This window comes from Anas platyrhynchos, chromosome 1 (genome assembly GCF_047663525.1).
Source record: "Anas platyrhynchos isolate ZD024472 breed Pekin duck chromosome 1, IASCAAS_PekinDuck_T2T, whole genome shotgun sequence".
NCBI lineage: Eukaryota > Metazoa > Chordata > Aves > Anseriformes > Anatidae > Anas > Anas platyrhynchos.
Window position 1 is genome coordinate 205,118,334 of NC_092587.1, and position 69,690 is coordinate 205,188,023.

Sequence of the window (69,690 nt, forward strand, 5' to 3'; positions counted from 1 at the left end):
ATGTCTGAGTCCAAATCTGTGTGCAAGCATGTGTGCATGCATCTTTGTGTGCATGCGTGTCTCTGTATGCATGTCTGTGTTGCATATGTGTGTATCTGTGCCAGTGTGTATGTGACCATGTGTGGATGCATGTGCATATGCTCCTGTTTTCCTGTGTGAGTGCATGAGTGTGCACCTGTGCCTGTCTGTGTGCATATATTATTATGTCTGTGCGTATGCATGTGTGCATGTATATGTGTGCGTATGTGTGCATGCATATGTACATGTATGTACAAGTGTGTGCCCACATGTGTGTGTATGTGCACATGTGGGTGTGTGCCTGACTGTGCTTGTCAGTGCATATGTGTGACTGTATGTGTGTGCAAATGTGTTCATGTTTGCATCCCTGTGTATGTGGGTGCATGTGATTGTGCACTTGAATAAATGTCTTGCATGTGTATGTGTGCACATGTATCCAAATAAACGTGTGCATGCATGTGTGTATGTAGGTTTGTTTGATTGTGTGCACATTTGTATCCATGTGTTTGCACAAGTAGATGTGCAAACTTGATCTGTGTACATGTGCATATGCATATGTGTGTGCAGGTGTATGCTTCCATATGCAAGTTTGTGTGCATGTTTGTGCACATATGTGAATTCATATGGGTGCATAGGTATATGCACATGTGTAGGGGTGCACAGGTGTAAGTGTGCATGTGTGTGTGTGCAGACATGAGTGCTGCTGTATATGCATATAGACAGACGTGCAGTTGTATGTGCATGGGTATATGTGTGCATATGTTTGTAAACACATGTATGCTCATGTGTGCATGCATCTGTGTACATGCATGTGCTTGCACATGTGCACGTGTGTACATATGCATTCATTTGCATCCATCTTGCACGTGCATGTCTGCATGTGAATATATATGCAAGATTTTGCATATTCCTATCTGTGCCTATGTGTGTGTGACTGCACATATGTGCAAATATGAGCGTGTGTGTGCATGAACACAAGAGAGTGCGGGTGTGTGCATGTATGTTTGTGCAATAAGCCTGTGTGTGTGGATGTCTTCCACATATGTGTGTCTTTCAGGTATGTGTGCAAGTGCGTGTGCCTGCATGTGTGTGTATATGCATGTGGGTATGCATGCATGCACGTGCACATATGGTTGTGCAAATGTGCACACAGGTGTGAGAGGCATACGTGTGCACATTGCATTTGTTTGCATTTTTGTGGGTGCACATGTTTGTGTGTGTATGGGTGCAGGTGTGTGTGTGTGCGTGTATGTGAGTGTGCATGTGCAAATAATACGCATGCACGTCTGTCTGGTCACACGTCTTGTTCACGCGTGTGCCTCTTTGTTGCCTATATGTGTGCATGCATGTGCACAGGAATGAGTGTTCACATGTATGTGCACGTGAGCATAGCCATGTGCAGGTATCTGTGCATGTGAGAGCGTGCATATGTGTGTAGGGATGTGCATGCACGCATGTGTGCATGTGTGTATGTGTTCATGTGTGTGAAAGTGTGTGAATGTGTGCATGTATGTTATGTGTGCACGTGTGTGCATGTGTGTGCACATGCTTGTGTGTGAAAATGTGTGCATGTGCGTTAATGCCTGTGCACGTGTGTTCATGTGTGTACATGTCTTTGTGTGTGCACATGTGTGCAAGGGTGCAGGTGTGTTCATGTGCATGAATGTGTTGCATGTCTTGCTTGTGTGATCTTGTGTGCGTGTGTGCACGTTTGTTTATGTGTGCCCGTGTTTGTGCATGCGTTGCATGTGTGTGCACGTGTTCATGCATGTGCACGTGTGTTCACGCGTGCACACGCGTGTTCCCGTGCACGCACACGTGCATTTCCATGCACACACACCCGCCCATCTCCATGCACACCCTTACACCCCTCTCCCCCCACGCTCTCCATTTCTCCCCCCCCTCCTTGCACACCCGGCCGTGCACGCGCCCCCTCAAGGTGCACGCGCGCAGGTACACCCCTCCCCCTCCCAAAACCCCTCCCCCTCCCCAAACAGACCCCTCCCTCCCCCCCTTTCTCCCCCCCCTCCCCGCGGGCGGGGCGCGTTGCGCTGCGCTGCGCTGCGCGGTGCCTGCGCTGCGCTGCGCCTCCCCGGGCGCGTCCCCCCTTTTCCTCGTCCCCTCTCCCGGTCCCTTGTCCCCGTCCCCTCCTGCGGCCACCATGGCGTGGCCCTGCATCACCCGCGCCTGCTGCATCGCCCGTTTCTGGAACCAGCTGGACAAGGCGGACATCGCCGTGCCCTTGGTCTTCACCAAATATTCGGAGGCCACCGAGCAGCAGCAGCATCCTCAGCATCCCCAGCACCCCCAGCAGCAGCAGCAGCAGCCCCAGCCCGTGGTCCCCGCTCCCCCTCAGCGTCCCTCGGTCCCCATCGCCACCCAGCCCGGTGCTGATGCTGCTGCTGCTGCGGGAGGAGGAGGAGGTGGGGAAGCGGCTCCCGGCTCGGCACGGCCCGGCCCGGCCCCGCACGCTTCTCCCCCCGCCGATTCGGTGATGCGGCACGACTACAAACCCTGGAAGGTGCAGCGGCCGGAGCCCAGCTGCAAGCCCAAGAGCGAGTATCAGCCTTCGGATGCGCCCTTCGAGAAGGAGACGCAGTACCAGAAGGATTTCCGCGCTTGGCCCATCCCCAAAAGAGGGGATCACCCCTGGATCCCCAAAGCCGGACCCTCGCCGGTCCTCGGTCCGGAGCGAGCATCCCCGGAGAAACCGGCTCTGGAGAAGAGGAGGAAGAAGGAGGAAGACCCCGAAGCCGAGGAAGAGCATCCCAAAGCCGGGGCCGGGAGGGAGAAGGGCCGGCAGAAGGGCGAGGAGCCCGGGGGGCAGCAGGCGGAGGCGGGCAGGGGCAGGGCGGCTGCCGATGCCCTCAACAGGCAGATCAAGGAGGAGGTGGTGGCGGCGGGGGTCAGCTCGTCCTACAGGTGAGACCCCCCCCTTGCCATCCCTGTCCACCCGGTGGGATGGGGGGATGATGCCACGAAGCTTTGCGGGGCCGGATTTTGGGGGTGCCGATGGGGTACGGGTGGGTGCTGTGCAGGGTGGGGGAATGTGCGGGGTCTTTGGGGGGGCTTTACGGCTCCAGGTGGGGTTGCAACCCCAAATTGCCCACCCTGAAATTCTTAATTCCCGAAATTCCCACTCCTGATATTCCCATCACGAGTTTCCCACTCCTGAAATTCCCACCCCAAAATTCCCACCCCAAAAATTCCCACCCACAAAATTCCCACCTCCAAACTCGCCCCCTGCCACCAGCTCAGCTATCACAGGGATCTTTGGGCCGTATCACCCCAGCACCCAAATCTCTGCCGGTCCTTTCCCGTGCCCAGAAACCCACTGTGACCCCACCAGCACCGATCCCACTCCCGACGGGGCCGGCGGCATCCCCGAGACAAAGCATCCCGGGGACGCGGCGGGATGCGGGTGACGCGCGTCCTTGGGTGGGGCAGCCTTTGGATGCTGCCATATTTAACGCGCCGTGGGGTGGCACAGCCCCTTATCCCCCCTTTAATCCCCTCCCTGGGTCCAGGTGCCCCGATTTCACCCTAGGAAGGGACCCCCTTTTGGGATCCGCGGCGCCAAACCCCTCTCCGCTTGCGTTTCTGGATGCGTCGGGAATGCAAAACAAAAAGTGGCGGGGCGGCTGCTGCCCTGCCACGGATCTTTGCAACGGCGTTTTGTGTTTTCCAGAGCTTTCTTTGGCAGAGCCCACCACCACCGAGAGTGGGGTGGCGATGGCAGAGAACGGGGCTGGGGGGGCTGGCTGGGAGCGAAGCCTCACCGCGGTCCTCTCGCTTCTCCCCGCGCCTACGTGCGTGCCATGGTGGGGATGGTGTTAGGAGAAAGCTCGCTTTTCTTCCCTGGGGAGGGTTAGGGAGCAGGCTGTGCATCAAACAGGTAGTAAATCCATGCGGATTTCAAACTCCCTGGCCAGGAAATGGCTCAAACACTGAGATTTGGTTTATTTTGGGGGCTGTAATTTGGGGCCAGGCCTGGCTCTCTCTGGGGATGCCAGGGATGCTGTGGGCGCAGGTACATCCAGCTGCTGGCGGTCCTCTGAGACACCAGGGATTTTGGGGTTCTCTGTTTTTGCTAAGGCTAAACCCTTTTGTAGGGAAAAGGGTTTTCCAAGCGCGACACGCAGTCCTTTAACCCTGTGATGTTCGACTCGGGGCGTTTTTGTCTGCTCGTCTTACAGGGTGTAGGTTTTTCAGTGCTGGAAGCTGTCCAGGAGCTGGAGAGCGGCTGTACCACTCTCTTCCACTGGTGCAAAGGGTAATTAGGGTTATTTCCCCTAAATCTTTGGATGCATCCTTCCCCTCCATGCAGCCACTGTCGCAGCAGGGCAGACTGGGCTGCATATCCTCCCCTAAAAAAAAAGGCTCAGGGCAGTGCAGGTGTTGGACCCAAGGGGAACCTGAAGGCTTCAGCCTTCCCTTTGTTGCTCCTCAGCTTTCAGGACACCCCCAGGGCTTCTCCATCCCCCCGGCTTCCCCTTTTTTTTCCTTTCTTGCAGCTCATTGCAGGAGGAGTTGTTTGCTCTGCCACTCAGCCCTGGGCCGTAAGCGCCTCTTCATCAATGCATTAGCGATGTTGTGGCTAATTGGTCTCATTTTCTGCTCAATTTAGGCATCTTTTAAGTGTTGCTTATTGTCTGGGTTCTCCTTAAAAGCCAAATTCCCCAAATCCTTGTTACTATTGAGAGCCTTGCTGCTCCCAGGAGCCCCTACGGGGTGAGCCTTGAACCTCTCCAAGGATGGAGACTCCCCAAACCTATTTGGGCAACCTTTTGGGCCACCCGGCAGCCAAAACCATCCCCTAATGACCAGGGAGCAGCAAGGATGGCTAACACGGGGCTTGTCCTCTGTGCCCTTTGCCGTGCTCGTGCGATCACCAGCATGGGGAGCAGGGGAAGATTTCCTTACAGCCCTTTGCCACCGCTGCAGATCAGTGTAATGGGATGCTGGGAAGCAGCTCAGGGTGGTGAAGCCAAGGAGTGTTTTTCTGATGGTTTTAAAACCACATCAAAAACACAAATTCCCCATGTTTGTTAGTGTGTGAGCCCAGGAGATTTCAGCAAGGCTGGAGCTGCTGTGGTAGGGCTGCACGCATCTGCAGGAGCCTCCGCGTGCCCCGGGGATCCTACAGAACAGCAAGGGAAATGCTGGGAGGATGGGCTCAGTCCTAAAGATTTCCATGTGTGGAGTGACTCTTAGGGCAACGAATGGGATGGAGCCCTTGGGATCAAGGTTTGGAGGTGGTCGAGTTGTGCACGATGGCATCTGCTGGCCAGTTGGTGCCTTACGGCTGCTCCTCTTCTGCAGTGCCCCTGTTTGGTGTCCTGTTTTGTTCCTGAGGAGCTGGAAGCCACCGCTGTGGCCAGGTGTGCTTTGGTGTAATGCGGGTTCCAGCACCAAGGTGCTTCTTGCCCCCAGTTTCCGTCCCCAAAACATTGGCCACCCAAGCAATGCTACGGGGACAGTTTGTGTCTCCCTTCACCATCCTCTTCTCTGCTCCTTGTGGTGGCCTGTGGACCTTGAGGGACCACGTAAGGACCAGGACATCCTTCAGCAGCTGGGACAACTAGGGTTAGGTGTCTGATAGGATTTTTAGGTGGAAAGATGGGAGCCAGGTCCTGGCCTGAGGACAACTCCTGGAAAGGGCTCCATCCTTGTTGCTGGATCAAGCCCTTTCTTGTTCAGCTGTCTGGTGTCTAGGAGGGTCTGGTGGCATCATCACGGGGTTTCACCTGCATTGGGTATAAAGTGGCCCTGGTGACTGCAATGCTTGAGCTTGGGAGTGGGCTTTGTCCTCTGAGCTCTTCTGGGTGGAGCAAAGCAGGAATGGAGGTGTTGGAGATGGAGACGATGGGGATGGAGACGATGGGGACGAAGATGATGGATATGGAGACAATGGGAATGAAGACAATGGGGATGGAAATGATGGGGATGGAGACGATGGGGATGGAGGTGATGGGGATTAAAATGATGGATATGGAGACGATTGGGATGGAGACGATGGGGATGGAGGTGATGGGGAAAAAGATGGTGGGAATGAAGATGATTGGGATGGAAACGATGGGGATGGAGATGATGGGGATTAAGATGATGGATATGGAGATGATTGGGATGGAGATGATGGGGATGGACGTGATGGGGATGAAGACAATGGGAATGAAGATGATTGGGATGGAAACGATGGGGATGGAGACAATGGGGATGGAGACGATGGGGATGAAGATGATGGAGATGAACGAACTCCCAGGCTGGAGCTGGCCCTGGGGGTCTGGGAGCAGGGCCAGGAGGTGACCAGATGTGCAGACAGTGGTGTTTGCTGGGGGGAGTGCAACTCTTTGAGGTGTGTTTGGCAAAAAAAAAAAAAGCACAAAGGAATGAAGGTTTCCCATTTTTGTTTGCAAAAAGATGGAAAAATGTTAAAGTTAGATGTATTCTGTTTTGTTTTGTTTTCCTCTGTCTTGCTTTCTTCTCTTAACTTCTTATTTTCATGAAAAAAAAAAAAATAAAAAGATATAATAGGTAAAGGGAAAATATCACCCCTTTTGCAGAACTGAGAAATATTGCTCCCTTTGTGTTGAAACGAGTAATAAGGCAATGAATTTTCCCCAGAGAAGTGATATTGAGAAACCTCGTTTTCAAGTTCTTCACCAGAAAGATCTCTTTTTTTTTTGACCAAAGCAAGTATTATTTTTTTTTCTCTCCAATTTCTTTTTCCCATCAGAGGAAATAAAACAAGAGAGGCTTCAACGGCCAAATTGGAACTGCCTCTGGTATTAATGAATTGCCTGTTGCTAATGTGCTGCCATTCATCTCAAGCCCTGGAGGTGCTAAGGATGTGGAGCAAAGGGGAGATTGCAGAAGCTGTGGAGATGAATGACTCAGTGCTGGGCACCTGCTGGGTCTTTTTTTGAGAAAGAGGAGATAATTTGGGGAGGGATGGCCATATGGGAGGGCTGTATGGGGATGGGGAATCCATTAAGGTAGTAGAAATGTGGAAGGACCTCCCAAGACCATGTTGTCCAAATCCCAGTCCTGAGGAAAGAGGTGATGTACCTAGACCACGCCAGGCTGATTTTTATCCTATCTTTTCTTGAAAATCTCCCTTGGAGAACATGCCCTACCTTGGTGAGATGCTCAGCAATGCTGCTCACACAAGTTTGGTTGGAAATTCGCCTTTGTCTTCTGAGATCTCTGATCAGATCCATGGGCTATGTCTACATTAATAAATTAAACAGTGCCAAGACACATTCCTGGACACAGGGACGTGATCACCTGCACCCTTCTCCCGTGTGTGTTTCCTAGGCTTAGTGTGGGATGGGGTATGAGCCAAAAACTGCCTCCAACACGCAGCTTGGGTACAACCACCTTGTTTTTTTGGGGGGTTAAAAAGTTTAATCATGTAAAGGCTGTCCCAGTTTTTCCCATTTTTCTGAGCTGTTTTTCCCCTGTTTCTGCTCTGTTACATCACCTCTGCAGGGACCTCTTGGCACGTAGGACTGGATGGGATGCTCTGGACCAGCAAATCAACTCATAGGCATGATGTTCAGTCTTTTTCAGTAACACAGGGCGCCACTTTCAGAAATTAGGGGTTTTTACTTGCACAACGCCAGCTTGAACATTGTGCCAAGACCTGGTGGTTCGCAGGCATCATCTCATTTCCAGTCTGAGGATGGTGATGGCCATGGTTATGGTTTGTTTTTCTGTCAGCACTGGGTTATTTAGTGCTTTTCTTCTCTCTGGGGGTCCCTGCCCAGTGTCCCTTAGTCCATCAGGTTGCTTGGCTCTGCAGCTAGCAAGCCAAAGCCTTTTAGATTCTGTTATATTCCACGAATCAGCCCTTCCCCGCAAACTCTTCCTGAATTAAATAAGCATTTTTAGGTGCAGACGCGGGGTGTTGTTCATGGGTTTGGAGAGGAGATCCCCATCTCCACCTCACGTTTGTGCTATCAGACACCACAAGAGGAGCACCTCTTATCACCAGGACTTCCACATCGTTCTCTTAGGCAGTCCCAGCCACAGAGCTGCCATCCCATAGCAAGAAATCCTGGTGTTTAGTACTATTACCACCTCTTCACCCCATTTCGAACACGGCAGTCAAGGTCAATCCCTTTCTTCCTCTGTGATATCCCCATCCTCCTCCACGTTGACGCTGCCTACAGCGTTGTGTCATCAGGAGGTCTCATCACTATTGCCCTACTTTTTATTTTTTTTTTTTTTTGTGCTGAAGTCAACCTTAAAAATGTTAAACACTGCTAACCTCCTTCCAGGCTGCAGCTCAGCCTCCCAGCACTTTGCATTTCCCTCTCCCACTTTCCCTTTCTTGCTGATGTTCACGTTCACGGGCTTAATTAAGAATTTCCCACGTGGCCCAGGATCGAAGCCTTTGGATAGATTTTCACATTCCCTTTGTCTGCTAGGTCGGTTCTTGCAGCAGAGGATGTGCCAGGCACCCCTGCTGCCCTCCCAGCCGTGGCTGTGTCTGATCAGACCACCAGCAGATGCTGCAGGGCAGACCCCAATTTCACTCGGCAGCCTCAAGCTGCTGCTGTGAAATAAACAATAAATAAAGCTAAGAGGAGAGGGATCATCTAATTCAGACAGCAGGACTATCCCTGTCCTTCGTTTGCCAGATAAATCACAAAGAGCTGCTGTAAATTTGTCTTCTCTCACATTTAGAGCACGACCTCTGCTTTTCCCTGTCTCCTAAAACCTTCGCTTTCTGAGTGCTCCTGCACTCCATCCGACATCAATCTTGCTTTTCTTTGCCCTTAGCTGAATGCATTCGTGGCTCTCCCTGGTGCTGATAGCTCCAGGTGAGCCTTGTACGCTGCTGGGCTGAGTTTGGATGGGTTCAGGAAACCCTCAGAGGCTGGAAGTTGGATTTCTGTTGATTTATAACTCAGCGTCCTGAATATCCTTCAGATGTCCTCTCTCTCTGGATGTATTTATACACACACACGTGTACAGGAGTGTTCAGCAAGTTGCTGCTTTCACCTCTACCTGCTCTCCTCTCCCCACGTCCAACACTGCAGGTGCTGGGTAGCAAACACTTTTTTTTTTTTTCCTTTAATTAATAGCTCCTTTTTTTAATTAATAGCATCCTTTTGGATGCAGCCCACCTCCTGCACAGCACCATCCCTCCCCGTGTCCATCAGCACTCGCAGATTTTTCCCCCCAGCCCCACCAGGTGATATTTGGGGAGCAGACGGAGGTTTCAGGCTGAGATGCTCCCCGAGGTCGCTGGCACCATGCTGATGTTGGGCTGCTTTGCTTTTCTGGCTTTTTAATAGGGCTGTGCAGGTGCTTTTCTGCTTATCTTGCTCAAAAGGGGAAAAAAAAGAAGGTGTTTAAGGAAGACAGTGGCCTTTCGGTGAAGAGCTATATATTAATTGCAAACAGCAGGGTTTCTGCTCCTAGAAATCAATAGGACTCTTCCCCAGAGCACCAGGGTTTCTGCTGGGTCTTAGCTCAGCCCAAAGCCCGGATCAGGCCCCCTTGCCCTCCCCAGAGCCCTGCAGGACCAGCGTGTCCTCTTGCAGATCCCCTCTGCCTGCAGGTTTGGCAGGGAATTCAATCCTCGTGCCCTTGAATTGATGGCTCAGATTTCCTTCTCCACCCTCATCCCAACCCTGCTGCATTTACAAATGATATTCTTCTTGTGGGGGTGCTTTGTGCAAAGGGCTAGCTGTCGATTAAATGATGTTCATATGCAATTAGTCATTAGATTGGCTTTTTCTTCCACTTTGTCCTTTTTCTCCTAATTCCTTCTCATAAATCCAGCTAGAGGGGTACTGTGGCTGCACAGGTGGAGGGGAAGATGGGCTGAGAGCTCATTTCCCAAATAAAGGGATCGAGCATATTTCTCCTAAAACAAAGACGAGCAGACACCTTAAGAAACATGCATTTATGGGAGACAGAACAGTTTGGGTTTAGGCAGAAATCCAGTTAAACCATCTAAAACTTGGCTTTGAAAAGATTGGAGCTGGCCAGGCCAGGATGTTGCAGTGAAAAAATGTCAAATTTAGGGTTATTCCGATATGGGGTGAGGAAGCCCTTTGGGACCAGCCCTGATTGATGAACCTCAGGCTTTTCTTTTGCTGTGGAGCTCCAGCAAGCCAGAGCCTTGGGTGGGAGGTTGAAAAGATGCTCAGTGCCTTGCAGGCTTTTTTTGCAGCTTGAGCAATGCTTTGCTGCCAGTGCAACAGAGCAAGCTCTGTATTGGTGGAGTTATTTCATCAAAGGGGGGAATTAGATGCAAAGGTCTGATTTTTTTATATTTTTTTTTCCCATTGCTTTGCTGTGTTTGTGGATTTTTGAGCTCTTCCCCAGACCCGTTTGCCACGATTCTCCTTCATGTTTGTCCTGGGTTTGCTAACTAACCTGCTGATCCTTGTCAATGGAGGAAAAGCAGATTTCTCATCTCTGGCCAGCTCTGATTTGCCTCTCCCTGATCACTGCAAGGGCTGGAAACCCACAGAAACCACAGGCACCTCTGGTCTTCCAGTGTCTCTTCAGACACACCTAGCAGCCTTTCAGGGGTGCCATACGCATCACCGTCTTGTTCACAGCCTGCTGGGGATGGTGCTCCCATGCAGGATCTGGAAATCAGGCTTTTGGCCATGTCACACTGATGTTTGAAGGTTGGGAAGTCAAACGGGATGATCTGTGAAACCCTAAGGGAGTGATGATGTGGTGCTTCTGCACAGCGCTTTTGGCATGATGCCAAATAGGAGAAAACATCTGGTTTATATTGTTTTTATGCCATGGAAAGGGCTAGCATGTCTAGAAGTGGTCTGCTTCTGTACAGACTGCTTTCATATTTCATTTTTCATTTGCTCCAGGCACTGAAATGCATATAGGACGCATTTTATTTTAAGTGCTCAACATGCAGGCAAACAGTTCTGGTTGTTTTAACTTGATCCTAGATTTGGATTTCAGCAGAAGGCAAAACAAAGGGAATCACTCTGCTCTTGGTTGTTATGTTCTCCCTCCCTGTGCTGCGTTTGGAGAGGTGGAGACACCCCTCGGGAGGGTGGAGAGGTGCTGCAGGTGTGCCCAGAGCTCGTGCAGGACCAAATGAGCACCCCATGAGGCAAAAGCATGCTCAGAAAATGTGAAAAAATGGGAAAATAGTGCATAATTCTCAGCGTAAGACCATATGGAAAGGGAAGATATTTATTTACATCACTGATGTGCAGCACATAGGGTAAGGGACACCCGCCACTGAGTCCTTATTTCGCCTCTTGTTTTCCCCTGGCTGGCAACAGCAAACTCATTTTTGGACAGATCTTTGATATTGTTTAGATGATAACAGTTGCTGTGTGTGGGCCTTTGCTATAGTCTGTCGTTCCCAGTGGGCTAACAGAAAAAAGGCTGGCATATGTAATGTGCTGCAACCCCGATGCTCTCCTCCTGCTGCGGGAGCGCGGACCTTCTGGGTCGGCTCGCGGCATGGTGGAGGGAAGGGGCTGCTTCATCCCTTCTGAACGGGGTGTAACCAGCCTTAAATAACCCCCAAGGAGCTTAAATTTGCAGTACTGCCTCCCTCCTGCCTTTGTAACCAATTCCTTCTTGCAGTCAGGAGATGTGCTCTCGAGCTGAGGCCATCGCTTGTGCTTGGTGAAATCATTTTGTGTGCTGGAATCTGAGTTCAAAGAGGTCTTGGTGTATTGGAGACAGAGCCTGAAATCAATAGGAGAGAAGAGGGTATGACATAAAGGTAGAAACCAGCAGTAATACTGGTACAGGTGGGAGGAGCTGGTGCCGGAGCAATCCTGCAGGGAATCACAAATTAGATGTCAGTAATGTTATCGCATTGAAAAATAGCACACCTAGAAAACAGTAGTAATGATAAAAAAGACTCTTCTTGCAAATAATGTACTGGGCTGTGGGTAGAGGAACGTGATGTGTAAGATGTAATATCTCCATGAGGGGAAAGTCTTACACAGATTTCGGCTCTGTATTTTGGCAGACGACACCCATCATATTGGTCAGGAGGGCAGAAAGCATGGAGACTGCAGAAAGCAGGAAAGTCCTGAATTATTTTGGGTAGAAAGCAGAGCACCAGAGCAGCAGGTCACTGCCTTCGAGTATATGAGATACAGCCATCTGTTGGGGTGCTTGGACCTGCTGTAATCAGCATCCAGAGGAGCAGGGCTTAAATGCTGAATGCTAAAAACATACTAAGAGATTTGCTGGAGCAAGCCCAAGGTCTGAGAGGTGTTGCACATCTCTGGAGAAGCCAGCAGGACATCTCCACAGTCCATCTCTTTGACTCCAGGAAAAAAAAAAAAAAAAAAAAAAATCATTACCATTCATTCCCTGCATTGATTTTCTGTCTGCAGTGACCTTGGTGCTGCTCGCTTTTTTTTTATGCTCCCCAGGGCACGGGTTGGATCGAGCAATTATAGTTTTAATAAAAGGTGCCTGGGTGTACACACGATGATATTTGATTCATATTATCTTGAGGGCTTCTGCTGCTTCTCCACCACTTCCCCACTACCCTTTGTCCTCCCTTGCTCCTTTACCCCAGGCTGGGGTACAGCTCTTGGAGTCTTGTCCCATGCTGGACCTTGTGTTTCCACAACTAAATAGCCAATAACCCATTAGTGGGCTTGAAACGTGTTGGGTTACAGAGCTGGGGATCTGAAGTGAAAAACATTATTGTTCGATGGCAGGGGTTAATATGGGACCATTGCCTCTGGCTGAAAACCGCTGCATGGGGAGGACCTGCATGGAAAACCACACAATTTCTGCACATGAGAGCATGCCCATGCTAAGCTCCTGGAAATCAATGGAAAAAGCCTTGTTGTTGGGGCAGGATGAGGGTTTGGTCCAACAGAGCAGAAGGAGCATCAGTTGTAGGCAGGAATTGGCCTTTTTAACCCAACGTGACAGCTTCAGGGCAGTCATTTTTCCCCACCCTCCTTCTGGCTGATTCTTCTCCTGGCTGGAATGTAAGCTATATGCAATATTTAATTATTAGTTAATATAAACATTTTATGAACTGTTACAAACGGTGAATTATTTATGGGAGGGGAAGGAGTGCTTTTCCCGAGCCTTTCTGCTCTGTCGGATGCAATAAATATCAATCTAGGAGTGTGTTTAAAACGTGCATGCCCTGCCTGCGAGACAAGAGCGGTGCCTTTGTCTCATCTCTCAATTAAGTACCTGCTTAATACGCTTGTCCCTAGCATGTTTTATTTCTCGATTAAGCTTGGAACATCTCCAAAAGAAGAAGTATTTGCAGATCATCTCATTTCCAAACGGGTGTTATTTACCCAATGGATACAAATGGCTCCGAGAGGCTGTAAACATTTGCTGTGTGCACCAGAGTGCTTAGTAATAACCAGTCCCCCTTCCAGTTCTTTGCAGATGAGCTATGAAACTTGGGCTTTTAATTTATCTTATTCCCCAAATTTACTGCCTGGGAGGGTTTTATTTTTGTATTTGCTTTAGGAGGGGAATTGCTGTGCCCACATCCATGTGCTAGTAGCCAGGTGTGTTCTGGCAGGTAGGGCTGGGATTGCTGATGCTTGCAGAGAGCACCTCGTGGGCATGCATTTTGATTCAGTTCCACATTTACAACATCCTTTTTGGCAAGCAGATTTACAGAGGTATTTTTAAGGCTATTCTATTTGAGTAGGCATGAGCCTGAGCTGCTCTGGGAGCTCTGGACACACGAGCATCAGCCCAGCACCGTGTCAAAGCCCCATTTGCAACCTCCACCAAATGCTCCAGGGAGGTACCAAGAGACCCCAGGACCTTGGGTGATGTTATCACCTTGGGTGATAACATCCCGTGGTCTTCCAAAACCATGTCAATACAAAATGCTCATGAAATTGAGAACAGAATCTAAGTCTTCCATATTTTGGGGGCATTTCTTTCCAGCCTGTGCATCTCATGGGGCTTTGTTTTCAGCACACAGCAATCCTAAATCCCCTCCTCTGGCACACGCAGCCGTGTCGTGTTTCATGGTGGAGACGCACACGCCCTGGGATTTTCTTTCATCTTTTCTTGGTTTTAGCTCCCTGGTGCGTGTTGCATCAGGAGATTGAAATTCACGTTTGTGCTTGGCTTTCTCCTCCAAAGGGAGTAAATCCCACACCTCGCCTGCTGCTCCTTGCTGCATGCCGTGCCTCCAGCATGCAGGCACTCTGATTTTGTTCATCTGTGATGGCAGTGGTGCATTTCCACCAGAATTTTAGCATTTACAACCCCAAGGGCAGTGCTGGCAGTGATGCTTTTCATCAATCACTGCATGCAAGTGCCTTCGAAGGGAAGACACGACCCATCTTTGGCTACGCTTTGCCTTCACAGCTTTCCACTCCTTGTGCTGCAAGCACTGGAGAAAGCCTTGAAAGCAAGCAATTAATTATAAAATAACCTTTTTCCAGAGCCTGCTTCCTCATCTGAAGCCTTCCCAGCCCTCCTAACTCTCTTTTATTTCATGACAGCTTTTGCCGTACCAGCAGTGACCAGTAATTACTTCGTGCACTTATATTGGTCCGTGTTTTAGTTAATTAGGAGATTTTGCAAGGCAGCCATCTGCTCCTCTGCCCTGTGCTGTCTCTTTTCCAGACTCCCCCGAGATGGCTCTGATGGTCCCAGCACTTACGGGTTTGGTGCCACGGGACTCGTGCAGTTGTTTGGGCGCCCGAGCCGTCCCTGCTCCATCATTAGTGACACCCAAGTGATGCTGATGGTTTCCCAGGCTTGCAGAGGGGTGGTGAGGAAGCAGAGAGCATTTTCTATGCTCATTTTCTACAATTCACCTACTTTCGTGCCATCTGCAAGCAGGGTTAGCTTCTAAGGAAAGATAGGTTGACTTTAAGTAGCGTGGACTGAGTACCGCAAAGTTAAATGTGATGTGCTTTAATGGGATAATATCTCCAGAAATAGGCACCTAATTCTGGTCTCCGTTACACCTGTGCAGCTCCAGGGACTTGTGATGCTGGCTTTGTCATTTTCTACATGGGAATATTGAGCCTTGTCCTCTTCTACTCTTTCCAAATAAACCCACAGCGTCCTAAACCCAGGCTAGTCTTTCCATGGTGCTCTTAAAGTCTCTTTTAATTCCCTCATGTACAATCTGGAGTGGGAGCCCTGTACCTTGCCATCCAGAGCATGAAGCACATATACATCAACATTTTGCAGCCCCTGAAGTGAGACTGTATTAAGGGTCAAGATGGGGGGAAATCTGACTCAGCCCTTAACTGCCTTTTTTTTATCAGCTTAATAATGTTAAAGTCAAGATCCTTTATCAAGACTCAGCTCTCTTCTTTCATCCGTGCCCTTTGCACTCATCTCTATTATGCTTCTGCCAAAATAATAGTTTTAATTTTATCTAAAGTAGCACTCAAAGGGTGCATTGCATGGGAAGGCATAAAATAGAAAGCAGAATTCAGCCCTCTCTGTCAAAGCCAGCAACTCTCAGGTCACTATGCATGCCAAAAAAAAAATCTTGTAAAGAAATATCACAAACTCAAATACATGAACGAACATTTTCACAGCAAAAATGAGTGATCGGACCCAATGTAGGTTAACCTTGCATTTGCCTGCTCTGTGTGTTGCATTGGTGGTAGCTGTGTAGTTGTCACCCAGCACATCACATACAACGTGCTCCCCATGCCTGGCTTTGCCTCCTGGTGTTGTGTGCTTGGGACATGGTGGAAATGCAGCTTATTGAGCTGCAGAACCATTGAGCCTGGCACAAACATCATGTTGTACCTCTTTGGGTACAAACATGCCTGCTGGATGGAGGAGGTATGGTGTGTCATGGATTTGATTTCCCTTTTATGAAAGCCTATATACATATTTGGTTTATTTATTATTTCTTGTATTTTACTTTGTAGACTAAATTAGGATAAAATCAGTCAATTTTGGAGCCCAAGCATGCGTGTGTGCTTTGCTCTCGCAGATGATATTTTAGCTTGGAGGATCTGAGCTGTGGCAGTAGATCACTTAGGAGGTACCTGGTTGTTCCTACACCCAGGTTTCAGTGCTCTAACAAAAAACGAGAGGCCGTTCACATTGTAGCTTGGCCTCTAAGTTGGGCTGCAGACTCCTCTGTCTGTTCGGCATCAAGGAGACAGATCCATCAGTGTGAGTGGCAATTTGGGCTGTGACTTTCCATCAGGATCTCCATCTGCTCTGCTGGAGTATCAGAGGTAGAGGGGATGCTGCCAGGAGATGCTGGGGTTAGCCTGTGCCCTCAGCTGCCATGGGCAGCAAGGAAGAAATGCATAATATTCAAGATTTTAGATTTTCTTTGCTTTGGACTTTTGGCAGCATGCTACTGCTCTAGCCCAATGCAAGGAAAAATTTGGATGCTGCTTGTTCTTGGCTTGAAATTTGCCATGGAGCTCGGTTCATGGCTCTTTTACTTCTCTAGCAATGTTCAAGGAGACCCCGACCTGAGCCCCTCTAACCTTGCATGGCCACCCCACAGCTGATTTTGCCCTTTTGCCTCTTAAACATTTTGAAACCAGATGGCTACGTCTTATATGAAAGCCTACACCATCACTTATAATAACTGACTAACTAGTTCCATAATTTTTCATGTTTTTTTTTTCATTAAGTCCTAGAACACCTGGTGCCCAAACGGCATGTGAAGGGTGTGCAGATAGAGCCGTGTAGTGGCTGCTGCAGCGAGGAGCGCAGAGCAATGCCCCAGCTCGGCAGTGCCGTGGCCAAACAATAGCTGCTATTAAAGCTTCCCCCTGTTCCTCCTTTACCCCCTTCACCGCTGGATTTATTCCTGCTCCCATGTCAGGATGAGCAATTACCCTGTCACGCAGGCTGGAAACGAAATCAGAAAGCAACGCTAATTTTGAGCTGCATTAGAAACGCAGAAAGAAGGGAAGTAATGATTCCCTAAAGGGAGGAGAAACACAGCCAGATGAATAACATCACCGCAGCAGAAAGCCGGTGCTTCTATTTCATGTCAAACAGCCATTTCCTGACCTTCCTTTGGAGAAACCCATCCTTCCGCATCCGTGGTTCAGATGATAATTTGATAAAAAATCAGACAAAACCTTACCTGTCATCCCCGGCACCACCCGTCTCCATCTTTTGCCTCAAGGGCAAGCCCTGCAGTTCCAATGCAGCTGAACTGCAGCATCGCTAATGCATCCCCAGGCTGGAGAAGGGCCAGGATCTTGGGAATGGGAGCTGGCAAGGAGCTTGAGTAGCTTCACACCAGATCTTCCAGGAAAAGTCAGGACAAGGGGGCGTTTTCCCCATCAGCTGGGGGACCACACGTGGAAAAGGTCTTTGTGAAAACTCCCTCGGAGAACGGGGCTGCTTCAGCAACGTGTGTAGAGCACCTGGGAGCAGAGCTGGTGTCAGCAATGCTGATGGGTGATGTCCCCTTTGCCTTGTTCCTATAAGTCCCCAGCCCCTCGGTGATGCCTTTGTATTCCTGCTGCTGGGTTGGGCTGGTTGTGCTACGAGTCTGTGAAATGCAATAGCTTCACTTGACCTAAAAAGCTTGGTTTTCCTCAACCTTAGCACGTCTTGCTGCACCAGATTCCCCTCTTAAAAATCACATTGTAGATTCACTTACAGCTTTTGCAATGTGGTCTGCCAGGCTCTGATTCAGGAAGTCATTTATGCCCGTATTTACGTGTAAGGAGCAGCTAAGAGCCATTGTGCATATATTGGAGGGTTTTGCTGAACTGAACCATTTTTAATTCATCCAATTTGTCTTCAGACACTTGAAGTAAGGTGCTGAAAACATCTCTGCACAAGGAGCCTCATTAATACACGTGTCCATGCCTTGGTGGTAGCTGGGACCTTGCACACATTGTCTTGCGAGGGAGGCACTGCTCTGGTTTCTGCAGCCCCCCCACATCTCCCTGTGGCAGCACTTTTCCCAAACCCCATCTTGCTACAGACTTGTGTCAAAACATCCCTGCCACGAGCCAGTTGGTTTGTTTGACCTTGTGGCAAGTCGTACAGTCAGCTGCCCGTGTGGAGGGATGAGACACTGCACGAAGGAAGACAGCAAAGCTGTATTTTAGACCCTTGGCAAAGTCATTTGTAGCCAAGTGAATGTTGGAGTTGTGCTGAGTTTGGTTACAAACCACCTTATTGGAAACCCGGTATCATTTTCATATTTTCCCCCCCTTTTTTTTTTTTTCCATCCTCAGCAGGATGCATGAGCTTGTATAACATCAAGAGAAATTTAGAGAGGCACAAACTGGCAAATCCCCCTAGGGATGCGATTCGCACCAGGAAGGTTCAGGTCTCACTGCTGCTGGGTTTTGCTTCTCTCCAGACCTCTAGGTGGACCTTTCCCTGTTTTTCTTGGCATTTCAGCAGTTGGAAGGCCCACTGTTACCTTCCCTGGAGTCCCCACTCTGTTTTGGTGAGCATTTACCCACCAGGAGGTAGAGCTATAGCAGATGCTGATGGATGTCCTCTAGCTGGCTCGGACTCTGCGTTTTCCATGGCTGCCTTACAACAGAGATTTGGGGGAATGCAGCATGCCTACAACTAGAGTAAAAGTGGGAGTTCACCCATTTTTAGCATACACAGACCTGTCCACACTGCTCTGTGTCCCAGGTGCCAACTGTTCTTCTCATATCTCTCTATCCCAAGGCATGAGAATCCTCTGGGCTGTTAGCACTGGGGCTGGTCTGCAAAATATCTGCTGTTCTCTGAGCTCTTTGGCTCTCTGCAACATTCGCTGTCGCCTTCAGCCATATATCTATGAGGTTTCGAACATGAGCAATAATCCTGCATCCTTGGAAGGCCGAGCTGCGTGGCCCTTGGGCAATGCAATACCCATGATTTGTAGGCTGCTGATTCAAGCAGCTTTCATAAATGGATTGCAGCACGCTTCTGTTCCACCAAAAGACTTGACTTCATCCCTTTCAGTACATTAATCATCTCTTGCTTGTAGCCTGCTTCAGTCCGTGCTGAAGTTGCCCTGTTGAAGGCTCAGCACTTTCCTCCTCTTCTACACCAGCTCTAAACAGGGATGTCCACGGACAACGGTCCCTCCCCAGCCTGCTCACACTCACTCCATTGTGCATTGTCAAAGCTTCAAATTAATCTGTTAATATATTGCATTGTTTTAGCCTTTGTGCACAGCTCATTAGCTACTGGTTTGTCCAGACTGGTTTGCTCTGTGCGCGTATATGTGCGTGTGCATGCATGCATGCATTAGAGGTTGATTATTATTGTTTGAGAAAAAAATAATCTCGGGCACCAGGAGTTTCGTTACACCATTCACAGTCCCAGCGCAGCCTTACAGTAAATTATTGTGTACAAAATAATAGCATGGACGTTAGAGGATAAAGCTGTCTTTAAGCATCCACAGAAGAGTTGGAGACAGGGCACTGTCAGTGTCTTGGGGTGCAGGGGACACGCAACATGTCAGAAAGTCAGGAGCAGCAAGAAGTCATCCAGGTCCAGGACTTCAGATTTATTTCTCTAGGAGGCATGAACATGTTGTGCAGTTTGCTATTGCACCCAGGATCTCAGCACAGAGCAGTAGCCCTTTACTCCTGAAAATGTCTTAGGAGTTGGTCGTGTTTTGGCTCTTGCAACCACTGAACAGGCTTATCAGTAAATTGTGGTCGTAGGAGGATACTCAGCCTGGTAATATTGAGTCTGAATGGAATTTTTCCATTCACGTTAAAAAAGTGAACAGCTTTAGGGTCAAAACATGCATGTACTCTTCATACGAGCAATTCTTTGTGAGCAGAATAGGGAAGTCCAATATTTTCTGGCTGATCATGGCCAGAACCAAACAACTGGAGGGAGGCAGGATGTTCCTGCAGTGTGGAATACCTCCTGCATTGGCCCGTGGGTTGTAGAGAACAGCTAAGTGCTGAAGAGTGATGGTGATTTATCTCAAAAATATGTGGCTGAAATCTCCTTTGATAAGACTAAATATTCTCATTGTCCATCTAAACAGACACAGCTTAATTAAATCTCGTTATATGCTGCACTTCAGTGACTGGCAGTGAGTTGCAGACCCTGACCAGGCATTCCCATTGATTTTAGGTTTCCCATTCTTTCATTCCACTTAATATCTCTTTGCCTATGTTAGGAGAAAGAAAGGAGCTGGAAAATATTTGGGAGTGAATAACACATTCTCAAAAACTGCAGTTCCAGAAAGGCAAAATTATTTGAAAATCCCAGAAAAATTCACTACTTAGTTTGTCTAAAATGCATATATATATTTCAATTTAGTGGAATATTAATGAGGAATGTGATTTTCTGAAATATTCCTTCTGAAGCAGTTTCAGTTCGCCATTTTGCTTCATAATGGTACTCAGAGTGTTGTCCTGGACAGAATTAGAGAAAACAGGAAAGAAAACAATTACAGAAATTGAAGAAGAAAGTTAACTTCTGATTTTAGAATGAATGAAACATTTGAGGCCAATCATACCATAAAAGACTTTTTTTTTTTTTTTTTTTTCCAATGAAAAGTCTGTGTTTTTCTGCAGGGGGGAGTTGAACCATGGTTTTCCAGATGAAACTAGAAATGTCCCCTCTGCAGAGAATTCCACCATGAAGTTCCCAGACTCCCTTTTCTGTGCCCTTCAATATTTCACACGTACACATCAGGGTGAGGGAATCAGGCTGGGTTTGGTGCCGGTAAAACTGCTCTCAGCAGAATCCATTTAGCATCCTGTGCTGATTCTGAACAAACAAAACAAACATAACAAACTCCCCTTGGAGTTCTTTAAAAAGCTTTGATGTGGTTAAACCTGGCCCCATCTCCTCCTCCATCCTATCCTCCTTTCGGCTCTGCTCTGGCTGCAAGAGATGCAGGCAATGAGTTCCTACATGGCTGTTGGTGAGCATCTCCAGAGAGCTTGGAGCTCACATCAACCTCATGGTTTTCTGCCTATTAATTTGCAAGACTTCCCATCCCATGCATGTTCTGGTTACGTCTGTGGGGTTAAACTCCCATTATCTTCCCTGGGAGTGTTTTCTGCTGAGCTGGGCTTGGAAAGGTCATCTACTGTCTCACAAAGTCTTTTTTGTTGTTGTTGAGTTTCATTTCGATTTCCATTTGAGGTCAACGCTTCATTCCCGATTGATTCTAATTATACTTTTTAAGACTAGAACCAGAGCTGGGCAGAAAATCAGGAGACTTGTAGTCTCTATTTCAGCTCAGCCCCTCCATGTCATGCCCAGAGAGCAGGTCTTAAAATCTTCCTCAGGGAAATGAAGAGAATCTTCATTTCAAATGAAGAAAATCTTAAGCGTGGTCACAGCTGGTCCAGGATGGCTCTGGTGGGGCTCTACAGGAACATGGCCCAAGGGATCTGAGTGACAGATAGACGTGGACAAAGAGAATTATTGTACGATGTTGTAGCCTTTAGAAAGCAGCTGAAAATTTATTTATGGGACAATAGTGGATCCTAGGAAGAAGCTTCCTATCTTCTGTGGAGTTTGGGATGGAAATTATCAGTGAGGTTTTCACATCTTTAATCCAGTTCTGTAAAGATGTTTCCTTTTGTCAAGCCTTCCTATGGGAGAGGTATTCCAACAGTGGGCTGCAGAGGGCTGTCTGTGGAGGAATGGGTGACGTGGTGAACAGCAGCCAAGGGAATATTTGTGTATTTCCTTCAGTGCACCACAGTTTTGTAAAGAACAACATCCTTCAGACAGGCAGTATCCGTGCAAGTATCCGACAAGAGCTTTATTCCCCAAGAAAAAATCACCCCTTTGCAGAGGGCTCCTGTCACCACTTTTAGGATACCTCCTGGAGCTTGTCTTGGAGTCTTAAGGATCTGAACACACTGCCTGGGACCATGTCTGAGCACAAAGTTAGCAACACATGGGGGGGTTTCCATCTCCATTCTTGGATGAATGGCAGTTTTTAGAAAGAAAATGAAATCGGTTGCTTAAAAATCAGAGACGTGTTGGTGCTGTGTTGGGACAACTAAGAAACATGTTGATGCTATGTTGGGAAGAATTAAAAATGCAAGAGAAGGATGGGAACCAGAGTGTGATCCCAGCAGATGCTAAAAATCTTTGAAACATGTTGTTGTTGTTGTTTTAAACAGTTGCAGCTCTGTCCAAAATAAATGAAGGACTTACTTTTTTTAGTAACTCTGGAATTCGTCTTCATCTAATACAGAAGAAACCACAGCCCACAATATCTGATAACCAGTCCATTTCCTCATGTGCTAGGATTTACATCTGAGACAGCTTTTTTTTTTTTTTTTTATTGCTCTTTTATAGAATTAACAAAAGCTGTTGAGCATAATTTGGTGAAATGTAGATGAAATGGTGTAGATGTGATGCAATTCAGTACTTACATGCATGAGGGGTGGCTGTAGGAAGTTTTGTCTCCCTACACTTGTACTTTGCCTAGGGGGAAGCTTGGTGATAAGTGTGTGTCCAGGGTTGAGTTAACAACATGCAGCAGAACATGAATTTCGAGGTTGTTTTCTCAATATTTATTTCCACCCTAAAGACAAGAATAAGGAACAGTTTACAGGTAGCTTCAAGGCAGAGGTGATGCCAGAAAAGAATTGATGGTTTCACCCAGAGAAGTAGCTATGGGTTGTCCAGTGCCTGCGACTGGCTGACTTTAACAGATCAAATAGATCAAATTTAGTTTGAAGTTTTCCTGATGTATTAATGTGTATAGGATGAGGTTGAAAATGAGCTGTGAGATCCTTTTTTTTTTTTTTGTAAACCTGACTGGATGAGGGCAGAAGCCCTCCCAGTTAGAGCAGTGGGGAGGTTGTTCCCACATCACCGCTATTTTCCATGTTTTAATTCCTGAACCTTTTTCTTTTTTTCATCTTCAGAAATGAGTTCAGACCATGGATAGACGTCAAGCCTGTGAAAGCTATAAAAGCCAAGGCCCAGTACAAGCCGCCGGAGGAGAAAATGACCCACGAAACCAGTTACAGCGCTCAATTCAAGGGGGAAACCAGTAAGCCTGCTCCAGCTGATAACAAATTCCTGGAGCGCAGAAGGATACGCACTCTCTACAGCGAACCTTACAAAGAACCTCCAAAGGTAAGAAACACAGCGGAAGGATCCCAGGACCATCAATGCTCCTGGTGGGACATGGTCAACGCAGTAGGGCTTGGGTTGAACCTGCCTGTGCTCATTCCCCTTGCGTGGCATCTTCATTTCGGACCAGCGGGTGCATTTAGGGTTCCACCTCACAGTTGGGGTCTAGTGGAAGCTGATGCACTTTGGAGTCAAAATTTCCCTGTGTCAAGCTGTAAAGATGTGAGAGTAGGGCCCAAATGAAGTAGTTTTGCTTTGTCATTTCCCAGGTCATTAATCTGGACGGCTTTCTCTTTTCCCCTCTAAAGCTATAGGCACACCACATTACACTTTACCCCAGGAACAACCTGGTAAGATCCAGATCTAGATCCACAATTAATTCAGAGAGCTCCTCAGGTTTTGACAGCCAGCACTGTTGGCTTTGGTTAGATGGAGGATGTGTCAAGAAGGGCTTGGGCTGAAGTCTCATCCAGCCTTTGTGTTCTAGCAGCAACTGAGGATTTGCATATAAATGGAGTCAGTCCACGCAGTATTAAACCTAGGACCATTTGTGCTTTTCAGAGTTTGTAACTGCTTAGATTTGTGAGGTCTCAGAGGAATAGCATGGAGGAGATGAAGGCTTCTGTTCCTCCTTAATTTTGAAGCTGTTCTCCTTACTTTTAGGGCTGTAGAAAAGGGGGGATGCAAAACACCACTGTAGAATTTGCTCAGATGCCACTAAGTGCCCTGCACTGAGATGGAGGAATCAAGCAAGAAAGGCAAGGATTTGTACCTCTCTTTGTTCTGAGCATCTTTTCTTGCCTTCAAATCCAGAGAGACAATCCCTCCTAGGCTTGCAAAGCCCCTCCTGAAGTCAGAGGCAGATGGAGAAATTGATAAAATGTCTGGTAGCATTCACCCCACTCTTTTTACCCTACTATGCCCCAATTCGGATGCAATGGGAATGGCTCTGCTGGCTTCAGGGACACTGTGACTTGGGGACATCAACACCACGAAAGGAGCTGGCCATTTGCAACTCAGCATGCGCCCAGCTCCTTCGTGGCAGGGCATAGCTGAGTAGATAAGTGACGTTCGTGATGTTTCTCATCTAAACTTTGTTTTCCACCTGTCCTTGTGTCTCTCTCCCTCTCTCTCTATGTCTCTGTGTTGTTTTGCGTGTCACCCTCCGTGCAGGTGGAAAAGCCTAGCGTAAAGCCTTCCAAACCAAAAAAGACCACAACAAGCCATAAACCCCTGAAAAAGGCCAAAGACAAGCAGATTGCATCGGGCCGGGCCGCCAAGAAAAAGAGCGCCGAGACCTCCAACACAGCAAAGCCAGAGGACAAGGAGAAAAGTAAAGAGATGAACAATAAACTGGCTGAGGCAAAAGAGTAAATGTCACTGCACTTTCCTTTCTTTCTCTTTTTTCTTTTCCTCCTTTCTTTCCTTTTTTTTTTTTTTTCTTTCCTTTGATTAAATAAAGGCCACAAAATTAATTAGAGGCTTCTAATCTGCTTTTTGTTCTGATTGTATTAGAAGCTTTTCTGTTTTATTTCCGAGGAGGATTAGCGAATCCTTGTTTCTGAGGTCAGGTTGTTCTGCTTTGCCTGCACAACACGGCTCTGCACAGAGTGAGGGCGAGCGCAGGAGGGATGTGGGAATGCACAAGCGGGGTCGTAGGAGATGAGGGGTATGGATCAACTGTGAGTACGTCCAGCAGCCTGTCCCTTTCCTTGGGCTTGGTCCTTCAGTGCTTTGACAGCATGGAAGTGCCCATCGAGGGGCTGTGCTTGCATCCCACGAGGTCCTTTTTGGGGTAGGTCGTTGTTCAGTCACCTCCCACTGGTGTCAGCAGGCAAAAGCCCTTGGAGAGGATCAGAGGTTCATTTGTGGTGCCGTGGATTTGCCATAAATCTGCTAGAATTGGTGTTGTGGCTGAGAGCCATTTCTCCTGGTGAAACCGGTGGGAGTTATGCTCCAGAAAGCAACGGGGAAGGAGATCCCATTGCAAATAAAGGGCCCAATCCTCCCCCAGCCTAGCTGTGGTTGCACCAGGGCAGCTTCACCCCTCAACGCCACTCGAAGGCCTTGATTCAAATTAAGAGGGAGAGAAGTTGCAGAGAGCAGCGAAGACTTCCCAAGAGCATGGCAGGCCAGACTAGGTTATTGGCAGGTTGTTCTTCCCCATTGTTTCCCCTAGGATATGCATCTTTTTAATTGTTCCTGGTTTGTTTTGTATCTTGGTCCGTTTTCTTCACTTCTGGGGTGCCAGTAGACAGCGCTAGATTCCAGAAAAAGGTTTAGTTTGCAGGTGTGGCCTTCCAAGGAGTAGAAAGAGATGAGTCACCAAGGTTGTTTTTGTCAAGGTTGGAGGCTGTTAGCCTCTGTTGTTTTGACTCTACTAGTTGTTGGAGCTCACAATGGCTTGTAAGCATCCTAAGAGGGCCATAACCCAGTTGCTGGGATCCCCAGACTCCCTTCAAGCAAGATCTCAGGTTTTTAATCTTACTGTGCCCAGCAAGACCCATTTGGAAGCTGCAAGAAGAGGGGGACCATTTGTCAGCAAGTATGGACTAGCCCAGCAACTTCATGTTGATGGGACTGGGTGGATTTCCACAAGCTGGAGGGCCAGACTGGCACTAAATATACCAAAATTAGGGTCATTGAGTCAGTGGGAGCTGGGAGAGGTATGGCCCCAACCCAAATTTACGTGCCTAATTCCTGGGTTGGGTCCTAAATACATCAGGATTAACCCTGATCTGACCAAACAGAGCTGTTAAACTCTGCTGTCACAGTTGTGCAGAATAGGTGCAAGTGAAAATGCAGGGTCCTTCTTTGTTTTTGCAGCTCAATATTTCCATCCTAACACGCAGTCCAGCTTGAAACTTCGAGAGAGCAGACAATTGGGAAGAACGAAGAGAGAGATGGGAAGTAGGGCAGGGAGGCGGTATAAGAGAAGGGTTTCAGAACTGTGTTGCTGTGAAGATGTTTGAGTGAGGAAAGTCTCGCTGCTGGGATATTTGAGAGAAGTGAAACTACCTAATAGGAAAAGGGATGGGCCGGGAGGGTGCAGAGTCCCGTTTTTTGAAGCTCACCCCGTTAGGATGGGATCTCTTGTAAACAGGCGTGAGTGGTGGGCTACAAGGCTGAGAGACAGTTTCCAAAGAGGAGGGAAGCTCTGTGGTATACAGATAGTGACATTTGCTGGCCTTAGTGATGAATAAATGCCAAGTTCAGTGTATTGTGTGATGTGTCCTGTTTGCCTTGCGCTAACAGCCTAAAGCTTTGAGTATAAGTAAGTGTAGTGTTCTGAATTCAGTGGTGTATTTCCAAGCTTAGCTGTGTTAGAACTGTGTGCTATGAGCTAGTCAGGTTGTGTATGTGGAAAATATATATTCATATATAGAAATATATATATTTAAACCTCCAATGTTTAGGAGGAAACCAGGGAAATCCTCCAGGAAGTAAAACTGTGGAAATCTTTGCGAATGTAACGCATTTTCGATGTGCATGCTCCATGGAGACGCTGACCTGTCCATAGTGACCATTGCTTTTTCTGAGTGCTCAGAAGCCCCTGCAGCACTGCTCGAGTGCAAAGCTCGGCTCTGTCTCCAGAGCAGCTCGGCGAAAGGCTTGCGCTGAACTCGCGGAGGGGAACGCAGCTCCCAGCTCTTCCCATCCCATCGCACAGGGGGCAGCTGGCCAGAGGAGCCCCAGCTTCCGAGACTCTCTGTGGTTTCTTGGCATTTAGGTGCTTCATCCATCTTCACACTCTTCAATAACGTCCCTTCTTATCTCAGGATATAGCAACAGCCGTGAAGATGACGTGTGGCAGCAGGCAGAAAATGTCAGGAAGGCACGTAGACAGTTGCCAACAGCCCAGCACGCTGAGCTCACTGCACACATAGAAAGACCATGCAAAGCCACGCTCCCAGTTATTTTTTGCCCTAAGTTTCACATTCCAAGTGACAGCGCAGTTGCCACCATTTCACCTTGAATTCAGTGGTAATTTAGTCCTTGAATTCAATGGGAACCAAATTTTGGCCAAGGGATGTCAGTAAGAGCCATGCTCCGACCACCTAACCCAAGTGTATCCACAGCCTGGATCAGCCACTCAACATCCCGGTCCTCAGGGTTGCTTCTTCTCCATGAAGAGCACCCATCATGGTGTATAAGTTAAATATGAACAGTGAGTGGTCAGAATATTTCCTTAATACACAAAGGTTTTGGAGGTTTCTGACTGCAAAGCTAGACATGAAGGGCTTGCTGGTGGTCAAAGCGCCTTCTTCAGTGGAGTCACCTTCCAAGGACCATTTATCTGCCTGGTTTGGACGCCTCTCTTTGGGAGGGATGAAGGATCCTTGGAAGGTTTCAATTTTTGCAGAAAGAGCCTGGGAAACCATCAGGGCCTCCACCTTAGAGAGCCACCGAGTAGGAGTGTGAATCCTTCCTTTGCTCCATTGCAGCAGGTCCTCAGCATACATTCGAGCATGTGGTTTAGCATCACTTCTAGTGCCGGGAACCGCAGTAGAGTCAGGACTCAGGGTGAAATCCTGCATTGCTCAACCTCCCACAGACTTTCCGCCCATCCGGCCCACTCAGGTTTATCAGAAAGGAGACAAAATCTCTGCCGTTTCAAGTTCACTTTGGACTCTGAGCTTGTCGATCCCACTGGGAAAGAGTGCTCTGCTGTTCTGTGTTTCCAGCTACCACAATGCTGACTCTGTTTCACCGCTAACATGTAATATGTTTTTGCTTTCCTTGTAAAAAGAAAAAAAAAAAAAAGAAAAAAGTAATGTTTTGCTTTCTGCCCTGTGAAAGTTCCTATGCTGTCAGTTGCTTGCTTTCTCATTTTCACTGTATTGTACTGTTTCTCCTTTCTGCAAAATGGTGCTAATTGCTTCCCGAGCTCCTGTTTTCTGACTGCTTTGCACACCGATCACCTGCTTCTTCATTTGCAACGCGTCTGGTGTAAAAACACGGCTCCCATGAATTCCACAAACTCTTGCCTCTTGGAGGCAGATAGGAAGTGTCTAATTAATATTTTGTGGCCTGGGTTTGGTTGCATATCACAAATTGTCTCTTGTAATGTGTTAAGCACACCTCCTCGTGGTGCTTTTTCATTCTTGCTGTTCGTATGAGAATGACACAGACACACACACAGACACACAGACACACACACACAAATTAATGTATAGCCAATTGATTGTGACGTGCTTGTGATCTTTGCTTGCTCAAAGGGTTTTTTCTTTTTCTTTTTTTTTTCTTTTTTTTTTCCAATGATAAATAAATGCTAAAGACAAATACCACCTCCTTGATCTTGTTTTCTCGATAAGAAGCACAGCTAAGTGAAATACCCTCCCAACCGTAATCAGGTTTGGATGCCCGCCCTCCATGCCTGCCGTAGGGACACAACTGAGCTGTTGCAGTCTGACTCCCTTTAGGTGCCTGCTGCCCTCAGACTAGCCTGACGCGAGAGCTAAGCGTTTGCAAAAGGTGAAGATGGACAGTGAAGTCATGTGGACGGAGCAGGTAGTTGGCTTTTATTTTATATATGCATACCACGTGTTGAGCAGAGCGTCCCTGCGGTGAGTGCCCGGCACGCCGGCTGCTGCTGCACCTCGCTCGCGTGCACGCTGCAGCGGAGCAGGGAGCAGACACCAGGCTCCTCCGGGAGCTGGAGGGAGGGGAGATGCTGTGATCCCAAGTGATTTATTTACACACCCTTTCCCAACTGCCTACAGCTCTTGCTTGTGCCCCGAATCTCCTGAAGGACCCACGAGGGGTCCGAGGGCTATAAATCCATGCCGAAAGGAGGTGGCAGATGCTTGGGTTGAGCACTTCCAATGCCATTAAGCCTGGCCAGCTTTGAACAGGCACTTGGCACTGTGGAAGTGCAAAGCACTGACTCGTGTATCGGTGGGAGTGCTGGCTGTCTGGGAAAATAGTGGTTCAGAACAAAGCAGGGCTGAGGGCACAGCTTGGTTTCAAAACGATGAACCCTCCTCTTGGTTTCATCTCTTTTTTTTTTTTCTTTTACCTTGTCCTGTAAGCTCCTACCTGCAGTTTTTATTTTTAACCATGTTTTCTCTTTTAACGGATATTCCAATAACATCCCCACCTACCTGGGAAAAATTGCCCGCTTTGGGGCTGTATCCTGAAATCCCTCCTCCAGCATCGTGCTGCTGCCCTCCATGGAGCACTGACCCTTCTCTGCATTGCCGTTGCTGGGTGCTATTTTTCGTCCCTGCCTCATTTACAGCTCACTTTCTGAACTTATTCCATCTGTGACTACATGCTAACAGCAACGCTGCTTTCTGATGTCCTGCCATATCACTCTGCCTTCTCTCTCCCTTCCCCACCAGCCTCATCCATTCATCCATCACGCATAACTACAGGAGTTCTGAAGCGTTTTGGCTGGGCTCCTGGGATTTATCATTTCACCCCTCCACAGCTCATCCTGGAGAAAATGTTCACTCTTAAGGGGCTGGTCATTGATGGGGCTTATCTGTGACAGTCCATGTTGGGCACCCACACACAGTGCTGGAAAAAATCCCCTTGCTGCCCTATTGCTCTCTGAACTTGCTCAGCATTGCAAAGCCTGCACACTTGGAGGGGCTTTGATGGTTTTCTAGGAGAAAGTACCTCCTAGATGCTTTTCTAGGAGACAGCAGGGCCAATTGGGCTGAGACCAAGCATTTGGGACCTGGGCTCCCTTTTCTTCAGCCATCACTGTCTGAATCCACTACTACTGACTAACTCATTAATCTTTGCCAGGTCATTAGTGACAGGCACTATCCTCCCATTCCCAAGGGCCATTGTGAGAAAGATGTCTCCACAAAGCGCTGGAGCTGAGTTATTAAAAATTAAATGCTTTGTCTTAGAAGGACATTTAGCATCGCTGTGCTGGCTGGGTGTAATCTGGTGCTTTCAGATGCATTGTGTGCTCACACACCTGGAAGACTTGTACAGAGGAGGATGAAGAGGTTGGGGATGAAGAGGTTGGTGCCTGATGCTCTGCATCCCTCCCTTTGTGGGACATTGCCATTCCCAGCATCAGATGGGAGCTTGTGTGGCTTGGGCACAGGACTGAGGTTGAATTCTTGCTGTTCCCAAATCTCTGAGCTTCCTTTGAACACCTCACTGACCATTACCTTACACCCCTGACTGGTAAACCAAGGTCCAAGGATGAGCAGGGGTATTTCATCAGCTGACATATCAGCCCTTGTACAAATGCAGCCTCTTGCTTCTCAGGATCCTTTGGACCTGGGGCTTGTTTAGAGGTGTGCCAGCACAGGAGAGAAAGGGACCCTTTAGGAAGATGTCTTTGCCATAGCTGGCACCTCCTGGCATCCAGGGAATAACCATCATTCCCAACAGCAACGCCAATGTGAGCTGAAGAAGAGGAGCTGTGCAGGAAGAAATGTGAAGACATGACCATGTTCAGCACCACAAACAGAATCTCGTGTGCTGTTGCAAAATATCGTGATGTGCAGACACCGACTTCATCTCTCCCCATTTCCAGCAGCGTCTCGGTAAGTTTGATCCAGTTGGGGATTTCACAGCCTGCCTCCATTTGCCCTTATCCCCACGAGGTTTCTGGGCTGGGAGTGATTCCAGTAATGCAGCTGAGCCTATTAACAACCTAGACGTCTGCAGTGAGGGGTGGCACAGCTCTGAGTACTTCAGGACTGGCTGTTTATTGTGACCTGTGGAGATTGCTTGTAACTAGATTTATTTTCTGTTTCAGGGCGCCTTGGAAACAGCTGCCTGGTGAGGACTGTCATGAGGAGGAGATGTGAGCCCGAGGATGAAAGAAAAGCCTGCTAAAGGATGCAAGGCACCTTTGTGCTGTCTAAAACGCCAGCTTTCCCTGCAGGGAGCCTGCTGCACGGAAATCAGTCGCCAGAAAATGATGGATGAGGAATAGTGACAGATCCTGGGGATGTGTGAGGGCACTGGGGCATCATAACCATAACCCCCTCCTTCACTGTCAGCAAATCACTGGTGCAAGAGATGGAAAGGGGGGAAAGCTTCTGAACCCCCCCTTGTTGTCATCTCCCCACCTCCCACCCCACCCTAGCCAGAGCCATGCTGCAATCCCCGGCCCTTGAAAAAAAAAAAGAGCTGATTCTTTACATATATCTGTGAGGAGCAAACTGGCCTGTGTCAGGAGCAGTGGGGCCAGCAGGGCCAGGGAGGTGCTCGTCCCCCTGGGCTCTGCTCTGCTGAGGCCGCCCCTCAAGTGCTGGGTTCAGCTTTGGGCCCCTCACTCCCAGAAGGACATCGAGGCCCTGGAGCGTGGCCAGAGAAGGGCTCCGAAGCTGGGGAAGGGCCTGGGACACAAGTCCTGTGAGGAGCGGCTGAGGGACCTGGGGGGGGTTGGGGTGGGGAAGAGGAGGCTCAGGGCAGAGCTTATTGCTCTCTGCAACTGCCTGAAAGGAAGGGGTGGGGAGCTGGGGGGCGGCCTCTGCTCACAGGGAACCAGGGCCAGGAGCAGAGGGAACGGCCTCGAGTTGTGCCAGGGGAGGCTCAGGTTGGCAATGAGGAGACATTTCTGCTCAGCAAGAGCGGTCAGGCCTTGGGACGGGTTGCCCAGGGAGGTGGGGGAGTCCCCGTCCCTGGGGGTGTTCAAGGAGAGGTTGGACGTGGTGCTTGGGGACAGGGCTTGGTGGGGACATTGGTGGTAGGGGGTGGTTGGACCAGATGATCTTGAAGGGCTTTTCCCCAGCTCCTTCCCATGCAGTTTCAATGCCCTCAGCACCCCACCAGACCCCGTCCACCCTCCACAACATCTTCCTTCTTACCTTCAAACCCATTTTCCCTCCATCCTCCCTGCCAGCTTCTGTCCCACAGCTGCTTCCCCAAACTTTCACTTTCTCCCACTTCCAGCACCCTCCAGGCATCCCAAATACCCAGCTCTACCAGGGATCTTCCCCTTCCCCTCCCTGAGTTACTGTCTGGTGTCTGGTCTCGTCTCTTGGACTGTAATCCTTTTTCTTTGCCTGTACTGTGTGGTAGCATTCACTGCTTGGAATAAACAATACCTCACCCTCCGACGGCCCTTTTCTCTCTCTCATTTCTTGGTGTGGCTTCAGTGGCTGTGTCTGCAAGTGCCCGGTGTGTCTGTCCTCGTGGCCAGTCCTGCAGTCGGTCCTGCTACCACAGCTCTGTCTGTAGTCTTTTGGGATGGCTCTGCTCATCTTTCTGTTCCGTGGTGCCTCTTTCTTTTTTTTTTTTACAGCCACAGGGATGAGCTTTGTTGTCTAAGTGGGAGCCTGGCGTTTTCAGAGCTGCGTGACTGTCTGTCCTTTGCAATTTTGATGTATCTGAGAAGAGCTTGGCCTTTCTCCAGAGATGTCCTGGTCTGACAGGTGGCTCAACAAATACGGCAACCGAGGAGAACAAGGAAGAAGTCTTGTAACCCAGGGCAGAAGAAGCTGATGTTAAAAGAAATATATTTCCTACATGTCAGAAGAAGCCAACGTGGAAGAAATGATGTTTCTCAGCACAATACAGAAAGCTGTGGATAGAAGTGTATTGCTGGAAAGCCAATCAGATGCACCTCTCAGGGGAAGAGGCAGAAGCTGGCTTAGCACCAGGGCATGTTTCAGAGATGGATGCACAGGAGGCTTCTGAAGGTTCAGAAGATGTCCTGAACATCTTCTTCCATCCCAGGCTTGGACTAAGCATTCCTATGGTCCCTTCTCCCTGTGAGTACAGCAGGGACCCAACTGTGACAAAGTCCCCAGTGGCCCCTTGCTCCCTCCTAGCTCACTGCCAGCTTTCCTTGTCCTAATTTATTGCCTGACAGTGCTGTTTGGTCCGTGCTGGCTGGAGGTTTCAGTGCATGTTACCTTGCCAGAAAGCAAAGGAGACTCTTTCCAAGCTGAGCAAACATCCAGGCTCACAGTGTGGCCATCAGTCTTTGTTTCATGGGCCAAAACCTAAGTCAAGGCCAAACTGAAGCTTGTTGGGCATGGATGGGAGAAGGATCAAGCAGTGCTTGGTCCCCTGGGCTTCCTTCTGTGATGTTCTGTCTGACCTTGGCTGTGCCTCCAAACTCACACTCTAGGCTCCAAAAGTGAAGAAGTTCTAGAAGAATGTAAAATAGCAGCCAAAATCTCATCTGTCAGGTGTTAAGGAGTGAATGTTTTTAGGACCAGATGCGTGAGTGACACTGAGGTGTCTAAATTAGATCTAGACCCAGGCTGAAGCAGTTCATTTGCCTGCTGTACCTTGCAGGTTTAGCTCCCACTGCTTGGTGCTGCTGCTTTTTCCAAGGGAAGTGACGGAGACCAGATGCTGAGTACAGCACTAAGGCTTTTTCCGAGGACAAAGAAGACTTGTATTTTAGTCACTGCTATACTGAAAGCAAAGTTGGTGCACAAAGTACAATAAAGCATTCAGGAGAAGTGACTGGCCACATTTTCTAACCTCATTGTTAAAGTGTGTGCCCAGGAATTGGTGAGTTTATTTCTTCCAAGAAACATGAACCTGTCACTGCTCTCCTGGGCAAGCCCCAAAACCAAGAGGTCAGTTCCTCCCCAGAGGACAGCCATCTCCTCACCTGAGTTATCTGGGAAAGAAGAGACAGATTTCTCATGGTTCTTTGCAAAAAATATCCCTTTGGTGTCAGACTTCACAGATACATGTGCCTGGTGCTATGTGGCTGTTCCTGAGCCACCACAAGAGGATTCCTTCTACTTCTAGTTGCTCTTGAAAGCATCGTCTAATTTTCCATGTACCTGGAGTTGATTCTGCTTTATGACTCCCAAATAGTTAAACTGCTTTGGATGAAGATAATTTTGCAGAAGAGGATAAACATCACCTGCTCTGTTTTGAAGTGGGGCCACCAAAACCTTTGGAGAAACAGGGGGGTGCCATGAGCAGGTCCCCCATATCTGTGAAAAATGGGAGATCTCTATCAGGACCAATCATCATTGGAAGCAAGTTTGGACCCCAAGGCACAAGAGCACAGTCCTTGCATGGGATGTTGCCCATCAGAAGTGTCTGGAGGTCCTGGTGTACCCCCTCCTTTTACACCAGGACCAGAGAAGAGGAGACCATGCAATACTTGTCTGTGGTGGTCATCCACTGGCTCTTTCCAGACAGCAGGTGCTGCCTCTGGGAAATGAACCCCTGCTGAATTTTATGCATTTCTGTCTCTTGGCCGTAACCTGAGTAATGATCTGTCACCTCCAATCCATCCGTTCTCCATTTCTCACCTTGTCACACCACGTAATTAACCTCTCCGACACAAATGGGTTGCACCAGGCAATGACTGGCCGCCGACAGCCCTCATGCGTGCAAAGATCTCCAGCCTATTTCCTCGCTTGGCTGAGACAAAGACCATTTCTAAATGTTGCTGCTTGTGTGTTAGGACTTGTTATGGTTCATGATCTGGCTTTTTTTCCAACCCTCTGATTTTCACATTCTTCCCAAGGCCGGTACCCAGGGCTGGACCCCATTGTGCAGCCCCACAGAGAGCAGCTGGGGCTTGTGAGAGGCTGTGCAATGCTGCATTGTCCCTGGGTGCCAACGCCTGGGGAAAATAATGCAATTACCTCCCCCTCTATACTCCTCCCAGCTTAAAACAGGTTATGAATGAGCTTTACTGGGAAGGACAATCACGCGATTATATGTATTTGATGCAAACAAAGAGGAAGCTAAGGGATGGGGATGGGACGCAGCCTCTTCCTCCTGCAGGAGGCTGGCTCCGAGCCAGCCTGTGCTAAAGAATCACAGAATCACATCTACATGGCTGAAGGAAGCACACACTCATGAGGAAAGGGCCAAGGAATTAAAACAGAGCAGTAGCCACCCTGCAGACATGCACGCTATGCACCAGCCTTCCAGGATGCCTCGACAGAGGCACCGCAGTGAGGCTGCTGGAAAGGGTGAGTTCCCCTGAAAACTCCAGCAGAGTTGGACACCAAACCCAGGGAAGAGCTGGGATTAGCTTGGCATTGCCCTGCTACAACCTGGAGCATCACACGGCACAGAAGACCTGAGCTCAGGCCCTATAGGTGCTGCATCACCCTATAGCAGATCAGGAACAGATACCTGGTCACTTCCTTGGCACCTGGAGTATCCGAGGGCAGCTTTCCACCTTCCCAGTGGTGTGTAGGTGTCCTCAGACCTGCTGTCTGCTGGCAAGGACGTGCTGACCTCTCCAGCCTTCTCCAGAGACCAGCAAACAGGTCCTGCCCCAGCAGATGTCCGTGCATCGGCATCACAGGGCTGGTTGGACCTGGCATGGACAGCTTCCCAAAGAGCTGCCCTGAATTACCCCTCATCCTTTTATTTAGGGTGCTGGGCTCACCCCATTCCCAGTTAGGCAACCAGTAGGTTGGGAGGACTCCTGCACAAGCTGTCCCCAACCAGTGAGCACTGGGGACACTGAGGAAAGGCTTTACCAGCCTCTGCCAACAGCTTCTGGTAATAAATGGCTCTTCCCTGTAAACACGAAGGGCAGGATGAGGGTGAGTATTTAAGCAAGAGGTGTCCTCCCGTGGCTCTAAACATGGTGTTGCCCCACTAATCTCTTGCACAGGGCAGGTTTGTCTCAAGTGTCTTGTTTTCTTCTGGTGCCATTGGCCAAGGAGATGGTTATAGGATCTCTTCTCCTGGCCCCGGTGCCAGCCTCGCCTTCCCCTCACGAAGGCTGGGGTTTTTCCCTACACAAAGCCAAGGGCAGTCTTGGGGGGACACGGGGGGGTCTCCTTAACACAACCACCACACAAAGATCCATTTTAAAGCTGAACACATTTCTCCTGCTTCTCCATTTTCTTTCTGCAGCCTCACAGATCCCTCCCCATTCATCACACGTCTCACCTCAGCCCTGGAGATCCTCCTTCTCCTTCCTAATGAAGATGAATTCCCCCATTTCCTACACTTTCCTTCCCTCTGCACCCCCTCCACTCTCTTCCTCTAACAAGCCCTATCCTTCCCTTGAACATCCATCCAGAGATTGTTCCCACAGCATCTACCCTACCTCCAGAGCCTTTTTCCCTCCTGCTCCATCCAAGGCCACCCCAAACCTACCCTACAGGAGCTGTAGTTTCCCCACAGCATGTGCAGCATAATGCAAACCTGGTGCTCACGTTGATGCTTCTCTGCTGTTTTACCCCAGCGACAAAGCTGGCCCCCAGAGATCCTATAACAGATCCTACAATAGATCCTACACCTCGGTGTCACCAGCACCTCCTGGTGTCTCCAGGGGTCACGGAGGTGCTCTTGGATGGGGTTTAGCACATGTTAGCTGGACTTTCTTTCCTTTTTTTTTTTTTATTATTTTTTTTTTAATGGGCTCTGGGCACTTCTTCGGCATCTCAAGAGCTCCCCTGCGCTATAGGGCTTTCCCCACCTGCCTTGAGGGAGACAAACTGCTTCTTTGTGAGACAATTTTACAGCGAGGTGCTCTTTCGATGCAGGTTATAATCAATTGGCAAGCATTTTTCATAGCTGACCCATGGTCCTGGTCCCAGCTAAGTCAAGTGCTCCAGCCCTACTGATTTTATGGACATCCATGGGTTTTGGAGCAGCTCCTTGCAGGGACCAGGACCAGGCTCACCAACCATCCCCAGAACATACCAAACACGTGCGGGCTGCATGGGGAGCGCTCTGCAGAGCCAATTCCAGCTCGGGGAGGATATTTTGTCGTGGCGCACCACCCTGTTGCCCTGCCAGCATTGCAATGATGCTCTTTCTCTGCTTGCAGGACCCCCGAAAAAAATCCTGGTGCTACAGACCAAGAACCAAGTACCTTAGTGCAGGACCAATGCACATGAAGCTGAGCACTTTCTTCCGAGCAACGGTTGGAGCAAACGTATAGTCTGCATGAAATGTGTATCGTCTGGCTGGCATATAATAAAGCTGATGATCAGAGTTGAATGATAATTTCTCTTGTCTCCCAAGTACTGAGAAGTTACCAGGATCTGTATAATGCAGTTCGCATGACTGTGCCTTGATTTATTTTCAGTAAAGTCGGAAAAAGAAAACGGGTCCAGTTCTCCCTTTATTCAGCGCTGTGGAATGGCGCTGGTTTCATCGGTCTCTCTCCTTTACACAGGCAACAGGGAATTCAGATTCATGGATGGAAGAACCATACTGGGTTTCAGAGATTATCCTGGAAGCCTAGCTGGCAGGCTCAGCAGGTCTTTTCAAAATCCTTGGAAGCTTTTTAATGCACTGTAAATTCTCAGCCACAGTCAGGAACCCACATTTGGATGCTACCAGGTCAAAAATGTCTTGTGCAGCATCTGATCTCCCTGCTATTGCACTGTAGCCAAGAACATCTCAGGCCTTTTTCTTTTTTTTTTTTTTTTTTTCTTTGTTTGTTTGTTTGTTTGTTTTTCTGAGGCTTTTAACATCCAATTTGTTCAATTTGCCATTTGTGGCAGATCCTATACAAGACATCTTGATGGAATTAGAAATCAGAGTTTTTGCTGAAAAATTGTAAAGTACAAACTAGAAATGTAGGATGAATGTTTCTGGTTCATGGGATTAGTAGGTGTGTTGTGCTACAGCTCCTTCTTTTCTGGGTGAGGCTGCCTATGTCCATATGATTTATGCAGCAGATAATGAGAGATGTAGTCCAGCCCAACAGCCCTGCAGATGGCCAAGACCACAAATCATCCAGACTTTAATAATTACCTCTAGGTTTAGCCTGAGGTGTTGTGACACTTGGAGCAGGGATTTGTTTCACCTTGCCCAAGCACTAACTTTAAGCAGAAGGATGTTTTCCCTCCCTGAATTACTCAAGGCAGCAGAGGAGGGGAGAGATGGGCAGCTTCCATAGAGCATGGCAGCTCCAAAACCAGAGTTTGGTTTGCGGGGTCCAGTTCAGAAGGAAACTGCTGTGGGCTTGGAAAAGTTGTCCAAGTGTTTCAAATTGTAAACACAAGCACCTGGACTTGATACACCTTCTTCTCTTATAGATGTGCTCCTCATATACAGACTCCTGCTGTGCAGGAGTAAATCAAGAGTAATCCCAGCCATGGCTGGATCAGCTGTAGGAGGTCTGGCTTGTAAATCCAATCAATCTTCTCCTCCTGCAGAGCCCCTTGGTTCCTACTGCTGTTCGTTATTCATCTTGTGCCACTGCTGGGACACCCCGTGACAGCCAAAATCCCAGGAGTGCCAAAAGTTGCACAGGCATGGGACAAAAATGCTGGGAGCCACCCAAAAGACCTCAAAAAGTAGTAATAAAAATGCCTCGAGCTCCTGATGGTTGTGTTGTGAGTTCTCTTTGGCAACAGGAGGCTGGAAAGATTCCCCTGTTCTCGCTAAAGGGATAAAACACAGAGAAGTATTTGTAGCAACAGGGCCTGTACAAGCCAGGAAGAAACCAGAGTAAATCCAATCACTGAACCATTGCAAAGTACCTCCGAGAAGATGTGAATAGCAACTAATGAAATATTCAGCACAAAGGGAAGTAGATTACATGCCTGTGAATAATTGCACTGAGCGTGTGCCTCGCTTACTAGCTGAAGGGGCCTTGTAACACATGATTAAGTAATTAACTTTTTTTTTGTGTGTGTGTGTATAATTACCATGATTGCACAATTATTAGAGAGGAGCCTGGTCCAAAGCTGCAGCGCCAGACGTCGGTGGCCTGCAGGAAGTTTTGCTCCAGATTCCTGCTGCTGGTGTCCCAGGACAGTGGGACCTCGTGGGCATCTGGCTGCTCCTCTCTGATGTCCGATCATTTATTTCTTATACAGATTCTGAGAAGAAAAAAAAAAAAAAAGTCAGCTGAAGATTTTATCTATATGCCATCATTTGTAGTAATCTAGATATCCATGGTGGAAATCAGAATAAGTTTTTCCCCCCGAAGGTATCTGATCATCAGTGAGCAGAGAATTGCAGGGGCAGAAAACCCAACCCCAACATTCACCAAAATGCCCCCTTTTTCTGCCTCTTCAGCTCCCTGAAGTGGCTCAGCACATGGTGAAGGCAGGAACACGCAGCCACCAAATTTCATTTCTCAAGTGAATGCTGTGAGGAAATGTTTCTGAAGGAGGAAGGTGAGATTTCTTGGAAATAGGTTTTGAAATGGCAGCGTTGATTTAAACACTGACCCAAATCAAGACAGATGTCCACTTTAAAAACATTTACGTAACTCATAAATAACCTTGTTTGTGTGTGTGTGTGTTTTTCCCAACAAAACTAGGCACAATATTTCAGGCCAACCAAATAAAAAGATTTAGGTTTCATTTCCTATACAAATGCAATGCACTGATTTAACTCGACTGCCCCCCTCACATCCCAAATTTTTCATTTTGCCACAAGCTAGAATATTAAGAAATGCTAACAATTTCTGTATCCTGACAGATTCTGTTTTCCATCGCTGATATTTCCCTCCTCTTCCTCCGGGTGACAACTGCTACCCTCAGAATCTTGCTTCCTTTTGCCTCTCTTTCCAACTCACTTTGCACCCCGCACATTTTTCCAACTCCACTTCCTCTCCCACTCAAAAATAATCATCATATTGCCCACTTGGTTTATTGTACACCATTTCTTATTGTGCTCCTCTTTTTAGATTGCAAAGTGTTCAGTGCTGGGAGTTTTCCTCATTTTGGGCTATTCACCACTCTATTCGTCTTTCACTTATCTTGAGGTGTTACTGTAATAGACGTGATTAATAGGAATTATCCTCCCACCAGCAAGACTAATTTTGCATGACTGCTTTCATCCCTGGCGTGCTCGGTACATCCATACAGCCTTGGCTGTGCTTTGTATCAGCAGTGGTGCAGATGTGTAAGGCTGGTGGAGGGGAGGGAATCCCCCTGGCGAGCAAAGCCAAGGCTAACATAAGAGCAATGCAAGAGACCAGAAATGAGAGCAAGGAAAGGAAAGGAGTATTTCCAGATCAGAAATGAAACACAGTGGAGGGAGATAGAGGCATGAGGCAAAGCTTTTTGCCCTCCAGGAGCTGGGTAGTAAAACCAAGCCATAAAGGACGTGCCCCCAAGGGAGAAAAGGAAGAGAAAAGTGCTCACAAGCGTGCTCCAAACTTGATTTCACCCTTTGCAGGTCTCAGGACGCACGGCTTGGAGGACTTGCACAACATTTCAGAGAAAAGCACGCCCAGGGCTGAGGAGACATGCAGAGTTCACAGAAGGCACTGAGGGCATTAACGTGGATTAATGATGCAAAACTCCTAATCTGAAGGGTTATTTCCATGTAATGAAGCATGGCTGAAGGAGCTGAGAGGTTGGGGGGAGCTGTCAGGCAGATCCATCGAGTACCAGGGCAGGAGCAAGCAGGGATTCAATTGGGATTTCGGGCCAATAGCATCTGTGATGCAGAGGCTGAAAATATTGAAGCTGCACCTCCTGGATTTGCCCTTCTGATTTATGGGCCAATTCCTCAGGAGGGTGTAAATATCCTCAAATTGACTGTCTCTTTGCTGATTTACACCAGTCAGGGCCTGGCTGAATGTCTAAATCCAACAGCTTTTTCTAATGCTGCAAATAGCATATTTTACTATAATATTTTGCAACGATTCGTAGGCGACACACTCCCTTGTTTCTTCAAGGCTCTTAAAAGTCCTGACCTGAATTATTTAACCTCCATTCACTCTCCCTTTCCTCCATTGTCTTCTCTCTTTTGTTTCCTTTGCCTTGATGTGTTTATCTCCCACTCTGTCATTCCAGTCACTTCATTTCTTCTCCCACCCTCATACATCTTTCATAATTTTCCCCTTTTTGCTCCAGCAAGGGGCAGGTTTTCCTATGCGGTGGCAATCAGCTTTTGTGACATATCTAGGTTACTGTCAGGCCTCCTTCTCTGTGTAAAATGCCTTTCATTTTTTATGAATCTGCTTTAATAATTTATCCCCTATCAATGATGTATAATGAAATCACCATCCTGAAATGGCTTTTCTGTGTTGGGGTAATGGAAGAGGGAAGGGCTGGGAGGTACAATCCCCGGATGGTATTTTGTTGCAAGATAAGCCACAAGTTTCAGGGGAAGAAGAAAGATGAATTAGCTGAGAAAACCCAATAGTTTTGGGTCTTATCACCCTCACCACAGCACAAATTGATGTTGCTGCTACAGATAACTGTGAAGCAAGGCTGGCAGGAGGTGTGTTATTTTTATTAGAAGAGGGAAGTGGATTTCACGTTGAATGTCAAGGCTGGTGGCTCCTTCAAACCAAATTATACTGTGGTGTCAGACAAAACTGGAGATGTCTGAATCCAGATAAATGAACCACTGCCCATTAAAAAGGACAAGGACACGTGTCTGTGATCACAACATGGATTATCCCAGGAGTTGTGTATGAGTTGGAATTGTCTTTTCTGGGCCAAAGTCCTATGAACAAAGCTAAAATCTCTTTTGGTCTTCAAAGTACAGATCCCACTACTTTTGGAGGAGTGTAACTTTAAAGTAAGTTTTAAAATAGTCCTTTTTGAGTGCTTATATGGTGTTTTCCCATTTACAGGGTTTAACTGCCTTCACAAGCTACCCAGTATAACAATAACATGTGTGCAAAGCTCATTCCAGTATTAGACATGAGACATCTTATCCCAAGAAATGCTTTTGTTAATGCTACCTGCAGAAATGCACAGTTGTCCTCCCTCCTGAAAGCAACCCAGCAGTTCAGAAAGGGGTGACTAATGGATTTGCTGCTTCTGTTTAGATACACACGTATTATTCATAATTACCTCAGTGACATCTTCATTTGTCTTAATTTGCATGGCATAATGGAAATGATGTGCTGGATTTCCTAGTGAAAAGTGTGAGGAAAAGTTTAAACTGAAGCTGTGCCTCAAAGCATCACTACAAGATTTGGGAAAACCTTGGTGCTCCTTATGCAGCCACACTCTCCATGTTGCCCATCACTTTTCCCAAGCAGGGTTTGGGTTCAAAGCACTAGAAAGCTTCACAAATTTATAGATATGAAAATATATGCTCTAACTTCAATTAGGATAGACTTTTGGTTTTGAAGATAGGGTTCAAAGGTTTTGGGATGGAAGATGGAAAGCCATTTCCCTTCATGATAGGATATTTTTGACATGTTTCTTCTAGACTGCTTTCACCCAATTTTCTCTGAAATGGCAGACATCTATCACTAAGGGAGCTATAATGGACAAGAAGGGCGATGCATCTCTTCCAGCCTAAATAATCCAGTTGTTCGATGCTGGTTTTCTAGCTGCCTGAAATATATCATACCCTTCACTGAAAAACAAAAGAAAAAATATTATATATATATATATATGCATGTTAGCTTTCCAGTGTGGGGAGGGAAAGAAATTTAAAAATTCACGTTTTGTTTATATGCATATGAATTCCCTTACATTCAGTGCATCTAGCTAAATTTTTGATCGAAAGGGTGAGTGATGATGGTCCTCATCCACACTCCCCTGAGTGCAGAGCATTTCTCATCTACAACATCCGAGCATCCCACTTTGCATGCTTCAGATGTTGAAGTCACTTCACATTATACATGGTAGAAGTCTCCCCAGCTTTCTCCTGCAGTGAGATAATTTCAGATATACACGTGAAGCTAACAACATTGTTGGAGAAAAATCTGTTTCCAAATTTTCCAGATTGGGAAAATTTGTCACAAAGCACCTTTTGATACATTAAGCTGAAAAATGAGGTTTATTATAGCCTGTCTCCAGCAGGACCCATGACTCTGTTACTTTCTGATCAAATTTCTGCTGCGGGACATGCTGGCTGGAAGAGCAGGGAAGTGCCAGTTTATTATGGACATACACCCTGTCTTAAGGACAGACTGAGCCTGGTCTTAGGAGGATACAAAACAAAGCAGGGTTCAACATATTTATCCTCTGAAAGAGACTCCAGACCTCCCACTACTCCACTTTGTCCTGGTTATTCCATTGTCCTGGTTATTTTTCAAGTGTTTTTGCTACCTCTCCTCTGATCCAGCTAGAGCTGGCCCTAATAACTCCAGTATACTGGAGAGATGACCAGTTGAATCCAATAGAGAAACCCTGTGACTGCCACTGTCCCTAATGGGACATCGAGGTGATGTTGCTCCATACTCAAGCTGGTAACCCAGCTTAATTCAAGAGCAATGGTCACAACAGCAAAGCTGTGCTATAGTTTGCCTCCATGAGGGGATTTCCCCTCCAAACAACCCTGGAGCATTTTTTTGTCAGTCTGGTCATCCAGAAGACCCCAGTCCTGCAGGTCCTGATGCCCAGCTGGGATCTGCATGGCCCATATGCCTATGTAAATGAATCATAGAATCATTAAGGTTGGAAAAGCCCTCCAAGATCACCTGGTCCAACCACCCCCTACCACCAATGTCACCACCAAGCCCTGTCCCCAGGCACCACGTCCAACCTCTCCTTGAACACCCCCAGGGACGGGGACTCCCCCACCTCCCTGGGCAACCCGTCCCAAGGCCTGACTGCTCTTGCTGAGCAGAAATGTCTCCTCATTGCCAACCTGAGCCTCCCCTGGCACAACTCGAGGTCGTTCCCGCTAGTCCTATTACTAGTTGGGTGCCACCACCCAGCCTCTGTGTGATTGTTGTGTCCCAGACCAACCATTAAACACAGCAAAAAAAAAAATAGATCTTTCTTCAAATTGAATTAATGCCAGTTTAATTCCCCAGCTCACCTGTCTGGGCGAGCAGCAGTAAGGGTTCTCCACGCTGCCTGTTCCATAGTACAAGGCCCATCTGGCAGAAGACGAGGCTGCCTTCGCTTTGTGCAACCAGGCTCAGATTTTGGAACAGTTTCATAAGGAGGAAATGCGACATGTGGGCGAGAGCACTCGTGGTTTGGCTTTCCAGTCATGCCCAAGTAAAAATAGGTTAGTGGGTCTGCAGGAGCAGGGAGCTTGGCCATGATGGTCCATTTCTGGGCAGGTTCAGAGGCCAAGGTGTTTCAACCCTTCCCAGTTATCCCCTGAAGAGAACTCAGCATTAATTAATCTGTCTCATCCTGGAGGGCGTCTCATCTTCATCTGATGCACCAGGAGCTGGACAAGTTATCACATACCTCACGGGGCTCTTCTCCATGATGCTTAAAAATGCATTGCTTTATATTTCTGCTAATAAATAGCCCCAATTAATATCTAGGTGCTCCTCTTGATGGCAGTGCTTTCCCCTTTCAAAAAGGATAACACCAGCCCTTTTTCCCCGGAAAATCACAAAACTTGACTGCCCCTGGTGACCCCAAAACCTATTCAGATCTCCTCTTCCCAGGAAATCATCTCTGAATCTCAGGCCACGACCTCCTGCATTTTCCCAGCTTCTGACGTAGCTCCTGGCTTTATTAACACATTTTGGCTGCACGGCCCCAGGCGAGCCAGACTGCTCTGTGTGACTCATCATATTTTTTGCAGGCTGTCTTTGTGTTGTCTGCGAGTGATTTGATATTTATTTGCAGATCATGGAAGAAAATGTTGAACAGTGTCAAGCCTTGTTGCAGGCGCTGTGGGTCTCTGCAGCCACCAATTTCCAGCCAGGCAGGTCACCCAGTTGGTACCTCCTGGCTGAACTGCTGCTACTCAAATTATTGACTATTAATTAACCTCCTTTTGTTGTTGATTACCCAGAGCTATCTGGTCACTGTCACATCGCGGAAATACAGCATCCAACATATATCCTAAGAGTCTTGATATCTTTATTCAGTGATGGCTCTAACCCCTTGCTAGCATTCCTTCATTCCCATTGAAGCTTCCCTGTGCTATCCCTTCCAGTCATGAATTCTTCAGCTTCTATTTTTCATTTTCTGCCCTTCTTTGCCATAATAGAAAGTACCCACCATCCTTTTTGGCATTGTTTTTTGCATTTCTAATTAGGACCACTGAAGGTTTTGACTCTGGGCACTTCTCCTTCATGTTACAAACCAAAACATTTTAGACATCTTACTAGCTCTGGATGGAAAGGTCCTAAATACCAGCCATATTTCCCCAGGCAGAATTTTTCCTCTCTGTTCATCTCATTTACCCTAATTCTCTGTGCAGAGAAAGGCAATATTTCAAACAATTTATTACTAAGCCAAGGCAATTTTTTAGAAATCAGCAGGGTAAATGTGGTGTACTTAATGTGCCTAAAAACACGAGTCACAATCTATAACTCTATAATCTACAGGATCACCCAACAGGGTGTGTTTTGGATTTTTTTTAGTGCTGATGTTAAGCAAGCCAAGGGGACATTTGCACAGACAGGACTTTATTTTCAAAGGAGCTGAGGGCCTCCTGAGATGTTTTCAGCTGACAGCTCTGAGGACCTCATGGGGACATGGGCACTTCTGAAACATCAGGCAGCTGAATGAAGGCTGAGCGCTTCGGAAAAAAACATCCTGCCACATTTAATCATGAAAAACAAACACAGGACCAGGGGGTACCAGCTGGTGCCGTCTCCAGTGCTTTCAAGGAGCTCTGTAAAAAGCGCTCTTGGAAATGTACCTTTGCCTTGGGCAGTATATTAAATAGGCAACAGCCCCACTTATGCACAGAGGCTTCCATTTGGAAGTGTGGGACCTAATAATGATGTAAACCACAAGAAATGATGCATGGCCTCCTTGCCTCTTCCTTCTCTGTGGTTTAGATTATGAGCAGAGATGGGGGCAAGGCTGGTGAAGGAAGAAAGGGAAAAGAGGCTTTTACTGGTGGTCATGGTTTTGGTGGAGGGAAAGGAATACGGTGGCATTGGAACTGATGCCAAGGAGTGGCACTGACACCCTTGTCCCCTCCAATTCAGGAAACTCGGGCATTTAAACAAATACCTTGTGTGACAAGAAATGCCAGTGAAGTCTTCCTCCCTCTGTTCACTACCTCGTTATCGACCAGGCACTCAGTTTTTTTCCTTTCTAAAATTGTCTCAATTAAGGAACAGGAAATGTGGCTTTGACATTTTGTCTTAAAATGTCAGCTGTCTCTTTTGATAATAATTTGGCTTCTTTTCCAAAATCTTCTCTGATCTCAGTCTCTGAGGGTAGCAGCTGATTCCTGAAAGTGCTGGCACAGGCTGAGCACACCTGGGATGTTTTCAGCACTCCCAGCCTTGAGTCAAGCCAGAAATGCAGAAAAAGGTCCCTTCCTCTGGTTTCTCTGCATTCCTTTCCAGCACAGTATTTATTTTTGCAGTTCTGTTCTTCCCATTTTAATATATATTTTTTTAAACTCTGAAGAAACACCAATGTCATAAATACGATGCAAAGTATGACCTGGGACCCAAAACCACCATAACTCTGTTCCTCAATCTGCCATTCATTTCATACCTGGTCTCAGCCATACTATTTGATGTTTTCATTTGTTTCAGTAGTGATATGAGTAATGATAAATACAGAGCAGACCTAATTCCTTTTTTTTTTTTTTCTCTCTCTCTATTGTGCGATGTTGTTATGAGGATTTGTCAATGTTTAAGACTGATAATTATTATGAGTTATTCATGAGAAAACCACAGCATCAGGCTGCCTGAAATCTGTGACAAGATTTCATTTAACATTACAAAAATCAACAACAACAAAAAAATGGATGCAGCTGCAGCAATTAGCATGTAGCATCAGCTCCCATCAGACTGCTGACAAACAACCCTGTTCCCTGGGCTTTACCCTCCATGGATGAATCCTACGCCCTCTCCCAAAATATATGGGTTTCCACAGGAGAGACCAAGCTGGAATTTATTTTTAAGACTTGGTCCTACAACACAAAATTCTTGGTGGCAATACCATCCCTGTCCCTTGACTCCTCTGGTTCACAGTCCAGCCTGTGTCAGGTTTAACAAAGGGGTAGACCTCTGAGCCAAGAGGTGAAGGAATAAAGCCCTCAGACCAATATTGCTGCCAAAACCACCAGTGATAAGCAGAGGGGAAGGATCCCCTCCCTCAGCCCACTGGCAGAGCTCTGCCTGATGTCCACAAGGTTCCTCTGCCCACCTCTCCAGCTTGGCCAGACCCCCATGGATGGCAGCACGTCCATCAGCTCTATCACCCACTCCTCCCAGGTTTGCACTACCTGCAGGCTTGCTCTCCCCACCACCCAGGTAATTAGGGCAAAAATTAGGCAGCACTGGTCCTAGTACCAACCTCCAGGGTCAGCTCTAGTGACCAGTTTGGGGCTGGGCACTTAGTTGCTGATACAACCCTTTTTTCCCTTTATCCAGTCTGCACTTCACCAGTTTGCCTATAATATTGGAAATTATGGGAGACTGCATCAAAAGCCTTGCTGAAATTGAGATTACCAACATTCACTGCCCTCTGCTCCTTCGAGCCAGTCATCTCGTCAAAGAAGGCTATCAGTTGGCTAAGCAAGGCTTGTAATTCCATGCCAATTACTCCCCATCACCTTCTTGTACTTCATATGCTTTGGAAAGGTTTAGGATTATTTAATCCACCAAGGTGTGCTCCAGAAAGACCAGCCAGCCTGTAGTTCCTCCTTCCTGCCCTTCCTGAAGATTGGAGTGACATTTGCTTTCTTCCAGACCTCAGTAACTTTCCACAGTCACCATGACCTTTCAAAGACAGTCAAGAGTAGCCTTGCTATGATATCAGTCATGCATCCTTTCTTTAGATAACCCTTTGCAAATGAAGCCACTTGCATCTGCCCCTCTCTGCTCCTTTTCCTCCAGTGGGATCTCCCACTGTGCTCTCACACTGCTCAGCAGGATGGCAAAATGCTTTGCAGCAGCAGAAGTAGGCGAGTTCTTGGTATTAATACTTCAGATGTTTGGTCAGGCCAAAGTAAGGAAAATTGCTGTAATTTCTTTAGCATGCTTGGGCTGATCCCAAGCCACATTACTCATTCTAAACATCATAGCAACTTTTTCTGCATACTTTATTCTGTTCTGACACAAAGATGTTCTGTACACATAGATGTGAAGAAGGCAGAACTAATTTTCATTTTAGAAATTAAGCTTTACAAAATGTGATTGGGAGATGTCATATTGAATCATTATTTTTTTTCCTATGCAGTTAGAGTGTTTCACTTTGAAAACATCAAAATAATGATTTTCCCCTTCTAGAAACCCAACAAACGAAAGGACACACCTTTTGCTTGGCAAAAAGGTGAAAAGTCTCTTTTTTGAGAAAGTCTCCTGCAGTTTTTAATCTGGCTCTGAGAAATCTTGAAAATTGCTGTTTTGTAAGTAAATTTTCTGGCTCAAAAAGTATCACTCAGTGCTCTATGTGATTCAGATGTATTAACATAAGGGTGAAATGTTTTTTTACTGCTAATATTGACATAAAAAGACACAGCAGGTATTTAGTCATGCATAAGCAGCATGGTGGTAAGCTAAACCAGACTTTCCTCACATATTTGAAGTCTTTTTTTTTTTTTTTTTCTAAATTGATCTTAGACCTTGTCCACCATCAGAAGAGGTGTTAGGAAGGTGTCAAATAGGGCCCAGTTAGTAGTTAGCTGGAATGATGAAGTTGAACCTTTTTTAGTACAGGTCAAAGGAGCCACAGACAGAAATGGCAATTTTGGAGGCTGAGGTGGGATATTTGTAATCAGTTTACACCGAGGAGGTGGTGCGGCTCTGGAAAAGGTTGTAAAGGAAGATGATGTCCACCCAGCAATTCCTGGGATTTGGATAGACAGAGACACATCCACCATGGCCCAGTGTTGGACCTGATCCTGCTCCAGGCAGGTGCTGGGCTGGACATGGTCAGAGGTCCCTTGGCCCAGCATCCCCAGTATCTCTTCATGAGGCTTGGCCCTGCTTTAGGAAACTAGGTCTCCAAATGTCACCTCTGTAAAAGATGAGACAGAGAAGGCCTGTGCAATTATTGATCAAAATTAAAGTGTGGCGAGAACACCAAAGACAGCCCAGCTTGTCTGTGGAGCGGAACGGGCTGCTCAGCCTTCATCTGTGGCAGATGAGAGCTTCTCCGACTGCCAGGAGCGAGAGGCAGGATCTGCTGATGCACAGCAGGCAGCTGATTTACTGCAGAAAGCTCCTGGCCCTTAACTCTTCCCTGCCCTCCACGTCCCGTTTTGGGAGCATGGGGCAGCCCAGGGCGCTTGACACAAGGGGCTGCAGGGCTGGACCATGGCTGGTTGACCTGGGCAGGATGTGTGGGTGGGCAGAGGCCAGTGGGATGAGGTACAACATGGCCAAATGCCGGGGCCTGCATTGCTGATTGATGATCTCCTGAACATGAGCCAGCAGGTGGCCAAGAAGGCCAACAGCATCCTGGCTTGTGTCAGGAGCAGTGGGGCCAGCAGGGCCAGGGAGGTGCTCGTCCCCCTGGGCTCTGCTCTGCTGAGGCCGCCCCTCGAGTGCTGGGTTCAGCTTTGGGCCCCTCACTCCCAGAAGGACATCGAGGCCCTGGAGAGTGGCCAGAGAAGGGCTCCGAAGCTGGGGAAGGGCCTGGAGTGATGGGCCAGGACTAGGTAGGTTGAAAACTACACCACCACAGCACCTCTGGCTTTGGGGTCACACAGACTCCTACCATTCAGGAGCAGGATCCACCCCAGCATCTAATTTCTCAACTTTTCTACCCAAAACAGGCTCCAGAGGAAGGCTCCCACCCCTAAAGCCAAAGCACTTTTGCGGAGCCCAGCAGCACATGTCCAGGGTTGAAACACAGGGTTGAAACACAGCTTTGCAGCCTCAGACCTGTGCAGATGGGTAGGATTCATTCCTGGGGCAGGTTGCTGAGACTAGCAGAAAGCTGAACCAAGCCTTTTGGGTATGTTCCCTGTTGAGGCAAAATACAGGATGAGCTGATCTTCTCTTTCTCCTCTTTTTCCCCTCATTGAAAAATTGCAGTGTGTTTCATTTCTGTTTTGCAGAAGAATTTTCTTTCCATTTGGAGAGCTGGTGTTTATTATTCAAAGCCATCAAATATCCTCTAAAATCACAGCACTCACAAAATGAAAAAGGAGCTATGAGATCATCCAGTCTATTCATTTATGAGATTTATTAACCTCTGGTAGAGACATCTATCACTCATCCCTTTAGGACAAATCTTGAGTTTGTCTTCCCAAATGGATGTTTTCGTCTCTCTGGCCCTAATTTGCATCAGCCTTTGGTGCTGACACATTTGCAAACCTGCTACGTGCTCCAGACATGGATGTTTGCACAGAAGACTGCTCACGCTTCGCTGTTTGTGGTTCCTGCTGAAAGCTGGGGGATGCTGAGGGGCTGGAATAGACACGTCCATGCAATATCTGAGGGATGTCTACATCTGAAATCCCCTCAACCCCCTCGTCTCTCCCAGCCACTCAGGGGACCCTAAACTCCCTAAATGAGACCTTCACGTGCACAGCCCCATGCTTTCCTCCTTCCAGGTCACTGCACCGTGGTGGTTTAATTGCAGCTGAGCTGCTCTTGTTTTTTCTGAGCTCAGTGCAATAACTGTGGGCACTTTGGATGAGGGACAGAAGCCTGCTAGCAGATACCTTAACTCAGCTCCTCTAGGGCACAGCGTGCATGCTTTCATCCACACCACGGGCATCGGGATGGGTGGGAAGAGCACAAAAGCCACCTATTCAGCAGGGGCATGCACAGAGTTACTATTGCACCTGCAGTAGGCACCCTGTCTGCAAAATAATGAGGCAGATCCTCAGGACAGCACACTTATCCTCACTCCATTGGATAATATATTAGACCAACATCTCCCTGTTATGGCTGGATGCCATTGAGAGTATTTCTACAGCATTTATGTGCTGACACAGGAGGCTGACATAATGAAGAAAAATAAAAAAGAAAGAAAGAAAAAAAAAAAAGATGATATTCTTCTCAACCTTCCTGTGGTTCTGTGGACATCTCTCACCTGTGACACGTTGAGATGGTGTTAGGGCACCTTGTGCTTTCTGGCTTTTGGAGGAGAATCTTTGGACACATCCTAAAATGAGGTGTCCATCACCATGCACTCAGCTGTGCGCCCTTGCTGTGCAGTTTGTCTTGCGTTTCCACATCAGTGAAGACCTTGAGTTAAATTCAATCACAAGGAAGGCACAGATACAAGGAGCTAAAAAAATGAGCTAATTCAGATTTCTTTTGAAAATTGAATTTCAAAATTTCATGAGATTTCTTTGGCAGAATGGTGGCAGAAAGTTGGTCTTAAAGCTGGAGTGAAGAGCAGAGCGTTACTGGGGGCTTTGCAGAGATTTCTTTATGGCCACAAGGTCACCTATTCTTTCTATGCCCGAACTTGTCCATTTAAGCAGGGCATGCCTCAGGCTGTTCCTGTGTCTAAAAATGCAGCAGGACTCATTAATCCTATGTCATGTTCCTAAAAAACACCTTATAAGGATGTGAAAGGGTCTGTAGTTGTTAAATTTGGACCAACACGTGGCTCCAGAGACCACTTTCAGCAATGAGTTCCCTGATGGATTATATCTTCATTAAAATGCTTCTCTTTGATGCATTTAATGCAGATATCCCAACCCTTCCATGAAGAGAGGCAAAAGCCACCTTGTCAGGAGCTCAGGTTCCTTGAACTTGATTTCTGGTTATTCATTTTCCTTATTGAATAATAAGGTGCAAAATCAGCCCCCCCTTGTCTGACCACTTCTGATTCCAGCATCCAGCCTCTGGAAATTTATTTCTGTTTTTTTTTTTTTCCCCTGAAAAGCTGATTTCTGCACCCAGAAATTCCAGCCGATGCCTTTAGCCCGGTCCCTTCCTGAAAATCTCCCAAACCTGCTGCTTCTCTGCTCAGCCAGCCAGCCTGGAGGTTCACTGCGCATGCTGGCTAATTACCTCCCTTCCTGGCTCCCGCGATTGTTTTTCCATGCTAATTAGCCTTCATAAAAGCCATTTCCAGAGCAGTGCACGAAGGCAGTCAGGGAGACCGCATTTGTGGAGTGCAGTTTCCATGGGACCGGCCTGGGGCTGCAGCAGAAGGACTGGACTGGGGTATTTATAATCCCAGCAGTAAACTTTCCCCTACACAGGGGAATGTGACAGGCATCCCATTCTCTGTCTCGATCACCACCCAGCACAAGAAAAGGCTCAGAAAAAATCATCTTTAACCTTACTGGGGTGAGCAGCCTGTGCCTCTCAAAGTGATGCACCTTCCCCCTGGATGCTAATGGGGTAGGGAGGGGAGATTTTAAGCCATGCCCAGCTCTTGGGGCATCACAGCTCTGTGGAGACGCCCAGAACAGCCTTTGTTTATGATTTTGTTGCAGGAGAAAAGAAAAACAGTGCAGGAGGAGCTATCCTGAAGGGCACACCATGGTCAACAAGTGAGGAGGATGGATGGCTTCGTCACACTAAATTCCCTCACCCTCTGGGGAGGTGATGGAGGAAGGAAACCCCACTGTGCCCTGCAGACCTACAGCCCCCACCTTTGGGCACAGGATCAGCTTGATGCTAAATAGGGATGCTGAAAAATGGGGGGGGGAGTCTTGATTAGGAACCAGAAAGGAAGTAGGGGTGCAAGGACACTTGGCCAGCTGAGCAGGGACTGCAGGAGTCCTAGGCCAAAATGTGCCCCAGCAGCCCACAGAACCTATGTTTGAAGTCTAAGAAATTGCTTAGGGGATAAGAATTGCTTAAACACCAAGCAATCAATGAGGCCTCCTTTCTTTACAACTGCACCAAGGAGGGAAGGGGTTTGTAGGGTCGGGGTTTATCTCACAGCCTGGTGAGGTTGCAGCCTGCTACAGCTGGATGAGAAAAATCACAGCAAAGGTCTGCTCTAAGGACAGGACCCCATGTGTGCCCAGAGCTGTCTAGGAAGGTCCTTATCTCCAGGAAATGTCTTTGTATTCATGGCAAGTGCTTGGGGTGAAGGGTCTGAGGTCATCCCAGAGACCCTCCGTATCTCACATGCCTCCAGAGCCTCTTTGAACCAACTGCAAGAAAAACATCTGGAACTGTTAGGGGAAAACCTTTCCCAGGGCACTCAAGGGGTGCTTAGGACCAGCCCTAAGAGAAGGAAGCAAAAACATGTGTTGTATGGCCATGAGCTGGCTCCTGTGCATTTCTGAAACCATTCACAACAACAAGCTCAGCTCGTCATATTTGTCCCATTAATTAAAACAGACACTTTGGGAGAAAAAAAGAAAAAAAAAAAATAGACAAAATTTATAAGCCCAGGATTTGGTCCTTGAGCATTCTGATTAAAACATGTTCTGGGTAGACTGCTTCTTAGGGCATTAGGGTTGTGACTCATTTCCTTATTATTGCTCTGATTCACTAATGAATATTTGCGTTCTAATATCTGCCCGGGTTTGTGTTCAGGTTTCCTCTTTGTTTCTCTGCGTTGCTGTTTTCAATCCGACTCCAGCTCAGCAGAAAAATCAAATCTGAAATGCTAGCAAACGTCCTCAACTCAATTAAAACTTTGATTTATATGGTGCTTCTGCTTCTTCAAGAAAGGCCATATATTTTCCTGATATTAGGGGGAAATTACTTTGAGTCTATGAGAAAGCCAAGTTCAAGTTATGGTTATCGCATATTTCCATTAGCAAGGCTCACTGCTGCCATGAGATTTTTATTCTCCTGCTTTGCTTGAAGAAAAGATTGAATGAAGCCCTGGGATGTTTGGACACCAAGATGTGCAAGGTTTGGTGCTGCCTGACCCCACTATGCTTCCGTGCCTTGGCGCAGCAAGAAACATACATTGTTCCCCTTCAAGGACTTTGTGTATTGTATCTAAACCCTTAGCTGAGATTTCCAGGCCTTCAATCTTCTTTATTTTTGCTGAGAGAGTTTCAGCTTGAGTGGTTCACCCATTTCTGAGGATGGGGGCAAGGAGAAGGACATCATCTTACAACACCAACCTCCCTCTCCTGAGCTGCTCCCCTCTCCTTTCCTCCCATGCCAAGCTTTGAAGGTGCAGCTAAAATCTTGGTGCCATTCTCTGCTCATCTCAGGGGAAAAAAAAGCTGTCTAAATTTACATGTTTGGGTCAAAACCACAAGTCTTAGTTCAGACATTTTGCTCAGTGGGAAAATGTAGCTGCTGCTTTCTCCAAAGGTACCATTTGTGAAGGACATGTCCCGCTGACCCCCTGCACAACTCATTCACCTCTGGCCATCACAACCACATCCCTTGGGTATTTCACAGCTCCGATCACTTCCCAGCCACTTTCCAACCCAAAAAGTGTCTGAGCAATTAGGAAATGCACCACACTTTGTATAAAGTTATGGAGGGGGAATAACCAGAATATTCTCCTTTACCAGGAAGCTTATTGCTCTAGAAAAGCACAGCTTTACGGTGATGACTACAAACCAAACAAAACTAAAAAAAATCAAATTAAGCATAAAGATAATTAAAACAATTCCATGTCAGCTTGCAGGTACTGCTGGCAGCCAGGGCCAGCCCTTGATGATGTCTCTAGACTTGAAAATGGAGCTGTATTTGTGCGTGTGCCCTGGGTTTCTGCTCCATGAAACACATTTTCATGGCTTTAAAGCTCATTAGTGGTCCATGAACTCTGGGTCAACATTGGATCAGCACAGCGGAGCCCGTGCTTTACCACCTGAGCCACTTCTGGTCAGATCCGCTCATTTCTGAGCCTAATTTCTTTGCTGATGCCTCAGAACAGAGCCATAAATCACACCCAAAAGCTGTTAAATGCAGCTGACGCCTTCACCAGGCCTTCTGCTGACCACAGGCAGCCTTAATGACCAGGCTGGGGAAGGTTTTTACAGCCAGGATTCTTCCCCCAATTGAAGGACAGACACATTCGGGCTGTGAGCTGCTTCTGGCACAGCAGCAGAAGGCAGAGAGGAAACCTCCACCCAGAAGAGACATGGGGGAAACCAAAATCCAGTGCCCAAACCTTTTCAGAGGAAGCATATTTCTTACAAAGCAAATAACTGCAGGGTTTGCCCACAGCAGCACAGCAGGGATAGCCCGAAGCGAGCTCGATCCTCTGGGAAACCCCAGGTTGGTGGGAGCTGATGGTGTCCTGATCATACAGAAAATTAAAAGGGAATGCCAATCTATGCCCTGCAAATAGCCAGCAGTTGGAAAAGTGGGATAAATCTGTCTGAGCAGCTCCCCAGAGGGCCTATATTTGCAAGGTTTTTCTCTTTACAGGCGCAGCCATGAGAATCCCTGCCCATTCAGGGTGGAAATTCACATAACGAGTCCGCTGTTTTGATTGCGGACCATATGGACCTTTGCAGCTCCATTCCCTAATACAAATCTGTTCGGATTGTCTCAGCTGCTCAAGTATTTGGTCATTTGTGCTGGCACAACTGCCTAATTGTCCTTCTTTGTCACGGCTCTTCTGGATGGGATTGGGTCTTGCCAGCAGCAGCGAGCGAATTTATAAATCAGAGCATCTGCCAGAGGCACGGCCAGATGTTTTCTCATCCCTAACCCCACGGCTGGCTGCGAAATTAAGTCGCAATTCATTCCCATTACAGCATCCCAGCTCCATCTGAGCAGAAGTATGGGGATTTGAATCGAAAGCCCTGGCCCCTAATAAATCCTGCCGTGGGTTGTCAGTCACTTTGCCTCGGTGGCTTCAGCAATTAAACACGCAGATATTGCAGAGCTATTGGACAGGTATTGTAGAGCTATTGGAGAGCTATTGGAGAGCATCTGCAGGCTGCCAAAAGTGAGGTGGGCACGGGGCATGTCCTGGGCGAGGCATCCATCCCCAGCACCTCTAGTTTGGGCTGCAGGTAAACCACTCGTCTGTTATGGAACAGGGCAAGGGCTTAGGTGTGAGTCCTCTTCTTCTTCTTTCTTTATCTTTTCATTGACCTTTTGATTTCCTGGTATTCACACTAAAGCCTTTTGCTTCCATCAATAATTTTCTATAGTACAAGATACAACTTCTGTCAGCTCCTCTTCATCCTCGTTTATGGCTATTTTATACCAGCTTTTCCTTTTCCTTTTCCTTTTCCTTTTCCTTTTCCTTTTCCTTTTCCTTTTCCTTTTCCTTTTCCTTTTCCTTTTCCTTTTCCTTTTCCTTTTCCTTTTCCTCTTCCTCTTCCTCTTCCTCTTCCTTTTCTTTTTTCTTTTTCTTTCCTTTTTCTTTTTCCTTTTCTTTTTCATTTTTCTTCCTCTTTTTCCTTTTCTTTCTTCTTTTTCTTCATCTTTTTCTTCTTATTTTCTTCATCTTTTTCTTCATCTTTTTCCTTTTCCTTTTTTCCTTACTCTTCATCTTTTCCTTTTTCTTCTTTATCTTTGTATTCATCCTTTTCTTCATCTTTTTTTCTTTACCATTTCCTTCTTATTTTTTTTCCTTTTCTTTTTCTCACATAGTTTTCATCTTTCCTTTTTCAAATGAGGAGAGCTTTTAACCGAGAATTATTTCTTATTTCTTGAATGTTCAAGCTTTTACCATCTTCACAAATTTTCTCAAAGAGATAGCTCTTTCCTACAATATTCCACACATTTAATTGAAACAATAATATTTCTCTGAAAATAAGCCCTGCATAAACAGTGGCTGCAGATACAGGCACACAAAGGTGAAGCCCCCATGCAGTCCGATGCCAGCTGTGACTTCCCTCAATTTACCCAAATTAAATGTAAGCAAGTTAACATTCCTTGTCCCTGGACTGTCATCAGCTTCCAATCAGTAATTCATCTTCCCCCTCTGTTCCTGCGGCTGAGAGCACAAAGCCTTTTGTGTAAAAAAAGAACATTGACTCTGATTTCATGAGCTCTACCGATGGCTTCTTACCAGCTCTGTGAGCTAGCCAGGGTATGTCTGCCATACTGAAGTCTCTTCTAATATATATATATTTTTCTACATACATCATAGAGAAGAGCCTTAAAAAATCTTATTCTGAGCCCCACCTTGATCCAGCAGCCAGCACAGCTTGTAATCCTGATGCTGAGCTTTCCGTACCTCTGAAAAAATCATTATAATTATATGTAATGCACATAATTATTTATATCAGAACTATATATAATTAACTAAGTATATCTCTAATGCTGAATGCCACCACGCCACTTCCCTTTGCTCACTGTCACCATCCTGGGAAGGGGATTTGTGTCCTGCTTGTGTCAGTCAGCTCAGCAGGATTCAGGAGGGTGATCAGATCCAAATTAACAGCTGGACCTGATGATCTTAGAGGTCTTTTCCTACCTAAATTATTCAATAATCTGTGATTCTATGAAATTTTCGTCAATTCCTTCAGCTTGCTACCTCGTTTTCTTCTTTCACACACAGGATTGAGAGGATTTAAGAGCTCACTTGGACACGGTGACTGTAAACTCCCTTGCAGGAGGTATCATTGCCAGGTGAGAGCTCTTCATTTTTATATAGTGTAGTTTTGCTCCAAAAGTAATTCCCCAACATCCCAGCCTTGTCTTCTGTGTTGACCTCCTTGCCCAGCCTTGTCAGTATGATTATTCACCTCTGTAGGATGGTGAATCTCTGTTCTTCCTTGGCTTTGCATTACAAAGACATCCCCCCATCCCCCAGACATGATTTTTGGCACAGCAATTTTTAACTAGTGTCAGCAACTTTTAATGAATGGTGTTTTAATGTACGGTGTTTTAATGCATTTTTAAATGCTGGTGTGCAATGGGGAAAAGAGCAGCAATCACGGAAATCAAGCTTGGAAGATGCACCACCTGGCCAAGCACATGGAGGTAACCAAATTGGAGAATTCTTCTCCTTCCACTCCAGCCTGCTGGCAGAGAACGAACCCACGTCTGCAGAGGTCCTCTCCTTCTCCAGAATGAACCCACTAGCAACAGAAAGGTAAAGCAGACGAAGTAAAAGCAAACGGCTTTGAAAGCATGCTGTCAGCAGTCTGTGTTCCCATCTGTCAATCCATCTGCCCTTCCTCAGCAGCACCCTGGCACCAGACAGCTGCTCCACCAACATCTCTTCCTCAGCAGGGTGCTCTGGGATTCCTGGGTGGATCTGAAACTGCAGATGTTTATATGGGATAAAGCTGAGGCTGGATGCTCTGCCCAGGTGTATTTTATTTTAGTGATCTGCAGATCACTAAAATTGAGAGCAATTTGTACCCAGGATGTGGCTTAAATATTTAGGAACCTGCAGGTTAAATCAGTGGTTGGGGGCAGTGGTCTGTTCCCTATTTTCTCCCTAAGCTTTTTGTGCCCTGGTGGAATTCAGCTACCTTATGCAAGCTCCAAGATATGTCACAAAATCACAATGAAGGGATCTGGCAGTTAAAAAACCTCTGGAGGTCTCTACGCGGAGATGGTCCCAAAATCACCCACATGCCCATCATGCAAGGAGGAGGCAGTGTGTTCTCATCCTGCCCATTCCCAAAACACACCTCCAATTTATCTAGGCCATGTGGATGTTCTCAGCCATAGCCAGGGTGTTTATGGTTCATCATCTAACCATCAGGCCATGCTATAATCTTCTTCTCTCTCAGCCCATATTTAACACACCACAAAAATCCATACACAGGAAAAGGTAAGAGGCTTGGGGGAAAGAAAGAGAGAGGAGAACCCGAGAAATGAGAGGACAAAAATTAATAAATCACCGCACCATGAAGGAGGTGGTGATCTGGGCAGCAGAAGGGGCAATGCCTTAGGAAGAGACTGATTAAAGGAATACAAATGAAAACAAAGAAAAGCCAGCCAAGGTTGGGAGAAGGCCTGCAGAGAGGCATCTGAGCTGGCTTACATGTGAGAATAAGTCACTGCAGAGCTTCCACGTGAGGTTTCCCTCAGCTGTGCAGGGCAGGATGGTGTGGGGGGCATGGCAGCATCCCAGGGGAATGAGAAAAGTACAGAAGTAAGTATCCCTATTTACAAGCTAACAGGCATTTTCTGCTAGGGAGAATGATTCAGGAAGAATTAAAAGATTTGGTTGCCTAAGAAATAGAATTGGTTTCATTTTTATTTTTATTTTTATTTTTATTTTTAATTTTATTTTTTCTGAAAAGAGAAAACAAGGAGGCGTAGGTGGGGAGAAGAAAATAATTACTGGATTGTAGGTTTCTTCTCTTTGAAGTAACTGCCAATGCTTTCAGGGAATTTCTTCTTCAGGTCCAGAGAAGAAAACCCTTGGAACAAGGGGAGCAGACACACAACCTCTGCACACACCGTGCAAAATCCCTGTGTGCACTCAAAATCATCCTCTCTTACTGCTCCCCCATGCTGCAGTCCCACTTTACTCCACCTCTTCAGCCAGCACAGGTGCAAACACTAATTTGTGTCCTTTATTTCCTCCAGGGATCACCTTTTGGGTACAAGGATCCAGTGCAAACACACCCTTTCCTAAAATCTCAAAACTCAGAGAGGTGAGACAACAAAAACCCCAAACACCTTCCGCCTGGATCCCTCTGTAGCATCCTCAGTTGGCATAAATGGGTGCTTGCAGGAGGTATCCTCCCACTCCCCACCTCCATGGATTTTTTGCAGCCCCCTCCTTTTCAGGGCTAGGAAATCAGCACGCACAGGGCTAATTAGAAAGCAGAGCTGTTATTATGCAGCGTGCTCAGCACGGCGAGCCGTGCTGATGGAGATGGATGGGTGCCGGTGGCTGGGAGGAGAGCCGAGAGCCCTTTGTCAGGAGCAGATGGCAAGGGGAGGGGAGGACGGGGGAGAGGGGTCTCTCGGGGGAGTAAATCCAGCTCAGGAGAATGTTCATTTTACTCGCTATCCCTCTGTGCAATCGGCCTCTCGCCCCTTAATGACGTGCTTTTGAAAGAGAAGAGTCAATCAGTCGAGGCGTAATAGAGGGATGACTGATGGAAAAAGCTAATGCGGGAGCATTTGTAGCATCCCGGCGAAATAATTTGAGGCTGGAGCAACTCATTTCCTTCCTGGCCACTTGCAGAGGACACCAGAACCCCCCCAGTGACACCAGTGAGGGCAACAGCCCCAGGGACAGGGAGGATCCAGGCCAGGCTCCCAAGGGACCGGCACTTGCTTTCCTTTCCAGCCCCACCACAACCCAACAGGGCACCTAAGTGAGAAGAGGGGGACTTGGCTTCTGCCCTATAATTGTGGTTTGGGGGCTGCTGAGCTTTTTTGTAGATGTGGAGGTGAATTAATGCTCAAAATTTGTAGATCTGGGTCTTTTTGGGCCAGATAGCTGGCATTTATTTGATCCCGGTGCTGCTCAGATGTGGTCCTCTGAGCTGGAACCAACACAGGAGGATAAAAGCATTGCAAAGCTTCCTCCCCCATCCAAAAGGAATCCCAATTGTGTTTTTCCCCATGCAATAACAGGGTCCTGCTCTTCCCCCAACACAGCAACATGGTTTAGTGCCCAACCACAGCTCCATCATCACCGTGGATGGAACAGAGGACCAGGGAAAATGTGTCCCCTTGTGACAACAGGCGCAGGGACAAAGTCTCAGCACCAGCATCCCCATAAATCATCGTTAGAAAATCCCGGAGGTCAGAACTGACAATTGATCTTACAGAATGAGACGGGGGGAGGGAGGAAAAAAATAGCAAGTCAGGGAGATTCATGGGTTTAAGGCTCCTGGACACGGCTGGGCTGGCATTCTGCTGGAGTGCCGTGATGGGATGTGTGAAGAGCCCCATCAATTTGCTGGTGGATGAGGGCCAGCTCGTAGGTGGTAGTCAGGAGAAAGCAATAAAAGCTAATAGGGAAGTGAGAGAGTTTTTTTCAATAGTATTCAAAGGCATGAAGGAGAACCAGGTCCCCTTTCATGCTGGGGGCAGCAGGGAGAGTTAGTGCAGTCTAGGGCATCAGGGGGGCACCCTCCTTTAAGGGGTCAGAGCCAAGGCAGGGTGGCAAAGCAAAGCCCTTAGCACAGTGGTGATTTTGGATTGCTTGAGGTACAGGAATGTGCTGGTGAGCACACTTTTCAGAGTGCTCATGGTCTGTTGGGGCTGGCCTTGCCAGCAATGGGTGGTTGGGAGCAATGGTGCCATATTCAGCACCCTGATCCCAACCCTTTTCTTCCAGGAAAAAGAGAGAGGGAGGAGCTGCAGATGTGTTTGGAGCTTTCCCATCATCTCTTCCTTACAGACAGCAACCCAGCAGACACACACGGTGCTGCCCAGCAAAATTTGGCCACGTTTTCTTTCCAAACCTACCCGCCCAGGGCTGTGCATGGCCACTGTGGTGCAACACACTGCTTAACCCCCTGCTGATGGCTCTGGCTCAGCCGTTTCCATGGCAAGAGACAGTGGGATGTTATTAGGGTCTTTTCCTTCCTGAGCTGATGGGATGCTGATGAAAATAAAGTGGGAAGCAGTGGCAAGGTCCTGAGACAGCTCCCTGCATCAGCCCATCCCACCTCAATTACTAGGGGATTTATTTTACTGTTTTGTTGAGTAATGGGTAGTTGTTTCTTTTCTAGGTGCTGGCAGCTGCTGTGGCAGTCCCCATTTTGCATTTGGGGACCTGTCTACAGTGAGGCTGAGGGATTTGGCCAGGATGAGGTGGATGGTTTCTTGTGGAGCTGGATGCTGAGGCTCAGCCTGGAAAACCCATGAAGGAGGATGTGCAGAGCCATTTCCACCACCTGGTAATCTGGGTTAAAACAGTCTCCAGTGTTTTGGTCCTTGCACAGGCTCTGCTCCAGGTCAAGGTTTGCCTAAAAACCCCACCTCTGCTGAAATAAAATGCCCCAAACATGTTCTTTTTCCCCAGCACTCCATCTCAGTCTTCTGTCGTCGATACTGTGGGTTTCCAAGAGAAGAGGGGTAAAGCCAGAACAGTTGCAAGTATAAAGATGGATGTGGCAGCAGGGAGAAGGGGACAACACCCTTGCCAGGCAGAGAAAACCCTCCTGTAAAGCTCAGCAGGTGAAGAATTGCCTGTCTGGAGCTCCCCAACCCAGGGAATGGTGGTTTTCAGGTGACACCCACTGGTGAGGAGCAGGACTAGCAAGCAGGCTGAGGTTTCTTGGCCATGCTGCATGGAAACACCCCTGGAGGTTTCCATTTCAGCAAAATATCCTCAGGAGAGAGCAGATTTAACCAATACATCAAGAGGAATATGCCAAAGAGTGGTTGCACGTTAAACTGGAGCCTATGGCTGATCTGGGACCCCCTGTCCCTGCTTTAGAGATGCCCGTGGAGGTTTCACAGTGATTATTTTTTGTATCAGCAGAGCATTTAAAAGACCTGGTGGTGGACAAGGGTCCTGGCGCTGTCCAGGTGTGGAAGGTGGTCATATAACACCTCCATATGCAGGACATAAATAATCTGGGAAGCCTGCCCCAGAAAGCTTATAAGCAAACAAAATTTAGAAAGAAAAAGAAAGGAGTGAAAAATGATGTGAAAAAGCATCAGTGGGACGTCTCCAGCAGGAGCAGCTGCAGTATGTGAGCACGGGGAAGATTTTATGTGCACTGGAGCCTTGACTTTCAAAGGTGGTTCCCTTGGAGAAGGATCGTGCCAGCCAGGAGAAACTTGCAGAAGTTTCTCCTCTCTTGGCTGGCTGGCCAAGGACCAAGGCTTGGGGAGAAGCTTCCTGCATTACCAAGTCCCCATTTCTTCCAGGAGACAGGAAACATCTTCTCTTTCCCCATTTTTTTTTTTCCAAACCAGATATTGTTTGAGAAAATCTTCGAGTTTTAGGGTGGAGGAGAGCTAATCTTGCAGCAGATGGCGCTTCTGCCTAGGAGATGGAGCCAGGAATAAAGTATTTGGTCCTCGGAGAGAGGCGGTGGCTCCCAAGCATTCATCGTGTTCATCACCATCAGAGAGGGCAGGTGTAGCCTGAAAACACCCCAAATTCAGCCTTGCTGCCCTAACTTCTCTGTGTATTTGAGAAGGACTTCATGGTCCTCTTTTACCACCTCTTGATGCATTGGAAATACATCACTCACCCCAAGGAAGAATATTTGCACAAGCAAACCAACCCCTGCTTTGGGATGCTCTTTATGTATATTTATGGTGGCTTTTATGGAAAATAATTAAAATAATAAAATAAAATAAAATAAAATAAAATAAAATAAAATAAAATAAAATAAAATAAAATAAAATAAAATAAAATAAAATAAAATAAAATAAAATAAAATAAAATAAAATAAAATAAAATAAACACACAAAAGGAACCAAATATCTTCAAACACTTTCTTCGTAATGAAATTTTGTGTGGAGAGGAGAGGAGAGGAGAGGAGAGGAGAGGAGAGGAGAGGAGAGGAGAGGAGAGGAGAGGAGAGGAGAGGAGAGGAGAGGAGAGGAGAGGAGAGGAGAGGAGAGGAGAGGAGAGGAGAGGAGAGGAGAGGAGAGGAGAGGAGAGGAGAGGAGAGGAGAGGAGAGGAGAGGAGAGGAGAGGAGAGGAGAGGAGAGGAGAGGAGAGGAGAGGAGAAGGAAAAAAAACACAGAAGGAAAGCTTTCAATAAAATCAGATATCACATTTGGCTATCTACAGCTGGAAGCAGTGTTTTTGGTATTTTAGCCAAATTACTTTATATTTGGCTATATTGATCCTATTGTTCTTGATTGTTGTGCGAACAATACAGGAAAATATTTCTGTCAGTCTAAAAATATAAATGGTCTTTCATAGAAAGGTTATGCTTTTATTGGTCTTTTTATTGATCCTGTCCAATAAAATGGAGGACAAACCTTTCAATTCAGAAGTTCAGCTCTGTTTGCAATTTTTATTTTCATAGAATCATTTAGGTTGGAAAAGACCTCCAAGATCATCTGGTCCAACTGTCCCTCAACCACCAATATTACCCACTAAATTTTATATCAACTCAGCCCAGAAACATCAAAAAAACCCAAAATTTACTCATATTTATATACATACATGCACCTGCTCTCCATCCACGCCAGCTAAGATTTGGAACCTTGCAAGTTTTATCCAACTTCTTGACCTTTTCTTTTTCTTTTTCTTTCTCTCTTTCTTTTTTTTTTTTTTTCAAAACCACCATTTTAAGGAGCTGAATGATGCATCAGATAATAGGGATTCGAAGCTGAGATAAAATTAATAAATCAGCTCCATTTCAGCTGTGAGCCTAAGCGCACAGTGAAATAAGGCACTGAGAACCTGTCAGATGGCAAGCTCGTTACTTGAGTTATCCGACTGATCATAATTGCTTGGAGAGAGGTAAAAAAAAAAAAGGATATATATATATATTTTATTTTTTTTTCAAGGAGAAGAAGGCAAGGTCAGTCACAAGGTGGAGTTTGCCCCCAACCACATACACATCTGCTTGCACAGTAGGCACTGAAACCAAGCCAAAACCCAGCCCCAGTGGCAAATCAGGCTGGGTGTGAATGGCCATGCCCATGCTAATAACCTGCTCCTGTCCACTGCTCCTGCCCCACTGGTGACACACAAAAAATGCAATTTTTGACACCTTTTTGCTCTTCCTTGAACACATCTGTATTATAATTGCTTTTTTTTCCCCTCCTGTAATTGCTGTTCTTTAAAGGTGCAGGCTTGAGAGAGGCAAGATTTATATTAACAGCAAGGTTTTTCTCTTTTCCTGCTTGAACACAGGTTTCTGAATTACTCTGCGTGCCTTTGATCAAAAACACAATCAAATATTTATACAGGGGGAGATCCATCTGTTCAGATGAATTCCCAGCAGGGTAGCTCCATTCCTGCCCTATTACTCACTTCATTTTCCTCACTCGCTCCATTTTTCCTGGAATAAATTGGTTAAAGACTGAGACAGCTGAGGGAGTAAATATTTCTTATTCCTTCTCATGTGCACGCATAGGAGATGAGGTGTTCTTGTTTCATTTGCATATGAATTTATTTAGCAGTGGGTCTGGGGACCAGTCTGAGCACAAAGAGGTGTCCCCAGGCTGGTTTGGCTGTCCCCTCTGGCTGGGCAATGCTCAGCCCCATCAACCCCTTTTTCTGACACTTTCCATGTGTATCAGCTGGAGGAGAAATAAATGTCACGCTGAGATTTCCGCATTTCCATTTTGACCCTACTGACCTTAATGGGAGCAACATTTCTTTCTAATATCTGTGCAATTATAGGGGGGGGTAGATATAGGATTGGTACCAAGCCTGCGTGCTCCTGGGGGTGGAGAGGATTAACCAACCCTTCGAAGAAAGCCTTTTCAAAGGAGAAAAAAAACTGCAGCTCCATTGGCGTGGAACGTGTTTAGCCAGTGTGACTAATAAGATTGAAACAAAGGCTGTAAAATGAGGACAGGGCTTCGTATGCATTTGGGGGCTTTCCAGCCCCATGCTACACCTGCAGGTCAACGCTTTGTCCCCAGCACCTCGATGGGCTCTGCTGGGTGCTCCAGAATGGAGCTTGCACATCCTCCTTGGGCGATCCCTTCCACCAATTCTCTCCCAAATCCTTCTCCTCTGAGGCCAAAGCATCCTCTGGCCCCTGCCGGTGTCTCCACAGACAGGCTGAGGTCTCTTGAAAGAGCTGCTTGTCCCCAAATAGACCATTTCTTAAGGTGCTGTGCTCGTCGTACAACTGCTAATAACCAAGTTTAGGCAAATCCATCTGAACACACTTAAAGCAAAAACAAGCCAAGACCCATGGTAAAGCCTTCCCCAGGAGGTGTCCCCTACCATGGTCTGGTGGAGGGGACAGTCCTGGTGGGACTAGAAATATTGATGGTGTCAGAGATGAAGTAGGGGATGAGGAAGAAGAGCAGAAAAGGAGCCTTCACAATAAATTTTATCTACTGTTAGAGGGACTGACTTTGCAGCCAAAGCCAGCAGCTTTTGGTTGGAAAGCAAATTGTCACCAGCCAGGGAGGCGAGCAAAGGACAAACTCTCGCCATTTCAGAGCTGGAAAAGCTTCTGACCTGCTCTCAAAAGCTCATCTGCAGCCAAAACAAACCCAGCCCTGTCCTCTGCCCCAGCAAGCCCCGACGCCTGGATTTATAGGCATAGCTGCCACGACACTAATGAGCTCTGGAGAGCGTCTGCTGCCAGCTTCATTACAGATGGGTGGAAAAAAAAGTCATTCTGGGGAATCCCCCAGCTGGACATAAATATTTAGCATGCGATCAGCTGCTCAGTATTCCCCTGACCTGAATAAATCCGTGTTGTTTCCACTGCATCCAAATAAAAGGCCCATCATCAGGATCATTCCTCCCTCTTAATCTTTTTTTCAGGGGCTGCTTTATATCCATCTTTGCAGCAGCCACATCCCTCAGTCTCTGGCTGTTTAAGGCCAAACCATCTCTCCAAAGTGAATTCAGCTCAGCCCAACAGGATTTTACAATAATTTCTATTGCACACAACGTAAAGGCTGAGGATGCTTGCAAAGAGCCTGCTCCTGGGTTTGCGGCAGGGGTTACATGTGCCCTTGGTAATCTCAGCCTTTAAGACCCCATGAACAGATGTTTTGGTTCAGGATAAACATTTTCCTAATCCAGGGTTTCAAGAGAAGTCAGGGATCCAAGCAGATACTGATGCTTTCAGTGTATATTCCCCCAGTATTTTGTAGCTCGTGGTTTTCTTGAGCTAGAAATGGTATCGGCATGTTAATTCACCCTATTGTATTTATCTTCCACAAACTTTGTCTATTTGCTCTCCTGAGCACGTGCAAATTTTTGGCATCAAAAGCTTCTTGTGGCAATGGGTTCCACCAGCAGACACCGTACAAGCATCATCTTCAGCATGGTGTTAGCTTCCCATCACTAAACACCCTCTAGTTTGTACACTATGAGAATGACCAACTATTCCTTATTTTCTGCCTTTTAACCACTTGTGGCATCTGTTATATTCCTCTTTTCAGGGCTCATGTAGCGGTGCCTTTCCAGGCTCTCCCAGCCAGCCCGTGGTTTTGCATTGGAGTCATGCAAAGCCTGCGTCAATTCTTTTTGGCCAAGGCATTGCAGACAATGTGAGGGATTGTAACCAGGCAAGCTCGTGTTTGCATGCCAGCAGCAGACTGCAGGAGCTGAAAGACTTGAGGCTGCAAAAGCCCTGGCACGGGCTATGGGAGATGTACATTGAAATCCATGTTCTGCCACTGACTTGCTGGGCAAACAGTGCAGAACAACAGCTCCTGTGATGGAGCCATTGATGGCTGATGGATGAGGTGCAGAGGGGCAAAAGCATCCTCAGGGGCTCACCACACTGCCCTCATCATCCTCACTGGCCTTCATATGCATCTTTGCAGCACATAAGACCTGCTGCATGTGTATAAAGACAGCTTGTCCCTTCCCTTCCCTTCCCTTCCCTTCCCTTCCCTTCCCTTCCCTTCCCTTCCCTTCCCTTCCCTTCCCTTCCCTTCCCTTCCCTTCCCTTCCCTTCCCTTCCCTTCCCTTCCCTTCCCTTCCCTTCCCTTCCCTTCCCTTCCCTTCCCTTCCCTTCCCTTCCCTTCCCTTCCCTTCCCTTCCCTTCCCTTCCCTTCCCTTCTCCTTTCCCTTCCCTTCTCCTTTCCCTTTCCCTTTCCCTTTCCCTTTCCCTGAATCATTATGAAAATAACATTGATTCAGAGCCATTCTGCAATTTTAGATGCAGGTTTTGATGACACCATATGCATCTTGTTCACAGGAGGGGCCATGAGGCTGCTGTAGTCAGTAAATCATTACCGCCCCCCACCGTGCTGAATCAGGTCCTAAGAGGAAAAAATTGGAGAGGGGTGAGTCAGTATGGAGAGCTTTGATACAGTCACTAACACCTCCTGTAATAACTCCTGGAATGTCTTAATTACAGGAAAAGAGAGAGGGTGCTGTCTCTCAAAAGCACAAATTTTCTCCACTGGTTGTAATCTCTTCTTGAGATGGGGGCTCTGGGGGTACACAGCTTGGGTGAAGGGGGAAAAACCTTCTGTTTTTGAAAAAATAGGCTTTGTGCTTATTGGTACGTCATCTTAAGAGAAGCTTGGTTCAACCTGGGCTTCTTGGTTAAAATGCTCTTAGTCGTTGGCTTCTTAAAAGGGAGGAAAGGGAGTGAGACTAGGGAAGAGGTGGGCTTGCTTTCTCTCTATTTATGTTTTAAACCAGATTTGAACATGATTGCAGCCTGGTTTGCTTCAACACATGCCATAAGCTTTAGATGAGACCCAGATCTCTTACTGCAAAGTGACGTTCTTCCAGGGCCAGAGGGATGGTCCCAAAGTGTATGGCCTCCCACTTCATAGCATCTCTAACCTACATGAGCACTGATTTGCTAAAAGTGGTCCTGCTGCTGAAGAGAAACAGTCATTAGGATCAGGATACATGACCAAATGCAGTAATGCTAAGCATCAGATTTGGAATAATTAATTCAATATTTGACTTTTCTTTTTCTTCCTCTAACAGGTTTCCAAAGCTTCACCCCAATAAATCCCACTTCACCATGAGCACAGACCTCCCCAGCAAACATCATTTCAAGATCTGACCTCTTCCAGCAAAATGTTGCAAAATCAAATAGGGGATCTCAGAGATCTGGTTGCCAGCCTCAGCACCAGAAACTATGAGCTGAAAGAAGAAATCAAAGACCTGCAAATCCCAAACAGCTGTTTCAAGACATTGGTGGAAGAGTTGCAGAACAGAATGAGGAACATCCAAGACACATTGCAACAAAGGGAAGGGAGGCTCAAACTACTAGAACATACAAACAAAACCCCAAAGAACGCCAATAAACGTCTCACCCTGCAAATCAATGATACAGCCAACTCACTGGCTGTATATGAAGGCTATCAAGCTGTAACAGAGATGCCAAGAAAGAGAAGTGAAGCTCAAAAAATCAAAAATTGTGCTCAGTACCTCAAAGACATATTGGAAAGTGTCCAGCAGCAATATAAGAAAGAGAAGCAACAGACCCCCCAGCTACAGGAGGCACTGGGAGAGCTCTCCAAGATATGGGAGAGACAGAGAAGTGATGGAAAGCAGATGAAAGGGGAGCTGGAGACAGCAGAGAAATGCACTTTTATCTGGAGAAATGACCACACATGCTGGTTCCCTGTGGGCTTACAGTGGCAGGATAGAGATGGGAACAAGATGATGGGAAGTTCCTTGGAGCCAGCTGGGAAGAGATTATGGCATCAGTTCAAGGACCTCACAAATGTTTTATCTCCTATCCCCTAAATGTTTTCCCTATCCACTAAATGTATTCCCTATCATGGTATAGGCTGCCCAGGGAAGTGGTTGAGTCACCATCCATGGAGGTCTTCAAGAAATGTGTAGATGTAGAACATGGTTTGGTGATGGACTTCAGTACTAGGTTAGAGGTTGGACTAGATGATCTTAGAGATCTCTCCCAACCTGAATGATTCTATGGCTTGGCTTGCACAATTTTGTCAAAGATTGTTCCACTGCCGACAGTTTTCTGCTCATTCTAAGTGACCGCAACATCTGTGTGATTACCTGGAAAAGGTAATGGTCTCTTGCCAAACTAAATTTGCTGTAGTCCCCTTATTGAGGGGCTAATCCTACCGAGCTCTGTAGTGTAAGCTTTCATCTTAGTTCTACATCTTGCATTCCCGATATCTATTTAAATTTAAAATACAAACAGTTTTAATAAAGCAATCACAATAGACTGCCGAGTAGTTGTCCTTTCGGTTATTTGTTAATGGAACTGCTTGAAGAATTTTTGTAGACATCAGAGGGATGATTCTTCTATTTAAAACCATGTTTGGTTTTATTTTTTCACATCACACACCTATTCCAGGAGAAGGTTGTCGTTCAGTGCTTCTCCAGACCTCTTCCAGCACTGTGAAGAATTCAATTCGATCCAACTGCAGCTTTTTCTTCAGGAAGAAACAAGTTTGACGTGACAGATTTCAGCAGTGTGACTTCAGAGATGGCTAAAGGTGCATCAAGAGAAGGGATATTAAAACGCTGTACTAGGGTTCAAGACTAAAAGCAGTCACACACTTGCACCAGCCCGTGGCCAGGCTCAGATGACTCTCCCCTGGCTTTAGACAGTCAGCAGAGGAATCTAAAAGCATCACTCAACCTGCTATTGACTCCCCTTATATTGAGTTCACCCATGCCTTAAAAAGGTGAGAGACTTGAGGGGTGACATTGG

General features: G+C 47.1%; 1 protein-coding gene and 1 long non-coding RNA gene across 3 annotated transcripts; both read left to right on the top strand.

Annotated features, from left to right (window-relative positions):
* Nucleotides 1-2,046: 2,046 nt before the first annotated feature.
* On the top strand, nucleotides 2,047-36,906 carry MAP6 (microtubule associated protein 6). The gene is made up of 4 exons (XM_027466247.3): nucleotides 2,047-2,940; nucleotides 22,821-23,034; nucleotides 24,205-24,401; nucleotides 36,734-36,906. The coding sequence occupies exons 1-4, from the start codon at nucleotides 2,180-2,182 to the stop codon at nucleotides 36,801-36,803; spliced, it is 1,242 nt and encodes a 413-aa protein (XP_027322048.2). The 5' UTR covers nucleotides 2,047-2,179; the 3' UTR covers nucleotides 36,804-36,906.
* A 20,452-nt stretch (nucleotides 36,907-57,358) lies between these two features.
* On the top strand, nucleotides 57,359-62,810 carry LOC140001517 (uncharacterized). Of its 2 annotated transcripts, none has more exons than XR_011806764.1 (3): nucleotides 57,359-57,578; nucleotides 59,033-59,100; nucleotides 61,141-62,810. It is a non-coding gene; the product is annotated as an uncharacterized lncRNA (long non-coding RNA). The 2 variants fall into 2 exon arrangements; XR_011806765.1 differs by lacking the exon at nucleotides 57,359-57,578 and adding an exon at nucleotides 58,268-58,592.
* Nucleotides 62,811-69,690: the final 6,880 nt, after the last annotated feature.

Excerpts from the sequence above, each read along its gene's own strand:
- MAP6 (XM_027466247.3), top strand. The coding sequence starts at position 2,180 with ATGGCGTGGCCCTGCATCACCCGCGCCTGCTGCATCGCCCGTTTCTGG. Across the intron at positions 23,035-24,204 it reads CTTACAAAGAACCTCCAAAG|GTGGAAAAGCCTAGCGTAAA; the intron begins GTAAGAAACACA and ends CCCTCCGTGCAG. Across the intron at positions 24,402-36,733 it reads AAACTGGCTGAGGCAAAAGA|GACCCCCGAAAAAAATCCTG; the intron begins GTAAATGTCACT and ends CTCTGCTTGCAG.